General features: G+C 45.9%; 4 protein-coding genes and 1 non-coding gene across 5 annotated transcripts; 3 read left to right on the forward strand and 2 right to left on the reverse strand.

The window, feature by feature from the left end:
• The first annotated feature begins 26,987 nt into the window (after positions 1 to 26,987).
• LOC123072096 (U2 spliceosomal RNA) lies at positions 26,988 to 27,174 on the forward strand. Its single transcript, XR_006434836.1, has one exon. It is a non-coding gene; the product is annotated as a U2 spliceosomal RNA (small nuclear RNA).
• A 123-nt stretch (positions 27,175 to 27,297) lies between these two features.
• On the reverse strand, positions 27,298 to 31,221 carry LOC123187103 (nuclear pore complex protein NUP43). The gene is made up of 5 exons (XM_044598881.1): positions 30,504 to 31,221; positions 29,572 to 29,641; positions 27,866 to 28,100; positions 27,706 to 27,779; positions 27,298 to 27,617 (listed from the first exon to the last, which is right to left on the reverse strand). Exons 1-5 carry the CDS (start codon positions 31,088 to 31,090, stop codon positions 27,543 to 27,545), a joined length of 1,041 nt encoding a protein of 346 aa, XP_044454816.1. The 5' UTR covers positions 31,091 to 31,221; the 3' UTR covers positions 27,298 to 27,542.
• A 5,434-nt stretch (positions 31,222 to 36,655) lies between these two features.
• LOC123075495 (BTB/POZ and MATH domain-containing protein 2-like) lies at positions 36,656 to 38,161 on the forward strand. The gene is made up of 2 exons (XM_044498116.1): positions 36,656 to 37,159; positions 38,027 to 38,161. Exons 1-2 carry the CDS (start codon positions 36,656 to 36,658, stop codon positions 38,159 to 38,161), a joined length of 639 nt encoding a protein of 212 aa, XP_044354051.1.
• Positions 38,162 to 47,836: 9,675 nt separating this feature from the next.
• LOC123187111 (putative clathrin assembly protein At2g25430) lies at positions 47,837 to 50,208 on the forward strand. Its single transcript, XM_044598893.1, has one exon. It carries the CDS (start codon positions 48,123 to 48,125, stop codon positions 49,971 to 49,973), a length of 1,851 nt encoding a protein of 616 aa, XP_044454828.1. The 5' UTR covers positions 47,837 to 48,122; the 3' UTR covers positions 49,974 to 50,208.
• A 6,737-nt stretch (positions 50,209 to 56,945) lies between these two features.
• On the reverse strand, positions 56,946 to 58,349 carry LOC123187120 (BTB/POZ and MATH domain-containing protein 1-like). The gene is made up of 2 exons (XM_044598903.1): positions 58,179 to 58,349; positions 56,946 to 58,076 (listed from the first exon to the last, which is right to left on the reverse strand). Coding segments are annotated over exons 1-2 (1,056 nt in total). The 5' UTR covers positions 58,180 to 58,349; the 3' UTR covers positions 56,946 to 57,021.
• Between the last annotated feature and the right edge of the window lie 13,740 nt (positions 58,350 to 72,089).

The following is a 72,089-nucleotide window of genomic DNA, read 5'->3' on the forward strand; positions in this document are numbered from 1 at the left end:
AGGACTCCCTCAGCCATCAATAGATATCAATGTGAGTGAGTAGGGATTGCCATGCAATGGATGCACTAGAGCTATAAGTATATGAAAGCTCAAAAAGAAACTAAGTGGTGTGCATCCAACTTGCTTGCTCATGAAGACATAGGGCATTTTGAGGAAGCCCATCATTGGAATATACAAGCCAAGTTCTATAATGAAAAATTCCCACTAGTATATGAAAGTGATAACATGAGAGACTCTCTACTATGAAGATCATGGTGCTACTTTGAAGCACAAGTGTGGTAAAAGGATAGTAACATTGTCCCTTCTCTCTTTTTCTCTCATTTTTTTATTATTTGGGCCTTTTCTCTCTTTTTTATGGACTCTTTTCTCTCTCTTTTTATTTTTCGTCCGGAGTCTCATCCCGACTTGTGGGGGAATCATAGTCTCCATCATCCTTTCCTCACTGGTACAATGCTCTAATAATGATGATCATCACACTTTTATTTTTCTTACAACTCAAGAATTACAACTCGATTCTCAGAACAAAATATGACTCTATATGAATGCCTCTGGCGGTGTACCGGGATATGCAATGACTCATGAGTGACATGTATGAAAGAATTATGAATGGTGGCTTTGCCACAAATACGATGTCAACTACATGATCATGCTAAGCAATATGACAATGATGCACTACTAGGAAAAAGGTTACTAGCAGCGCGGGTAAAATGGCTACTAGCAGCGCGGGTACCCGCGCTACTAGTATCGCGCTACAGCTAATAGTTAGTAGTAGCGCGGGTAAACCCATGCTACTACTAACATTTTAGTAGTAGCGCAGGTGCAAACCCACGCTACTAGTAATGAAATAGTAGTAGCGCAGCAGGTTTTTCCCCACGCTACTACTAAAAAGTTAGTTGTACCTTGTTTCAGACCCACGCTGCTACTAACGAAGTAGTAGTAGCGCGTTTGGTTTTTCCCACGCTACTACTAACTAATTAGGAATTAAAAAAATAAAAGCCACCAATTCCATTATATGCATACAATTCCAGCAACTAAAACAAACACATATTTGTAATAAACCAGCTGCATTACACATCATTACTAATCCAAGATTTATAATAAACCAGCGGCATTAGAGCACATCCTGTAAGAGCATACAGAATTGTCATGGTTTTCAAGCCTTCAATTAAAACACCTACACTTCTTGCCAGCTAGTGCAAACACAGTTACAAGCAAACCAAAATGCATAAAAACACCAAATAGTGGCATCTCTCCAAATGATCGGCTCCCTCCACATCCTTGCAAGCATCTTCACGATAAGCAAATCTGTAGGAAAAAGTCAACTTAGTGATGGAGTGTGTCGTAATAAACGGAACGGTGGAAAGTTGCATGGCAATATATCTCGGAATGGCTATGGAAATGCCATGATAGGTAGGTATGGTGGCTGTTTTGAGGAAGGTATATGGTGGGTGTATGATACTGGCGAAAAGGTGCGCGGTATTAGAGAGGCTAGCAAAGATGGAAGGGTGAGAGTGCGTATAATCCATGGACTCAACGTTAGTCATAAAGAACTCATATACTTATTGCAAAAATTTACAAGTTATCAAAGCAAAGTATTACGCGCATGCTCCTAGGGGGGTAGATTCGTAGGAAAAGACCATCGCTCGTCCCCGACCGCCACTCATAAGGAAGACAATCAAAAAATAAATCATGCTCCGACTTCATCACATAACGGTTCACCATACATGCATGCTACGGGAATCACAAACTTCAACACAAGTATTTCTCAAATTCACAACTACTCAACTAGCCCAACTTTAATATCACCATCTTCATATCTCAAAACAATTATCAAGCATCAAACTTATCATAGTATTCAACACACTCATAAGAAAGTTTTATTATTAATCTTGTATACCAAGCATATTAGGATTTTAAGCAAATTACCATGCTATTAAGACTCTCAAAATAATCTAAGTGAAGCATGAGAGATCAATAGTTTCTATAAAACAAATCCACCACCGTGCTCTAAAAGGTATAAGTGAAGTACTAGAGCAAAATTATATAACTCAAAAGATATAAGCGAAGCACATAGAGTATTCTAACAAATTCCAAATCATGTATGGCTCTCCCAAAAGGTGTGCACATCAAGGATGATTGTGGTAAACTAACTAGCTAAGACTCAAATCATATAAGACGCTCCAAGAAAAACACATATCATGTGGCGAATAAAAATATAGCTCCAAGTAAAGTTACCGATAGAAGTAGACGAAAGAGGGGATGCCTTCCGGGGAATCCCCAAGAATTGGCTTTTATGTGTCCTTAGATTATCTTGGGGGTTCCATGGGCATCCCCAAGCTTAGGCTTCCATAATCCATCAAATCTTTACCCAAAACTTGAAAACTTCACAACACAAAACTTAAAGCAGAAAATCTCGTGAGCTCCGTTAGCGAAAGGAAACAAAATACCACTTCAAGGTACTGTAATGAACTCATTCTTTATTTATATTGGTGTTATACCTACTGTATTCCAACTTATCTATGGTTTATAAACTATTTTACTAGCCATAGATTCATCAAAATAAGCAAACAACACACGAAAAACAGAATCTGTCAAAAACAGAACAGTCTGTAGTAATCTGTAGCTAGCGCAAGATCTGGAACCCCAAAAATTCTAAACTAAACTGCTGGACGTGAGTAATCTATATATTAATCACCTGCAAAAATAATTAACTAAATATCACTTTCCAAATAAAAATGGCAGTAATTCTCGTGAGCGCTAAAGTTTCTATTTTTTACAGCAAGTTCAACAAGACTTTCCCCAAGTCTTCCCAGCGGTTCTACTTGGCACAAACACTAATTAAACACAAAAAACACAACCAAAAAAGAGGCTAGATAAATTATTTATTACTAAACAGGAGCAAAAAGGAAGGAATAAAAATAAAATTGGGTTGCCTCCCAACAAGCGCTATCGTTTACCGCCCCTAGCTAGGCATAACAAGCAAGAATAGATCAAGGTATTGCCATAATAATAAGATAGATTATTAAAACACATGTCATATTATCTATGTTCGGCGGAAAGTTTTCTTTGAGGCAAGCAAAAGTAATCAAAAGGGCGAACTTTAATGGGACAAAAGTCCCCAAGATCAACCTTGGGAGGTATAGGTTCCTCCTTTGGCCCTTCATATTGCACAACCAATTCATCATTATAAGCATTCTTTTGACAGAACTTTGTGAGCCTATATTCAAGAGAATATCCCGGTTCATTATTTCAAATAGCCAAATCATCATTAAGTTCAGAGATTCTGTCAACTAAAACATTGGTAGGAACCCTTTTCCTAAGATTTTCAATGAAAGCAACATAGTCTAGAGATTGAAAACGCATTATTTCTTCTTGATCAAAGAGGATAGCCTCTATGGGAGGACGGCAAGCGTCCACCCTATAATGTGCAAAGATTTCTTTGGCCTCTTTTATTATGAATCTAAACTCATGAGCCAAAAAGATAGTAGCGGCACACTTAACAGAAGAATGTTCAATATTAGAAATTTCCAGAAAATTCCTTTGTATGGAAGGATGCATGTGCATGAATTGTCTTTCAAGTTCAACTACAAGCATGGCAATAGCGTCTGCAAGGCTACTAGTTCTATGAAGGATAGAATTACCCATAGAAGGTAAAGCACTGGCACAAGTAAAGAAATCTTGAATAACTCCTTTTCCAATAATATTACCACTACCAACACGGAATCTTTTTATATGTGAGATAGTGGGTTCTTTAGTAGGAGCATCAGAATTATTATCGACGATTGTTTCCTCAATTTCAAACATAGAGGCAGAAGGTAAAGGACTAGACATAACGACAAGAAAGCAAACTAACACACAAGCAAAAAAAGCAAACGGGTAAAAAGAGGAAAATAGAGAAAGAGAGGGAGGATAGAGAGAGAGAGGGCGAATAAAACGGCAAGGGTGAAGTGGGGGAGAGGAAAACGAGAGGCAAATGGCAAATAATGTAATGCAGGAGATAAGGGTATGTGATGGGTACTTGGTATCTTGACTTTTGCGTAGACCTCCCCGGCAACGGCGCCAGAAATCCTTCTTGCTACCTCTTGAGCACTGCGTTGGTTTTCCCCGAAGAGGAAGGGATGATGCAGCAAAGTAGCGTAAGTATTTCCCTCAGTTTTTGAGAACCAAGGTATCAATCCAGTAGGAGGCTATGCGCTAGTCCCTCGTACCTGCACAAAACAAATAAATCCTTGCAACCAACGCAAATAGGGGTTATCAATCCCTATAAGGCAACTTACGAGAGTGAGATCTGATAGATATGATAAAGATAATATTTTTGGTATTTTTATGATAAAAATGCAAAGTAAAATAAAGGCAAAGTAAATAACAAAGGAATAACTAAGTAGTAGGAGATCAATATGATAAAGATAGACCTGGTGGCCATAGGTTTCACTAGTGGCTTCTCTCGAGAGCATAAGTATTCTATGGTGGGTGAACAAATTACTGTTGAGCAATTGACAGAATTGAGCATATGGGAATATCTAGGTATGATCATGTATATAGGCATCACATCCGAGACAAGTAGACCGACTCCTACCTGCATCTACTACTATTACTCCACTCATCGACCGCTATCCAGCATGCATCTAGAGTATTAAGTTAAAAACAGAGAAACGCCTTAAGCAAGATGACATGATGTAGAGGGATAGACTCATGCAATATGAAGAAAACCCCATCTTGTTATCCTCGATGGCATCAATACAATATGTACCTTGCTGCCCTTACTGTCACTGGGAAAGGACACCGCAAGATTGAACCCAAAGCTAAGCATTTCTCCCATTGTAAGAAAGATCAATCTAGTAGGCCAAACCAAACTGATAATTCGAAGAGACTTGCAAAGATAACCAATCATACATAAAAGAATTCAGAGAAGATTCAAATATTATTCATAGATAGACTTTATCATAAACCCACAATTCATCGATCTCAACAAACACACCGCAAAAAGAAGATTACATCGAATAGTTCTCCACAAGAGAGGGGGAGAACATTGTATTGAGATCCAAAAAGAGAGAAGAAGCCATCTAGCTACTAACTATGGACCCGTAGGTCTGAGTTAAACTACTCACACTTCATCGGAGGGGCTATGGTGTTGATGTAGAAGCCCTCCATGATCGATGCCCCCTCCGGCGGAGCTCCGGAACAGGCCCCAAGATGGGATCTCATGGATACAAAAAGTTACGGTGGTGAAATTAGGGTTTTGGCTTCGTATCTGATTGTTTGGGGGTACGTGGATATATATAGGAGGAAGGAGTACGTTGGTGGAGCAACAGGGGGCCCACGAGGGTGGAGGGCACGCCTGGGGTAGGCAGGCGCGCCCCCCTACCTCGTGGCCTCCTCTCTTGTGCCTTGACTAGGGTCCAAGTCTCCTAGGTCTTATTCGATGAGAAAATCACGTTCCCGAAGGTTTCATTCCGTTTGGACTCCATTTGATATTCCTTTTCTTCGAAACCCTAAAACTGGCAAAAACAGCAATTCTGGGCTCGGCCTCCGGTTAATAGGTTAGTCCCAAAAATAATATAAAAGTGGATAATAAAGCCCAATAATGTCCAAAATAGTAGATAATATAGCATGGGGCAATCAAAAATTATAGATACGTTGGAGACGTATCAGGCATCAACATGCTGTGGTAAAAATTTTGTCCCATTTGGGGCAGGTTTGGGTATATGCCTCTCACAAACTAGAGCTTCTGACAACAAGCATGATGGTTTTCGGTAGGGAACGCCCCACCTTTGGGAATGGAACGATATCCATTGCCTCTTTTTTTCAAAAAATTTCTCATGTCAACATAGAACAACTGGAGTGTTGTGTGAATTTTTGTGATTTTCTAGAGGTTCGTTTGGACATTTTTATGCATTATCTGAGTTTTCAATGCATTTGTGCATGCTCCAGTGCATATAAATTGATTGAAAAATCAAATATGTGTCCTTGGTTGCATGCTTAGGTCCCATGCAAGAAATGGGAATGAATTTCAAACACCAGGGCACCGTTGATTGTCGGCAAAACATTGAGATGCATGGTTTTTAAATTCTAGTAAATCCAAAACTCGTCTGAAATTCATGAAACTTGGCATGCTATCATGGAGCGGCATCAACATGCCGTGGTAAAATTTTTGCCCCATTTGGGGCAGGTTTGTGTATATGCTTCTCACAAACCGGAGCTTCTCACAACAAGCATGATGGTTTTCGGTAGGGAGCACCCCATCTTTGGGGACGAAACAATATCCATTGCCTCTTATTGCTTTCAATTTTTTTTCAAGTGTCAAGATAGAACAATAGGAGTGTTGTGTGAATTTTTTTGATTTTTCGGGGTTTGTTTGGACATTTTTATGCATTATCTGAGTTTTTAAGGCATTTATGTGCATAATTCAAATTTGAACTACATGCACATGCTCCAGTGCATATAAATTGGTTGAAAAATCAAATCTATGTCCTTGGGTGCATGCTTTTGTCTCATGCAAGAAATGGGAATGAATTTCAAACACCAGGGCACCGTTGATTGCCCGCAAAACATTGAGATGCCTGGTTTTTAAATTCTAGTAAATCCAAAACTCGTCTGAAATTCATGAAACTTGGCATGCTATCATGGAGCAGCATCAACATGTTGTGGTAAAAAATTTGTCCCATTTGGGGCAAGTTTGGGTATATGCTTCTACAAACTGAAGCTTCTCACAACAAGCATGATGGTTTTCGGTAGGGAACGCCCCACCTTTGGGGACGAAATGGTATCCATTGCCTCTTATTGCTTTCAAATTTTTTCTCGTGTCAACATAGAACAACAGGAGTGTTGTGTGAATTTTTTTGATTTTTCGGGTTCGTTTGGACATTTTTATGCATTATCTGAGTTTTCAATGCATTTTTGTGCATAATTCAAATTTGAACTACATGCGCATGCTCCAGTGCATATAAATTGGTTGAAAAATCAAATATGTGTCCTTAGGTGCATGCTTAGGTCACATGCAAGAAATGCGAATGAATTTCAAACACCAGGGCATCGTTCATTGCCGGCAAAGTATTGACAAGCCTGGTTTTTAAATTCTAGTATATCCAAAACTTGTCTAAAATTCATGAAACTTGGCTTGCTATCATCGAGCGGCATCAACATGTCGTGGTAAAAAATTTGTCCCATTTGGGGCAGGTTTTGGTATATGCTTCTCACAAACCAGAGCTTCTCACAAAAAGCATGATGGTTTTCGGTAGGAAACGCCCCACCTTTGGGGACGAAACAATATCCATTGCCTCTTATTGCTTTCAAATTTTTTCTCGTGTCAACATAGAACAACTGTTGTGTGAATTTTTGTGATTTTTCGTGGTTCATTTGGACATTTTTATACATTATCTGAGTTTTCAATGCATTCTTGTGCATAATTCAAATTTGAACTACATGCGCATGCTCCAGTGCATATAAATTGGTTGAAAAATCAAATCTGTGTCCTTGGGTGCATGCTTAGGTACCATGCAAGAAATGGGAATGAATTTCAAACACCAGGGCACCGTTGATTGCCGGCAAAACATTGAGATGCCTGGTTTTTAAATTCTAGTAAATCCAAAACTCATCTGAAATTCATGAAACTTGGCATGCTATCATGGAGCGGCATCAACATGTCGTGGTAAAAAAATTGTCCCATTTGGGGCAGGTTTGGGTATATGCTTTTCACAAACCGGAGCTTCTCACAACAAGCATGATGGTTTTCGGTAGGGAACGCCCCACCTTTCGGGCGAAATGATATCCATTGCCTCTTATTGCTTTCAAATTTTTTTTCTCGTGTCAACATAGAACAACAGGAGTGTTGTGTGATTTTTTGTGATTTTTTGGGGTTCGTTTGGACATTTTTATGCATTATCTAAGTTATCAATGCATTTTTCTGCATAATTCAAATTTGAACTACATGTGCATGCTCCAGTGCATATAAATTGGTTGAAAATCAAATCTGTGGTCCTTGGATACATGCTTAGGTCCCATGCAAGAAATGGGAATGAATTTCAAACACCAGGGCACCGTTGATTGCTGGCAAAACATTGAGATGCCTGGTTTTTAAATTCTAGTAAATCCAAAACTTGTCTGAAATTCTTGAAACTTGGCATGCTATCATGGAGCGGCATCAACATGCCATGGTAAAAAATTGGTCCCATTTAGGGTAGGTTTGGGTATATGCTTCTCACAAACCGGAGCTTCTCACAACAAGCATGATGGTTTTCGGTAGGGAACGCCCCACCTTTGGGGACGAAATGATATCCATTGCCTCTTATTGCTTTCAAATTGTTTTCTCGTGTCAACATAGAACAACATGAGTGTTGTGTGAAGTTTTGTGATTTTTCGGGGTTCGTTTGGACATTTTTTTGCATTGTCCGAGTTTTCAGTGCATTTATGTGCATAATTCAAATTTGAACTACATGCGCATGCTCCAGTGCATATAAATTGGTTGAAAAATAAAATTTGAGTCCTTGGGTACATGCAAGAAATGGGAATGAATTTCAAACACTAGGGCACCATTGATTGCCGGCAAAACGTTGAGATACTTTGTTTTTAAATTCTACTAAATTAAAACTCGTCTGAAATTCAGGAAACTTGGCATGCTATCATGGAAGGGCACCAGACATGTTGTGGTATTTTTCGTGTCCATTTTGAGAGAAGGCACACTCGAATAATGACAGCCAAAAAAGGCATTTTCAAAAAAAATAGCTGCCACTTTAATATCTCAAACGTTTGTATAATTCACACTGTGTGCGTTCGGTTAACCATTCACGTGACGCCACGTGTCTTGGTTTTAATGGTTATAGGAGGTGTCGTGTGGACAGCTGCTTGACTGAACGGGAGGCATGCGAGCGCAGTACGGTGCGCAGGCTCACCGGGAAGCGTACAAGCTGTTTAACTCAGGATCTGTGCATCTCTTCAATGCAAACGGTTCAGATTACAGTATGCAAATTAAAGCCAGACATCGGCGCTAAGCCAAAAGGCACTGCGATTTGTCAAAATATGCCGGTAAAAATTAATAGTTCTCACCGGGATTAAGCATAGATTTCATTCATACTAGAGATTAAGCAGTTGTTCTCACCGGGAAGCGACATAGCCTTGGACCGCCGCCTGCCTTGCTCCCACTGGCCTATATTAATGGCACCGCGGAGCGGCTGCACCCCCCAATCCTTGCCACACACACAATTCCTCTCTCTCCGCCCGCATCCTCAACGCCGCTCTAAGTCCTCAAAGCCGTCAGTGTACGAGGATGTCGTCGAAGCGCCCCATCGGAGGGAGTGGCGACGCCGGGGCTGCTGAAGCACCGGAGCACGGCGTGAAAGGTTTCCGTCCCCACCGACGAGGTGGAGAACGAGGCTTCCAACAAGCGGAGGCGGGTCAAGAAAGAACCGCAAGCGACTCCAGCAGGCCTAGATTTCATCAACAACCTCCCCGATGATATGTTGATAGTCATCATATCCCTCCTCCCAATCAAATATCGGGCGAGGAAAGCCGCCCTTTCCCAGCATTGGCGCACCCTATGGCTCTGCACCTCTGTCGACCTCCTCGACGCCCACAAGCTCTGCCATTCCTATCGCCAAAGCTTGGATGCGTTCTCCCAGATCCTTGGCAGTCATGATGGCCCAATCAAAGGCCTTATCGCGGGCAAGTTCCATTCCAATGGCAAGGAACGAGCCAAGCGTGACGAGTGGTTCCGATCCCGCGCCATAGATCAGCTCGAGAAGCTAAGTTATAATGATGGGCATATGCGCTTGCTGCCAACGCCCGCGCTCCGCTTTGCGCCCGCGCTGTGCCTCGCCAAGTTCATGAACTGCCATTCCCCTTCCCCCCTTAATGACGCGCCCGCTCTTTTTCTACCACGACTGAAGCACCTCAAGCTCGTCGTCGTCCACATCCCAAAGGATGACATGGAGTGCCTGCTCCGTGGCTGTACTGCACTCGAGTTCCTTCGTCTTCAAGCGATGAATTGGTCGAGTACCTTGCACATCACCTCCAGGACTCTTCGGGCTATTTATGTGTGTTGCTGGTGCTGCAACGAGAGATCGCAAAAGGTTGACCACAATATGGTCATCCAGGACACACCTTCACTTGAGAGATTACTTGTAGTTGATCAACAAGGTCCGACGAGAATCAATGTCATTTCTATGCTGAAATTGAAAGTGGTGGGCTACTCGTCTGTCAAATACTACAACTTTCAGGTACAATAGTCGCCTTATATACCTCTCCTTCTTGATATCAACGTTATTTCTAGTTTTGAAGATGTATGTTCGTCTGTCATCCAGCAAAGCTTCACCCAGACTCTGGGCACAGTGAAGGTCTTGGCACTAGAATCTGTCGTCCCCAACCTGGACCAAGTTTTTAGTTGTCTGAGATGCTTTCCGTGCCTAAAGAAGCTGTATATCGAGGTGATGTTCATTTCCTGTTAAATGTTAACCATAAGGGAGTTCAATTTTTTGCACCTTTTCCCAATGTACTACGATTTCTGAAGGAATTTTGGAGTATTTTAGGACATACACCCCCACCCCATATTGGTTGATTCATTCATATGGTTACAATCGTCCATAAGCATTTCTCCTTTGGATTCATCTGTACTAGTTTTCTTAGGGAATTTTTCATCCAATCCAACCTCTTCTGAAGAAGGCTACATGTTTCTAGATTGTAATCAAATGCCCATGTTAATCATGCCAGATCAAAGATGGCACGTTGGTGCATTTCACAAATCCTGCAAACCAAATGGGCATGTAGCAGCGTTCAAAAGTGCATGCAGGCACTAACACGTTCTCTTCTTTTGCAGTGCATATTAGGCCCGATGGAAGATGTTTATAATGACAATCACATCAAATTCCTGGATCTTCATCTCTCAAATATTACTTTGAACTCCTACCAAGGGACCCCACCGGAGATTACACTCGTCAGGTTCTTTCTTGCCAGAGCAAAGGTGCTGAGGGTACTGAGGTTGAAAATGCATTTAATTAGGCAAGATCAATGGTATGATTATCAGAGCCGGCAGGTACTGCGGAATGGAAGTGCCTCCAAAAATCCCAAACTCCGTATTGGAAGAGCATATGGCAAAGCAATTGGAAGTTATTGTGTCAAACCCATACATGACTCGTCAGCGGCTGATCCCTTTTCAGAAATGACGCAGCTTGCAATGTTTGAATTTGGGCGTTGTAATCTTTGAATTTGAACCTTGCAATATATATGGTATTTGTTATATTGAATTGTTTCTGTTCTCTTGTCTCAACGCAAACACTTCATCTGGGTGAACCGCATGTCGTACATCGCACACACCTTGATTTGGCTGACCGTTTCTTTTGTGTTGCCTAATCACAATCAGTTCATCCGAGTGAATTGTATGCTATACATCGCACACACCTTGATCTGGCTAACCGTTTCTTTTGTGTTGCCTAATCACAAACAGTTCATCCGAGTGAACTGTATGTTGTAGATTGCACACACCTTCATCTGGCTGCCCGTTTCTTTTGTTCCTCCTCATCGAAAACGGATAATTGAACTAAACTGTATGGCCTAAATCGCACACGCAACTAAAATCTGAACCATGTTTGATGCATCCATCATCGCAAACGTTTTGCACCTTTTTGACGGGTTTTTACACCACCGTTTGCGATTATTGCATCGCACACAGTTTCGTCGAAGGGTCTCTGATCATAGTGTCGCATTAGCAGCATCCTGCAGTAGTCTGGTTTTATACAGACGTTTGGAGAAGCCTACATTTACAAGAAAGTGAGTGGGAGCACTACGACCTTTCTGATAAGTATATGTAAATGACATATTGTTGATCGGAAATTATGTAGAATTTTCTGGAAAGCATAAAGGAGTGTTTGAAAGGAGTTTTTTCAAAGAAAGACCTCGGTGAAGCTGCTTACATATTGAGCATCAATATCTATAGAGATAGATCAAGATGCTTGATAAGATTTTTCAATGAGTATATACCTTGACAAGATTTTGAAGTAGATCAAAATGGAACAGTCAAAGAAGGAGCTCTTGCCTATGTTGCAAGGTGTAAAGTTGAGTAAGACTCAAAACACGACGACGGCAGAAAATAGAAAGAGAATGAAAGTCATTCCCTATGCCTCAGCCATAGGTTCTATAAAGTATGCTATGCTGTGTACCAAACCTATTGTGTACCTTGCCATGAGTTTGGAAAGGGGGTACGATATTGATCCAGGAATGGATCATTGGACAACGGTCAAAATTATCCTTAGAAGACTAAGGAGATATTTCTCGGTTATGGAAGTGATAAAGAGTTGCGTCGATGTGAGCTTTTACACCGATCTGGATGACTCTGAGTCTCAATCTGGATACATATCGAAAGTGGGAGCAATTATCTAGAGTAGCTCCATGCAGAGCATTGTACACATAGAAAATTTGCAAAATACATACGGCTCTGAATGTGACATGACCATTGACTAAAGCTTCTCTCACAAGCAAAACATGATCACACCTTAGTACTCTTTGGGTGTTAATCACATAGCGATGTGAACTAGATTATTGACTCAAGTAAAACCCTTTGGGTATTAGTCACATGGCGATGTGAACTAATCACATAAATATGAGAACTATTGGTGTTAAATCACATGATGATGTGAACTAGATTATTGACTCTAGTGCAAGTGTGAGACTGAAGGAAATATGCCCTAGAGGCAATAATAAAGTTGTTATTTATATTTCCTTATATCATGATAAATGTTTATTATTCATGCTAGAATTGTATTAACTGGAAACTTGATACATGTGTGGATACATAGACAAAACAAAGTGTCCCTAGTATGCCTCTACTTGACTATCTCGTTAATCAAAGATGGTTAAGTTTCCTGACCATAGACATGTGTTGTCATTTGATGAACGGGATCACATCATTAGAGAATGATGTGATGGACAAGACCCATCCGTTAGCTTAGCATAATGATCGTTTAGTTTTATTGCTATTGCTTTCTTCATGACTTATTGCAACTCCCGAATACCGGAGTAACACTTTGTGTGCTATCGAATGTCACAATGTAACTGGGTGATTATAAAGATGCTCTACAGGTGTCTCCGATGGTGTTTGTTGAGTTGGCATAGATCAAGATTAGGATTTGTCACTCCATGTATCGGAGAGGTATCTCTGGCCCTCTCAGTAATGCTCATCACTATAAGCCTTGCAAGAAATGTGATAATGAGTTAGTAACGGGATGATGCATTACAGAAAAGGTAAAGACACTTGCCGGTAACGAGATTGAACTAGGTATAATGATACCGATGATCGAATCTTGGGCAAGTAACATACTGATGACAAAGGGAACACCATATGTTGTTATGTGGTTTGACCGATAAAGATCTTCGTAGAATATGTAGGATCCAATATGAGCATCCAGGTTCTACTATTGGTTATTTACCGGAGATGTGTCTCGGTCATGTCTACATAGTTCTCGAACCCGTAGGGTCCGCACGCTTAACGTTCGATGATGATTTGTATTATGAGTTATGTGATTTGATGAACTGAAGTTTGTTCGAAGTCCCGGATGTGATCACGGACATGACGAGGAGTCTCAAAATGGTCGAGACATAAAGATTGATATATTGGAAGCTTATGTTTGGACACTGGAATGGTTTCAGAAAGGTTCGGACATTTTCTGGAGTACCGGGGGGTTACCGGAACCCCCCGGGGGGTTAATGGGCCTTCATGGGCCCTAGTGGAAGAGAGGAGGCAGCGTCCAGGTGGAGGCCCCCCCCCCCAAGCCCAAACCAAATTGGACTAGGGTTGGGGGGCGGCCCCCCTTTCCTTCTTCTCCTCCTTCTCCTTCCCCCTTCACCCTTCTTCGGAAAGGAAAGGGGGGCTGAATCCTACTTGGACCGCGAGTCCAAGTAGGAATCCTCCCTTGGCGCGCCCCCTCTAGGGTCGGCCTCCTCTCCTCCCCCTTTATATACGTGGGAGGGGGCACTCCAAAGACACACCAAGTCTTCTCTTAGCTGTGTGCGGTGGCCCCTCCACAGTTACACACCTCAGTCATATCGTCATAGTGCTTAGGAGAAGCCCAGCGCCGGTAACTTCATCATCACCGTCGCCACGCCATCATGCTGACGGAACTCTCCCTCGTCCTCAACTGGATCAAGAGATCGAAGGATGTCATCGAGCTGAACGTGTGATGAACGCGGAGGTGCCGTACGTTCGGTGCTTGGATCGGTTGGATCACGAAGACGTTTGACTACATCAACCGTGTTACTAAACGCTTCTGCTTTCGGTCTACGAGGGTACATGGACACACTCTCCCCGCCCGTTGCTATGCATCTCCTAGATAGATCTTGCGTGATCGTAGGAATTTTTTTGAAATACTATGTTCCCCAACAGGGATTGCATTTCGTGCAATAGAGCGACAACCATAAGGCTCCTGCCAGTTGCCGATAACTTTTACAAAACATGATCATCTCATACAATAACGTATATCACATCATGTCTTGACCATATCACATCACAACATGCCCTGCAAAAACAAGTTAGATGTCCTCTACTTTGTTGTTGCAAGTTTTACGTGGCTGCTATGGGCTTCTAGCTAGAACCGTTCTTACCTACGCATCAAAACCACAATGGTGATTTATCAAGTTTGTCATTTTAACCTTCAACAACGACCGGCCGCAGTCAAATTCGGTTCAACTAAAGTTGGAGAAACAGACACCCGCCAGCCACCTTTATGCAAAACTAATAGCATGTCTGTCGGTGGAACCCGTCTCATGAACATGGTCATGTAAGGTTGGTCTGGGCCGCTTCATCCAACAATACCGCCGAATCAAAATAAGACATTGGTGGTAAGCAGTATGACGATCACCGCCCACAACTCTTTGTGTTATACTCGTGCATATCATCTACGCATAGACCTGACTCAGATGCCACTGTTGGGGAACGTAGCATGCAATTTCAAAAATTTCCTACACTCACGCAAGATCTATCTAGGAGATGCATAGCAAGGAGAGGGGGAGAGTGTGTCCACATACCCTCGTATACCGAAAGCGGAAGCGTTTGACAACGCGGTTGATGTAGTCGAACTTCTTCTCGTTTTGACCGATCAAGCACCGAACGTACGGCACCTCTGAGTTGTGCACACGTTCAGCTCCATGACGCCTCTCTAACTCTTGATCCAGCAAAGTGTCGAGGGAGTGTTTCGTCAGCACGACGGCATGGTGACGGTGATGGTGAAGTTATCTGCGCAGGGCTTCCCCTAAGCACTACGACAATATGACCGGAGGCGTAAACTGTGGAGGTGGATGCCGCACACGGCTAAGAATCAATGTTGTGTGTTCTAGCGGTGCCCCCCCACACATATATATAGGTGGGATGGGGAGGGGAGCAGCAAGGGGCGCCCCAAGTAGGAGGGATCCTACTTGGGCGTCTCCTCCTAGTCGGCCTCCCCCCCCCCTTCCATATGCATCGGAGGGGGAAGGAAAGAGAGGGGGAGCGGAAGGAAAGGGGGAGGCCGAGTCCTCCCCTTTCCTTCTCCCTTCCCTCCTTTCCTTCTCCTCCTATTTCGGCCTATATGGGGTTGCCCAGAACCCCTTCCGGTGACCCGATACGTACCTGGTATCCCCAGAACACTTCCAGTGTCCAAATACTATTGTTCTATATATGAATCTTTACCTCTTGACCATTTCGAGACTCCTCATCATGTCTGTGATCTCACCCGGGACTCCAAACAACATTCAGTCACCAAATCACATAACTCATATAATACAAAATCATCATCGAACGTTAAACGTGCGGACCCTACGGGTTCGAGAACTATGTAGACATGACCGAGACACCTCTTTGGTCAATAACCAATAGCGGAACCTGGATGCTCATATTGGTTCCCACATATTCTATGAAGATCTTTATCGGTCGTACCGTAATGACAACATATGTTATTCCCTTTCTCATCGGTATGTTACTTGCCTAAGATTCAATCGTCGTTATCATCATACCTAGTTCAATCTCGTTACCGGCAAGTCTCTTTACTCGTTCCGTAATATATCATTCTGCAACTAACTCATTATTCACATTGCTTGCAAGGCTTCTTATGATGTGTATTACCGAGAGGGCCCAGAGATACCTCTCCAATACTCGGAGTGACAAATTCTAATCTTGATCTATGCCAACCCAACAAATACCTTCGGAGATACTTGTAGAGCATCTTTATAATCACCCAGTTACGTTGTGATGTTTGATAGCACACAAGGTATTCCTCCGTATCCGGGAGTTGTATAATCTCATAGTCGAAAGAATATGTATTTGACATGAAGAAAGCAACAGCAATAAAACTGAACGGTCAACATGCTAAGCTAACGGATGGGTCTTGTCCCTCACATCATTCTCCTAATGATGTGATCCCGTTCATCAAATGACAACACATGTCTATGGTTAGGAAACTTAACCGTATTTGATTAACGAGCTAGTGTAGTAGAGGCTTACTAGGGACACTGTGTTTTGTCTATGTATCCACACATGTATCAAGTTTGTTGTTAATACAATTCTAGCATGAATAATAAAAATTTATCATGATATAATGAAATATGAAATAACAAATTTATTATTGCCTCTAGGGCATATTTCCTTCAACTCAGTGTATAAATGTGTCACACATGGGCACAAGTGCTCGGTCGTTTTCATGGCCATTAATGAGCACCTGAGGGCTTTCACGCCTTCTTCTACCTCGAGTCGTCCCTTCTCATATTTCATGAGCACCCGTTTCCACGTGGGGTAAGTTCACCACGTGGATAAGAGATAAGATAAATTATCTGTGCGTCCGTAACCAAACAACAACATTTTGTATCTGAGAAGAAAATGCTTGTAACCAAACAATTGTGTGTGCATTTCTTCCTAGCCAGGCTTGGGAGAATGCATGCTACCAAACTATGTTTTCTCCCTAGATGACCCCTTGGGACCAATTGCAACCAAAAAGTCAAGCAGCCTATGAAAATCATGCTTTATTAATTTCATGTAACGGGGTAAAAACAAAATGAAACCAAGAAGTTAGGTGAACTATTTGAATAATGTTTTTCCATAATTGACTGCAAATGATTGTGTTCATATTGCGTTTATATTTGCATTGGTGACGATCATTGGCCATGACTTTTTTTGACGACACATAAGCTGTTTGCTTGAGCAGGTGAATTGACTCTCGGTTTTTTCATGTTCCGACCTTTCTTCATTTCAGAATTGTTACCGATGTTCACTTATGAGATATCGGGCTACAACACCATATTAACTTAAGAAATGAACTATTGGAAGGACCATTATGACAACGTACAATGTAAACTTATACATGCTAACATCAGCTCCATTAGATGCTTGACATAGGCACATCGATGATTGTTAGTGTCGCATGTTGATGATGTGTGCGGTTGTCAAGAACCTACGAGGCCGCCATTACCATACAATAGTGAAGAAACCTTTTTCGAAATTGACTTTTTTTCAAGAATTTAAATTATGCTCCAAAAATTCAACAATGATGTTCCCAAAAATATATTTAATTCTACAATCAGAGAATGGCATGGCAAAGCGTCTGTTATCCTCGGTACTAATGATGTTTGGTCCGCACAGCACTCTTCATCTCCACAAATTGTGAGCTGCATGTAGCATGGATGATTCACCTTGAGATCCTAGCCAATGCTTGAGAGTCCCTACTCGAAGCCCATTAGCGTCAAAATGACGTCCTTTCGCTGAAGAGAACCGCGAATGGCCAGCCCATTTGGAGCTAGTAAATTCAGGTGCACAAAAATAAACTAGACAGAAAGCATTCGCTGAAGAGAACCGCGAATGGCCGGCCCATTTGGAGCTAGTGAATTTTTTTAGATAAAAGGCATGTGCCTGACTTTATAGATAAAGCCACCAGGCAGAGTCACAACACAGCCAACCGAACCACACATAAGCCGAGCAGATCAAAGTTAAGAAGTGTGAGTACATGGCAACCAGCAAAACAAGGCACGCAGGCCAGCAAAGATTCCAAAAGAACCGGAAACTAAGCCATTCTGCTAGAGCGCCGCAGCAGGGAAGATGTCGTAGATCTCATCTTAGATAGCATGTCGTCGAATGCCTCTAGGTCACCTTCCTTAGTCAATGATCTCCACTGCTACAAAAAGACATTGGCTTTAAATAAGCAATTCACAGGGTTAGCCGGGAAAATGTGTTCAATAGTGAACTTGTTTCTAGTAGTCCACAGCGACCAACAGATCGCTGCCCAGCCTACCTATAAAACCCACTTAGACCGGCCTGCTAAAGTATTAACACAACGCCGCAAATCCTCAGAAGAAGAAGGATTCCAATTAACATGAAGCCAAAGTCTAATGCAACTCCAGAGGAATTTCGCCAAAGAACAATGAAAAAATATATGCTCGGTGTTTTCAAGAGCCCCACAAAGTGCACATCTATCAGAGCCCGGCCCGTTCCCTCTTCCTAATTTGATCGGCCGCAGGAAGCTTTCGCCGGAAAGCTTGCCATAGGAAAATTTTAATCTTAGGAGGAATGCAAGCTGGCCAAATATCCTTGAATTTAGCAGTGCGGGCACCCGATACAAGTTTGGAATAGGCAGATTTAACAGAAAAATGCCCCGAGGCAGAAAGAGGCCAGACCACAGAGTCCTCTTCGTCCGAGAGCAAGGGGAAGCAGGCAGTAAGACGTTGCCAATCATCCAACTCCACAAGATACAGAGTATGCCGGAAATCAAGGACCCAGTCCTGATCCGAGAGCTCAAAGATAGAGATCTCGGGATCAGCGCAATATGAGAACAAGGTCGGATAGACTACCCCAAGCGTGGTATCCAGACCCACCAATCTAACCAAAAACGAGTGGACTTACCATTCCGAACTACAAAGTTAACAAGGGAACAAAAAATCGGTCAAACTTTAATGAATTGACGCCAAAACTGAGAGCCACCAGAGGAGGAGGCGAACATAGGGCTCGAGGAGGGGAAGTACTTAGCCTTGAGAAGATATAGCCAGGTGGGGGGCGCTCCTCGAGGAACATAATCTTCCACCACCATTTTATCATGAGGCACTTGTTCATGACCAAAGTGTTAATGATGCCTAGGCCCCCCAAGCTCTTAGGTCTGCAAATCAGCTCCCACTTAACCATCCTATATTTGCGCTTGTTATCAGAGGAGTTCCAATAAAAAGCACCCCTATGCTTGTCAAAACCAGCGTGAATCCCTCCGGACAAGAGATAGAAGCCCATTAGAAACATCGGAAGGGAGGAGAGGCACGCATTAGTGAGGGCAACCTTGCCCGCCTGGGAATTATAACGGCCTCTCCACGGCAAAACTCTATTTCCTACTTTAGTCACTGCCGGGGCAAAATCTTTAGCCAAGAGCTTGAGAGGGGAGATTGGTAGGCCCAGGTATTTGAGAGGATAAGACCCTAGAGAACAATTGAGAAGATGAGCCACTCTCTGAGCTTCCGAATCAAGCACCCCAGTCACAATAACTTTGCTCTTTGAAAAGTTGATTTTAAGACCCGAAAGCGCTTCAAAGCATAAGAGGAGAAATTTCAGGTTCGTGAGGTTGTCCTCATTAAGTTCAACCATAATAATGGTGTCGTCCGCGTATTGAAGGTGAGTGATGCCATTGGGGATAAGGTGAGAACTAACAGCGTAATGTGCCCAGCAGTAGCTGCTCGAGAAAGGATATGAGAGAGAGCATCCGCAACGAAATTAAAGAGCAACGGGGACGCCGGATCCCCTTGTCTAAGGCCCCTACCATTAGCAAAGAAATTACTAATCTGACCATTCACCGCCACAGCCGTGTGCCCACCCGAGACAAGCTGCATAAGACGGTGAACCACCGCTCCCTCGAAGCCCTTAGCAAGAAGAACTTGGCGAAGGAAAGTCCAACTCACCGAGTCATAGGCCTTTTCAAAGTCAAGCTTAAGAACCATAGCCTTAGTGCCCTTGGTCCGCAGGTCATGGACTATCTCATGCAAGCAAAGCACCCCGTCTAGAATAAATCTCCCCTTTATGAACGCAGATTGAAGGACTAATGACAGGGCGATCGGGGATACCCTAGTTGCCAAGCCCTTAGCCGGAATCTTCGCAAAATTGTTAATTAAAGCAATGGGCTAAAACTGGGAAATCAAGTCAGCACCTTTGACCTTAGGGATGAGAGTGAGAACCGCATAGTTCAGTCTAGAGATGTCAACAGTACCCAGCCAGAAACCTTGAGTAATAGCCTGAATGAGGCCTTTTAGCTGAGGCCAAAATTGCCGAAAGAAAGGAATGGAGAAACCGTCAGGCCCGGAAGCCGCATTATAATTGGTCGATCGAATCACTTCGAAAATCTCCTCTTCAGAGGGGGGATCATCAAACTCTCATTTTCAGCACTCGAAACCTATTCGAGGGGAGACCAAAAGGACGGCGCCAGCCTAAAACCCGTCTCAGGTTTAGCAGATAATAGGGAAGAGAAGAAGTGAACCATGTGACGCATGATCACAGACTGATCAGAGACCCTGACGCCCTCGATAAGGAGGCAATCAATCAGGCATCTCCGACGTCTACCGTTGCAATGGCAAAGAAATAGGCCGTGGGCGAGTCACCCTTTAAAGTCCAATTAATAGTGCCTCTTTGCTTCCAATACATTTCCTCCTGACGGTGCATACCTAAAAGAGCCTCTTCAAGACCATAACGGGTCTATCATTCGGCCGCGGAGAGGCTAAATTATCCGCACGGGCATCAAGCACCTCAATTTGAGCAGCCAGCCTAGCTTTGTCCCGCCTTGACTCAGCATAATGGTTTTTAGATCAGCCTCTAAGGAATCTTCGGAGGAAATAGGAGCATTGATGCCAGTCGTCCATCGGGCCAAAAGATCGGCGATTAGAAGACAGGAAAACCGAAATCTTTCGCGCAATCAGGTCAGCGAAACCCTCCACTTGGAGCCACGAAGCATCGAACTGAAACCTCGAGAGGGCAACCGAGCGAGCACCATCATCAAGAATCAAGGGGGAGTGATCAGAACCCACTATAGCTAGTGCTTTGAGGTTGACACGGGGAAATAGCGAGTCCCACCTAGGACACAAGAAAACCCAATCAAGGACAGAACAGATGGGAGAGGCTTGGCGATTCGTCCAGGTGAAACGGGCCCCAACCCTAGGCATTTCATGAATAGCCGTGTCCCTAATGAAAGCATTGAAGGCATCAGCCAGAGGCCAAGAGAAATTAGAGGAACTCTTGTCTGAAGGATCTCGCATCAGATTAAAATCGCCCCCAATCAAGAGTGGCAGCTGACAAGACTCAATGTTGTTACTAAGTTCATCCAAAAAAATATAAGAGAACGAATGATCAGCCGGACCGTAAACCACCATGATTTCAAGTAAAGAGTTAAGGGATCTATGAAAGACCACCGTGCTAGCCCAAAAAATGCCATGATCAAAATTGACAAAATCAAAAACATCTTTTTTGGTGCCAAGAAGAAGACCACCCGAGTGGCCATCAGGGGCCAAAAAATTCTAGTTGAATCTATCTATCCTAGCAACGACCGAGAGCTCACTAGGGGAGAAGGAGGGTCTGAGAGTCTCGACAAGGCCAATAAAATCAACATTTTCAGACCGAACCAAATCTTTAAGTTGGTCCCTGTGCCCCCTAGCGCTGAAACCTCTGATGTTCCAGAATAGGGCCTTCATCTGAAGGAAAGGTTTTTAATTCTAAGACTTGACCTGCTCAGAGCCTTGTAGGATTTAGCACGTTTCCCAACCCCGTGTTTAGTAACAGCCAGGGAAGCCTGACTCGTATCATCTCCCGCCTCATCCCCACCGGCCACAACCAGTGGGGCACTCAGACCCACCCCAACCTCCTTGGCTTTTGCAATGTCTGCCTGAGCTAATTCATTCGCCCTAATAACTCCAAGTAAAGCAGTGGGAGAGCCCAAACTAGCGTCTAAGAAGATGCCCACATCATCTAAAATACTAAGCAAATGTTCATCAGATTGAGACGGAAGCACTAAATGAACCGGAGAATGCACAACGGGGCAAGAGGAGGAGGGAACTGGGCGCGAACCTGAAGGAGGCAGATCCCGAGCCGCAGCGCGCCGAGCAGCCCGATCAGCCACCCGCTCACCGCAGTTGGAGACACGGCCACTTTTACGAGTCATGGAAGCGGGCGACCGCACTAGAATAGGGCGAGCACGGCCGGGAGACGCCGCAGCAGAGGACAGACCCGAGGTCGTGCCCAAGTCAGCATCAAGCCTGCGACAGAGCCCAGCCGTAGACTGCCTTGAATCACTAGAAGCTCTGCTCTTAGCAGAGTATTTCTTGACCGACGACTTATTCTTCTTCTTGGAGGCAGAGGGGCCAGCCGGGGGCAGATCTTCGATGCCAAAGAGGGAAGGAGAGGCAGGGCGGGCAGGAAGATTAGAGCACACCGCCGAGAATGGAGTGCCCTTGGCCCCAACAGAAGCATCCCCTCGAACCAAGTCCGGCAGCGAGTCATTGGCCCCCCGACCGACCGGAGAATTCTCCTTCAATATATCCTGGTCTTCAGGGGAGAGCCCGTCCCACTCCGACTAGGTTAAGCGCTGATCAGTGCCATGCATAGAATCGCTCGGGCAACCATCCCCATCTTTGCTCTTGTCGTCATTGCCAGAGGCCGGGGGCGGGGGAGGAGGTGGGGGCGACACCGGACCCGAAGCACCCTCCACCCGAACCCTGGGCCGAAAGCCACCAGCCGAAGGGAAGACATCAATGGAACCACGAATACACAGGGGGTCAACACACCAAACCCGCAGATGGATCGGCCCAAGGATAGCCAAAGAATCTTGATCGCCCTCAATAGGCTTGCCGATGAGAACCCCGAAGGCCATCAGAAACGCCGTGGTACGCACTAAAGGAGGCACATCTTCAACTAGAACCCATACATCAGACAGGGAGGAGATAGCCTTGGACCCGTTAGAAGCAGCCTTGACCGAAACAACCAATTGATTCAGAGGTAGCGTGAAGCTAGAACAAGAGGAAATCATGCGGAGACTTGCTTTGGAACGGAAGGTCGCAGCAACTCGAAATATGAAAGCTGGCAGATTTGCCAATCCCACCCTCCCTCATCCCACATTTGGAGCTCATCAAGGACCTGGGATGTAATGCGTTTGGACTGGACAAAGATGATGCCGACGTTGGATAGCGCAGGGATAGGAGCTGCAGCAGGGACCTCCCTATCTAATGCAAAAAATGAGCACCCAGGAAGGCCAAGTCCATAGTGAACGAAGGCAGGAGGTTTGGAACGATTCTGACAGTCCACCGTGAGGTGGCCATCTTCCCTATAGATGAGGCAGAAGGGGGGATTTTGGCACCGGGACTGAAAGTGACCAGGACGGTGACACGCGAAGCAGGTGAGAGTGGGGTTGGCGACCTGAGATTGAGGAGTAATGCGACCAGCACCATGAGGGGGAGGAGGGAGGATACCATCACCAGTCGCGCCAGGCCCAGATCCGACGCCCCACCCAGCGAGAGAGCCAACGGGGCGACGGGCCGGAGCCCCCGACGCACCACGCGGAATGAAATGAGACGGCCCCCCACCAACCACCGCCGGAGCCCGCACCGACCCACCACCCAGGGACACAGCACCATGCGGGGGAGGCGGCGGGACCGGCCCTGACGAGCCAGCCCGACTCACCGCAGCCGCCACCTCCCACGGGTCGGTAGCAGCCGGAGGAGCACCATGCAAGGGCAGCGAGAGATCCGCCGGCCCAGATCCGGAGGCGCGCGGGGATGAACCGGCCGTCGCCGCAGCCGACCCCGCCTCCGGAGCGAGTGACGCCTGGAGCTTAGCGCGCAGCGCAGCTTCATACTCCAGATCAGTCGCCGCCTTGCTAGATCCGTCACGCCCCTACTTCTGGCCGGAGACAGCCTCATTGGAGGACCCGCGCGAACGATCCATCGCGACCACCGCCGTGAAAGAACGAGAGAGGGAAGGAGGAGCAGATCGGACGAAGGAGCGAATGGGGAAGCGGCGCCGACGTAGATCAGATGAGGAGGCAGGAAACCCTAGAAATGGGGGAACCGATCCCTTCCAGATCCATATATACCCGGACCGAGCCAGGCCCGGTTCGACATATGGCACCAAGGGGGGCTGGGCCTGGGCCAACCGCGGCCCAGAGTCCAGGGAAGGGAGGGGGAAAGCAGACACGCAAGCCAAGGTAGGAGCCGACCTACGCCCACCAGGCCCATCGCACGGCACAAGGGCCCACATCTCCAACGCAGGCACCACCACCCGCCCCAGCGCCAGATCTAGGGCAGGCGCCAGCGCCGCCGCCGACGAAGAGGCCGGAGCCGCACCCCCCGAAGACGAGCCGGCGAGGAGGGCCCCCGGAGAGGAGAATGGCGACACCCCCCCCCCCCGACCCCACTAGAGCCCAGCGACGCCCGAGCCGGAGACCAGGCGGCAGCACGACGGCGCCCACGGGAAACACGGCGCCAGCCATCCGCCTCCACCACGGACCCGACGAACCGACCCCGCCCGCCAGGAGCGAATTTTTGCCGACGGCCCGACGCCGAAGCCACGGGAAGGCCGCCCGCAGGTACCGGACGAGGAGGGGAAGGGGGCGCCTCAGAGTCCGACCCAGAGCCATCCGAATCCAGCGCCCAAAACCTGTTGGCCCGGGGGGAGCGCGGAGGACGGAGCGAGGCGAGGAAGCCAGTGGGGAGGAGGAGCAGGGAGAAGACCGCGGGAAGAAGGAGAGGGGGAGGTCGCACGAGGCGAGGTCGCCACCGGAGGGGATGAGGGGGCGGGTGGCTTCGCCACATGGGAGAGAGGGGGGAGAGGAGAGGCCATCTACCTTACTTTTTCGGAGCTAGTGAATTCAGGTGCACAAAAATAAACTAGACAGAAAGCAGTTGCGAGAGTGAGAACTTGAACTCGTGACCTCCCGCTAGGGGTTACCTCTTCGAAACCAATAGACCACACGAGTTTGTGCTAAGATTACAGCGCCAGGATTTAAGAACCAATTTGTATCGGCTGATCAGTTAAAGTACTATGTACATGGCAGATCCGTTTCTTTTTTCAAACTTCTCAATATTTCTTTGGGGAAAATGAAGGTTTTGAATAATGAATGAAAATCGTGAAGAAATTTATAAATTCGATGAAACTTTAAAAACGCAAAAATTATTGAAAACGTGAACAAACATTTTGAGGCTTCAAATTATGAACAAGTTTTAAATATACATTGAACATTATGTGATATAGGCTGAAAAAATTTTAAATACACACTGAACATTTTGTGATATCCGCTGAACAAATATTTAAGTACACATTGAACATTTTAGTGATATACACTGAACAATATTTAAATACACATTAAACATTTTAGTGATATACGCTGAACAATATTTAAATACACACTAAAAAAATTAGTGATATACGCTGAACAATATTTACACATTATTTTTTTGTGAATATATGTTGAATTCTTTTAAAATACACAATGAACATTTTTCAAAAATATGTTGAGCCTTTTCTTAATATATGGCTAACATACAAAGACCGTTTTTTACACTTGCAATGAACTCTGTAGAATACACGAAAAATGAAACAAAAAGTAAAAAGGAAAAGAAAAGAAACAGAAACAGAAACAGAAAAAAGAAAAAAGAAATGAAAGAAACAGAAAAAAGAAAAAAAAACAGAGCAACGGTGGGCCGGCCCAAAACTGGAGCGATGGTGGCCAGGCTTCAGCGAAGCCACGTCATTTTAACGCCTGCGGGCGTCAAATAGGATCTGCCCCAGCGTTCTGGGCGGTTGCTGTACCGCTGCTTACGTGCGCAGTCTCTTAGGCCGGCCCATTAGCATGAGAGCTCGCTTCGCTCGATCGCTCGACAGCAGCATTGCTCGTTCGATCGGTTCTGCTAAAAAAAAATCCCTATCTCAGTCCTCCATTCATCGTTTGACCCTGGACAACCGACTGTTTGACCCTGTTGACTCTTGACTTAACAAATTTTGAAAAAAAAAACAGTCGAGGATAAAAAAGGGTCAGCAATTGAGAAACGAATTATGAATTTGAGAAAACAATATCACGAATACAAAAAAAATCAAGAATTGGAAAAAAGATCACAAATACCATTACCATTAACTGACCCGTTGATTGTTGACTTGACCCATTGACCATTGGCTCAACTTTCGAAAAACGTTCACGAACTTGGAATGTTCGCAGATTTCAAAACAAGTTCACGAACATGCAAAAAGTTCATGAATTTCGAAAAAAAATTATCATGTACTCAAAAGAGTTAATAAATTAAAAAAAACAAAAAATTTCAATTTTCTTGATGAAAGTTTGTCCATTTGCAAAAAGTCCACGAATTTGGGAGAAAATTCACTAATTTGAGAAAATTCACGTATTAGACATTTTGATAATTTTCAGTAAGTTTGCAGTACTGAAAAAATCATGAACTTGATAAATTAATTGGATTGAATTAAAAAATCAAAATTTAGGAAAAAGTTCATGAAATTTGCTAAAGGTTCACGAATTTGAGAGAAAAAAATAAAGAACGAAGTTTAGAAAAAAAAACAATTCATGCATTTGAAAATGAAGAAGTGAAAGGTAAAGAAAATGAAAAAAAATAAAACAAAACGAAAAAGGAAAAATAAACGGAAAATGGAAAAGACCAGGCAAAAACCAACTGAAACCAGATAACCAGGGGCTTCTTTTTTCCTGTAATTTTAAGAAGGAAGTGCAGCAAGGGTGCACCAGGTACCATTTTTCCTGTATTTGGAGCCTGAAGCGCTAGATAAGACTTGGGATTATTATAAAGTCATGACAAATTGGGCCAGGCAGCATTTGGGCCGTCATCTACTCGTTGGGGTCGTCGCTGGCTGGACGAGCGCAGGCCGACAAACGTAGAATAAGAGTCGGCAGTTTTATTTAATTTTCGAGTAGGTAGTAGCTTCGACTCGTTGGAATAATCCCATACCGGTTTTGAAGCTGAGATTAGGCGGTTCAGAGGGCAATAAAACCAGAACCAGGGACACCGATCAAAGCATAACTTTCTCGGCCTCTTGGCTAAGATCAAATGTAGTATCTGTTCTTATCAGTTTAATATCTGATACATGGATCTACGGATCCATGATATATTAAGTTAACTTTTTTGTGGGGGAGAATCCACCTGTTGGCGGTTCTCACGCGTTGTCCAAGTGCTGCACTACTGCTTGGAACAGGCGCACCCCAACCAAAACAGAATAATAGTTTGGTCCAAATTCGTGTGCAAGGCCTTTGCCTGGATCCAAAAGATCACACACTTCTCCACTACGACAGCATAGATTCGGTATGCAGAAGTTCTGAGCTAGAACAGTAAAAGTAAGCTTCCGATTTCACCTATGCTGAACACCAATTCACAGCTAAGTATGATCCAGAGTTACAGTAAGTTTTACACGATCCGTGATTTCACACAAAACCGCAAATGATACACGCCGAGCACGCCTCTTCCATCATTGATAGCTGATGAGCAACAAAAGGACAGCGTGAGTAGTCACGCCACGGGCCATCACAAAAAGTTATGCATGGAAATTCAATAGAATTGTTGGGGAGTGAATGCATTCATTCCTCTGCCATTGCATCTCTTCCACGTGTAAGCACACCAATCGATTCCCATTCCAGGGCACAGACGACATCCTGTGTAGAAGCACAAGGAGAAAATTAAAGCAAGTACAAGAAAGAAGGAAAAATCTTGCTGTTTTCAACCTGGAGCAGACAAACTTACAGAAGGGTTCTGAGGATCGATATCAAAGGAGTTGATAGCACAGGGCTCGGCAAGCAATTCAAGAGGCCTCTCATCTAGTGACAAAATTGTCATATCATAAGCAATTGGAATAAGTCAACAATAGACACATTAATTCAATGCTTTCTGGGTAAAGTCTCACCTTGTTCGACGATTGCAAGGATTCCATCCTCTGAGCACAGCATCACAGGTAATATTCTTGTTGAGACAGACGAGATAATATCAGAAGACTGTGTGTAGTTGTCAAAAAGAACCTCCCAGACCTCACTCTCGCACACGGGTTGTGCCGTTTCGTCAAGGCCTACACCAGAGAGTGGTATTGGCTGCTGTGCCCAGCGTAGGTCCCAAGCAAATATTGTTCCTGAGGAGCCTCCCACCTACAAAAAATCAGAGAATCAGAAGTGATTTATATTTGTAGTAATGGCTCATCTAAACACTCCCATTAATTCGTTTCTAACTATCTGGCCAGTTACACGTACTCTAGACTTAACATTGTGATCCAAGTTGTGCAGCTCAATCACCTTGCCACTCGACAGTCAGCAGTTAATCCGTACCACTTCCTAGGCCCAGTCTCCCACAGTTACTACTAGGCTTACTTGCCACGTATACAAACCACAGATGCTGAATGTGCAACATAGGGGCTGGACACTGCTGGGCTAACCAACAATTCCACTACGTATATTTTGTAAGTCAGGTAGTCAAAACAACTCTGAATATATTTCACAATGAAAAATTAGAGCATCCTTAGTTGAGGTAAGTAACACTTGCAGCTCATTGTTGTTTATCACATGCAAAAAGAGTTCTGTTCAAAGCTCGCTCTTCTTTGGTAAATGTAGGAAGTGAAACTTTAAGAGCAAAGTGCAGCTAGTGCCTTTACAGTATAAGCTTAACAAAAGAGCAGCATCCAGCCCCTAAGTTGCACAATACTATTAAGCCCTTTGGTAATTCCATTTCAATCTTTTGAGTTACGCACAATATAAGCTTAACATGGAAACAATGTGCATAGCTTCTGAGGATTACGATGAAATTGGCAAAAGCATCCAACCCAAGGATATTGCAAAGATATTGGTCACCTTTACCTCTGAAAAGGCTTCAATTGTTATATACAAACCAAAACATATAGTACTTGATATACTCTGAAAGAGTAAAAGGGGTGCTATTCATAACAACTGCTGCCTCTGTACTATTTTTGACTAATATTTATTTATGGAAGACTGATTTACCTATGTATATTGATGATTTATTGACATAGGATTGCTCAGCCTCAATAAACTAAATCAGGGCCTGTTTCGAATACTGGAATTTTGCAAGTTTTGGGGATAGACGTAAATGTTCACTTAGTGTTGGATGTTCTATCCTACTGAATTTCATGTTACAAATTGGTCATATTGCTGGCTAGCCATGATGGCATTCCCTCAAAAATATTTGGTCATATTGCTGTACATTGACACTAAGTTGTTTGACTTTCAGCTATATACATGAGTTCTTACGATGGGTAGTCGCACTACCATATCCCTGTGTGTATATATACCATATAACGGGCCATAAGGGGGCAGGTGTACACAAGACTAAGAGGGCCATACCTAGCACCGCCGACCTAGGCAGCCTATGCTCTGGGTGTAAAACAACGATTCTTGCAGGTACTCATATCCGGTCCAGACACCTAGGCATATACGACGAGGATATCCTCATGTACAAGAATGGAGGTTATGTTTTATGGTCAACACGAGGCTAACAAATTTCATAGGAAATTGTAAAAATGATGATTTATTTAACTACCACGCGTAAACTGAAGTGAACATTCATTTGCCATTTGCCAGTTCATGTAAAGAGAGATATTGACCATACCACACAGACATGCTTTCTTGATGGATGTATATCAATGGAGTGCACCATGCCGGTGGCGACACCACGACCCCTAAAAAATCACAGTTCATCAAGTCAGCATAAATAGCACTACATGGTGCAGTCGGGATGATGAAAACTCAATGAAATGAAGTTTAACAGCGCAAAGACAATGATCATTTCTGAGTTCTTAAATTTTATCACAGGTTAGCAGATATGATCTTGAACAGCTGATGTCGAGAAGGAACAGTTCAAAGAGGAATGTGCGTATCAATTGTGGACTAGATATCGACAGTAGACTATTGGTTCAGCCACCAGTTGAAATTTGTAAGAACTACAATCAGTGCCATATTAGAACACGTGAAAGAACCTTGACCGTACAACTATATATTTGCTGGGAGGCTACAGCTGAAGCCACACGACTTGCGCCAGTAAACTTGGACCTAAAAGCCATAAATTGTCTGAATATCCTCGGACGTCCAAACTTTCCACATCTCATTTAATAGAACCAGAACCAGCTAGCACACACATTTGAGAATATCTTAGTGGTACAATATGCTTCAAACATAGGCAGACATGACTGCAGCTTATGAAGTTTGGCACCTGCAAGCTTATGTGTAGCTACTGATCGACGAATAAAATGAAAAAAAGAATGAGCAATAGCCTCCAAGCATTTACATAATATTTTGAATCAAACTGCTACCAAACATAATCATCTTGACATGAGACCATAACACGAACACATAGGTATCTGGTTGAAATGAAGTATCCGTGTATCAATGCATTGCCACTGAGATAAAATTTCCCAACCAACCATACCCAGACAATAACAGAACTAGTGAAGTATAGATCCCTGAACTTCAGAATAATCGGTGGAAACTGAGCGCTTTCGAGCGATCAACCAAGCAGCAGAAAGTGCAAGAGCCGGCACTCACCAGACGCCCTTGCACTGCGCCACCACGGCGTCCCCTTTCCTGCGGTCCCACCACTGCACGCCGCAGCCGGCGCCGCCGGTGGCGAACTCCGCCGACGAGGCCCATCTCGCCGCCCCGTACCCTGACATGCCCTTCCCATCCCACACCCTCCTGGCCACCACCCTGCCGTCGCCGCCGTCCGACACCACGTGCACCCTCCCGTCCTCCCCCGCCGTCACCCACCCCTCGCCGCCGCAGTCGAGCCCGCGCACGGGCCCCACATGGAACCCCGCGCCGCCGGGGACGGACACCGCCGAGTCGGTGTCGAAGGAGGAGGGGAGGAGGTGGAGGGAGCCGGAGGAGGTGGCGGCGGCGAGGACGGAAGGGGAGCAGCGGAGGGCCGTGGGCCGGGAGGGGAGCGGGAGGGAGGCGAGCGGGGAGGCGGGGTCGTGGAGCGGTAGGAGGCTGAGGCGCGAGGAGGCGGGCACGGAGGGGTCGTGGACGGCCGCCGCGAGGTGGCGGCCGGAGGAGGCGGAGGACGGGAGCCAGCGGACGATGTCGATCGAGAAGGGGAGCGGGTGGCGGCGGAAGGAGGGAGAGTCCGCCATTGTTGGCTGTTGTTTGGAGGGTTTGGGGCGGTGGTGCTGGCTTGGAGTCGCGCTCCCAACGGCGGCGGAGCTAGGTTTCACGGGCGGCGGCGCGAGCTGTCGTTCGTCTATGGGGAATTCTCTTCGTGGGCTGCACTGCACGGCCTTTAGACGTCCCTGGGCTGCAGCTGCCGAAGTGAATAGTGAAAATGGTCTATCCTAAAAAAACAGTAATGAAAATGGTCCCTATCTCTCTTTTGCATCTCCGTCTTTGTATATCCATATTATTTTAGTTCAATAAATATTTTATAAATATAAAATAAATATTATATAGTACTCCATCTGTAAAAAAAATATAAGACCTTTTAGATCCCTATATATTTTTACAGGGAGAGTATATTTTTATTATTACTTTCATATTATTATTTAAAATATTCATGTTTCAATCTCATTGACATATATTGCATTCAATTCCCACAACAACGTATGGAGTATCCTCTAGTTTGTCTACAGAAACAAGGATATGTAAAATGTAATCGACATATATAGTGTGCAAGAGTTTCCCACACTAATGTTTTGTATATTTAGAATTTAGCTAGATGACGCTAAGACCCCCTTGATCTTCTCTACATAATGAGCTCTTTCGTGCAGCTCATCGTGTATGCATTGTGGATTACTAAAATGAAAAGTACATTCATGTAATTTTCATGTGTGTGGGCATCATGCATGTCATCCATGCATGTACATGAATTGCATACTGGAAGCATGACTGAAGGGTCTATAAATTGAGGCTGTGTTCAGCAACCTATGCATCAATCAAGAGGATATATATGAGGATATGCGGTCATCTAGAAAAAAATGGGTTGTGTAGGTATTTTTGTAAGCCCTACATGTGAGCTGGGATATTAGAGAATAACTGAGATGTTATTACATGGAGCTTGATTGTGGGGCTGTTCATGTGAGAGATGCTTTCCCCCAATGTGCTTTGCTTGTAAACCCTAGCTAGCACACCCCTGCTATTCTTGTGATTCTATGAATGAGAAGAGACTGCCAATGAATATCAGTGGAGGATGATTAGAAAGATAGACTACAAATTGTAGAAGAATTGGTTTTTGACATCCTCAAGAAATGCACTGACTCGTAGAAAAGTTAGCTTGCTAAAAAAATATTGGATGGAAAAGAATAGAATGTCATTTTTCCATTCTTGAAAACTCGCATGTGCATTGCTTCGCGTCTGCCTAGCTCTTAATTTTTGCGAGGAAAAAGAGAATCCATTCATCAAGCGGCGGCCAAGTCTGCATTATATAGGTTAGGTACCTCGTCCGGTCCAGACTGAAGCCACACTGCAGTGCACTTCTGTATTCTACCATAGTTTGCTAAAAAAGTGGCTAACAACATTTTGCTCCCGCCTAACATGCTTGAATATGAACTCCCTATTATCCTGACGAAGTGACGATTTAATCTCATGGACCATCATCATATATATTGATCTGTTGTCTCCCTGATCAGTGGTCATCTGAATAAGCTCTGGGCAATCTGACTGGATAACGATTGGCAAAGCTGACCACTAGATGGCTAAGGAGATGCCTTCCACACAAGTTGCTAATTCAGATTGCAACGGCGTTGCACAATGTTGTAACTCACAGCGGGAGGAGTATATAATTGCACCACCACTACTAGGGAAAACCCTACTAGTAGCGCTTGAAATATGCATAGCAGTAGCGCTAGGTCCAGCGCTACTGCTACCGCGCTACAGCTAAGTTGTAGCAGTAGCGCTACTGGTAAGTATTGTTAGCAGTAGCGCTGCCTGGACCAGCGCTACTGATAACTATCTGTAGCGCTTGTCCATATGAAGCGCTGCTGCTAAGCCAGCGCTATTGCTAGGTGATTTCCAGCGCTACTGCTAATGTTCCTACTTTCGCTGATCCGCACCCCTCTACATATTTGTGTTGTATTTATACAGGCTCTATACAATAGTTTCATCGGATCATACTAAACATACACTATTCTCATCATATCATAGACATACAATAGTCTCATCATACCATCATCATCATCATCATCATTCAACACAAATATCATCACATCTCGAAAATAGCGATACACAAGTGCGATCTGAAGGAAATATGCCCTAGAGGCAATAATAAAGTTGTTATTTATATTTCCTTATATCATGATAAATGTTTATTAATCATGCTAGAATTGTATTAACCGGAAACTTAGTACATATGTGAATACACAGACAAACAGAGTGTCCCTAGTATGCCTATACTTGACTAGCTCGTTAATCAAAGATGGTTAAGTTTCCTAGCCATAGACATGTGGGATCACATCATTAGAGAATGATGTGATGGACAAAGACCCATCTGTTAGCTTAACACTATGATCGTTTAGTTTATTGCTATTTCTTTCTTCATGACTTATACATGTTTCTATGACTATGAGATTATGCAACTCTAGAATACCGGGGGAACACTTAGTGTGCTATCAAACGTCACAACATAACTGGGTGATTATAAAGATGCTCTATAGGTTTCTCCGATGGTGATTGTTGAGTTGGCATAGATCGAGATTAGGATTTGTCACTCTAATTGTCGGAGAGGTATCTCTGGGCCCTCTCGGTAATGCACATCACTATATGCCTTGCAAGCAATGTGACTAATGAGTTAGTTGCAGGATGATGCATTACGGAACGAGTAAAGAGACTTGCCGGTAATGAGATTGAACTAGGTATGATGATACCGACGATTGAATCTCGGGCAAGTAACATACCGATGACAAAGGGAACAACATATATTGTTGTGCGGTTTGGCCGATAAAGATCTTCGTAGAATATGTAGGAGCCAATATGAGCATCCAGGTTCCGCTGTTGGTTATTGACCGCAGATGTGTCTCGGTCATGTCCACATAGTTCTCGAACCCGTAGGGTCCGCACACTTAACGTTCGACGACGATTTTTATTATGAGTTATGTGATTTGATGACCAAAGTTTGTTCGGAGTCCCAGATGAGATCACAGACATGACGGGGAGTGTCGCAATGGTCGAGACGTAAAGATCGATATATTGAAGGCTATATTCGGATATCGAAAAGGTTCTGAGTGGTTCGGGTATTTTTCGGAGTATCGGAGAGTTATGGGAATTCGTCGGGGGAAGTATTGGGCCTTAGTGGAAAGGAGAGAAGGGCCACAAGGGGAGGCCGCGCGCCCCCCATGGGCTGGTCCGAATTGGACTAGGGAGGGGGCGGCGCCCCCCTCTTTCCTTCTCCCTCTCCTCTCCTTCCTTCTTCTCCTACTTGTACTAGGAAAGGGGGAAACCTACTCCTACTAGGAGTAGGAATCCCCCCTTTGGGCGTGCCCCTTGTGGCCGACCTTCCTCCTCCTCCCTCCTTTATATACGGGGGAAGGGGGCACCCCATAGATACACAAGTTGATCTTTAGCCGTGTGCAGTGCCCCCCTCCACAGTTTTCCACCTCGGTCATAATGTCCTAGTGCTTAGGAGAAACCTTGCGTCGGTAACTTCATCATCACCGTCACCACGCCATCGTGCTGACGAAACTCTCCCTCGGCCTCAGCTGGATCTAGAGTTCGATGGACGTCACCGAGCTGAACATGTGCAGATCGCGGAGGTGTCGTGCGTTCGGTACTTGATCGGTTGGATCACGAAGACGTTCGACTACATCAACCGCGTTACTAAACGCTTCCGCTTTCGGTCTACGAGGGTACGTGGACACACTCTCCCATCTCATTGCTATGCTTCTCCTATATAGATCTTGCGTGTTTGTAGGAATTTTTTTTTTGAAATGCTATGTTCCCCAACAGTGGCATCTGAGCCAGGTCAATGCGTAGATGTTATATGCACGAGTAGAACACAAAGAGTTGTGAGCGATAATAGTCATACTGCTTACCAGCAGGTCATACTTTGATTTAGCGGTATTGTTGGATGAAGCGGTCCAGACCGACATTACATGACCGCGTTCATGAGACTAGTTCTACCGTCGTGCTTCGCACACAGGTGGCTAGTGGGTGTCTATTTCTCCAACTTTACTTGAATCGAGTTTGACTACTCCTGGTCCTTGTTGAAGGTTAAAACAGCACACTTGACAAAAAATCGTTGTGGTTTTGATGCGTAGGTAAGAACGATTCTTGCTAGAAGCCCGTAGTAGCCATGTAAAACTTATAACAATAAAGTAAAAGGCGTCTAACTTGTTTTTGCAGGGTATGTTGTGATCTGATATGGTCAAGATGTGATGAGATATAAATTATTGAAGGAAATATGCCCTAGAGGCAATAATAAAGTTGTTATTTATATTTTCTTATATCATGATAATTGTTTATTATTCATGCTAGAATTGTATTAACCGGAAACTTAGTACATGTGTAAATACATAGACAAACAGAGTGTCACTAGTATATCTCTACTTGACTAGCTCATTAATCAAAGATGATTAAGTTTCCTACCCATAGACATGAGTTGTCATTTGATCCCGTGATCATATCATTAGAAAATGATGTGATTGACTTGACCCATTCGTTGGCTTAGCACTATGATCATTTAGTTTATTGCTATTGCTACGGCGCCCGCACTTGAAGCACTCGATATCCAGTGCCTCCTCCACTGTGATGGGCTTCTCCGCCGTACCCTTGGACGCACAGGGCAGCGCCACCGCCAGTGGATCTGCAGGCGCACGCGGCTTCTTGGCCATTGGGTCTCCGTGGCCCCCACCACAGTTGGGGTGAGCCTCATGCTTCCTCTCAAGCTCGCGCCGCCGCTGTTGAACCTTCTTCTTCTTCTTGCGCTCCTGCCGTTGGATTATCTCGTATATAAACATGGTATAGATACATACAAGAGATATACCTACCACGTGACACATGCGGTAAGCAATTCAAACAAATAAAAAAAGATATACCTGGAAATAAACCCAAAGAATCTTAACGATAAATGGTCTGATCGCATGGTACAATAGGACTCTGCAGAAAAGGCGCAATACGTTGGGGACGATAATAGATCGAACTCTAGGGACCCAGGAGCGAGCCCAAACATCTGGTGGACGACGGCTCCGGCAAGGACCGCGGCGACAAGCACGGCCGGTAGAGCAGCATCACCACCGACGGCCACCGCCAACTCTGGCCGATAGCCAGCCGCCAGTGAGTGCCCTCTCGTTTGGATCGTCTAGTAGTGTCTAATCTTTTCTTTCGATCTCCAGGTTTGAGAACTGGTGTACTTAACTGTTCGATATGATCATATACAGTGAGTAAAAAAGAAAGCACAAGAATACCAGTACCGCCGGCGTCGACGACCACCACTGCCGTGGATTCTGCTTCCCTCCACTTCAAGCTAAACTACGAGCAAGTCAAGCACCTTGCCATCGGCGAGGTCGTCTCCGTCGGCCAACACCTGTGGAGGATCGACTGTTACCCGCGGGGACCCGTGTTCTACTCCAAAAACGACATAGGAAATTACGTTTCCATCTTCCTTGAGCACATGGGTGATTCCAGTACGCTCCAACTTCGTCGCCTTCATAAAGGATAGAGATGACAATCTATCAGAAATACAAGTAAAGACTTACCTTCACAAGTTCACATTCATGGGCGACCCCGCCAACCTTGACGACTGGGGGTGGCGTCGGTTTGTGGAAAGAACGGTCCTCGAGGAAAACTATGTTATTGAAGGACACATCACGTTCGTATGCACCATCATGGTCACGCGTTATACTACCCCTCATGTCACCGTGCCGCCATCCGACATCAAGAACCATCTCGGCTGCTTACTGGATCAGGCATATGGGACGGACGTGTCATTTACTGTCGACAGCGAGAAACTCCCCGTGAACCGAGTGATTCTTACAGCCCGCTCACCCGTCTTCAAGGCAGAGCTTTTTGGGTTCATGGCTGAAGCTACAATGGGATCCATCACGCTGCACGATATCACACCTTCAACATTCAAACGTATTCTTAGGTTCATATACACGGATGAGTTTCCTACAACAGAGGATAACCTTTCCAACGAGGTATTGTTTGATTTACTCGCCGCTGCAGACTGGTACGCACTAGACCGGCTAAAGCTTATGCATGGGCGGATCCAGTGTGGGGTCGTGTAGGGGCGGTCGCCCCGGGTAAATTTTCTAAACCTAGGATACCCCTACTGGTTTTTCCAATGGCCGCCATGGGAGAGAGCAGCTCTCGTGTAACCTGTAGGTTCAATCGTAGAGGAGGAAGTTACGAGGAGGAAGATGAGAAGATGACGATTCGTCTGTAAATTGTAATGTAAGATGGGCCAATGACTAAGGCCCAATAGCGTGAGCCCATTATTTTTTGTAAAGTTCTGGCCTTCCCAATTCTGTCGATAGGACCCCTAAAAAACTCCACCGAGATGTATTGCGCGATCACGCCGCCTCGCCTCCATGATGCGGTGCCCTACGTCGCCGGTCCGCAAACTCGCCGCGGCGCTGCCCAGCTCCTTCCCCAACAGATGCCGCTCGACGGGGAAAAGGAGGAACCTACATGTTCCTGCGGCCGTCTGCGCGAGAGGCAGCATCGCCACAGCCAAGCGCCCGCTTAAATCTACAAGCGATCAGCCAGCAGAGAGAACAAGCAGCAAGTTCGTTCATTCTCCCCTAATCTTCGTCTACTCTCATGCTTCTATTTTTTTTTATTTCTTGTTATTTTGGCCAAATTCTTGGAAGTTAATTACCAAATTTGATGGCATATGAACCTAAGAAGATGAAGCAGACCTTATATGAATTTTTTGTTGCGTTATATATATTTTGGCTTGAGAATGTAACTACTTTAAAATATTAATTGTATTGATCGTCTAGTCTGGATCCATACTACTTGGCCAATTAATTTTATTGTCTTCTTTCATTGCATTGTGTCTTCAAAATTTTGTTTTCTATACAAGTCTGCCCTGGGTAACTTCAAATTCTGGATCCGCCACTGAGCTTATGTGTGTCCAAAAGTTATGGGATAATGTGTCAATGGATACAGTTACGGATATTCAAGCTTGCGCTGACATGTACAATTGCCTCGAGTTGAAGAACAAGTGCATTGACTTTATTGCAAAAGAGGAAAAAGCAAAGAGGTCTCTTGTTTGAAAAACGGTTCGAAGAAGCCCACGACTTCAACAGGCTAAGCACAGATTTCATAGATTATTTTTGATGAGTTTAGACTTTAATTAGGACAGTAGTGCTGGAACATAATATACTGAACTATTTCACATTTGTGTTTTCTTTTGTCTTTTACATTGGTGCATTGGCACCCAGGATTCTATTTGCAGTTTGGCAAGAACTATGGTTTTCTTGCGTTGACAAGTGTTTTACGTAATACAAGAATCGTTGTGATCTTTTGAAAATGTGTACAGATGGGGATTAATTTATTGTTTTTTGTGTTTGCTAAATTCCTATAGTAGATATGATTTCTAGTTTGTTAGAAGACTTCTACCAAGTAAGACTATGTTGCATTCTGGAGAGAGAAAATGCTACCAATAAACAGTTGGACACGTCTAACCCGCGGCCGGCTGCTCATTAGCCCTCCGTGGTGGCCTGCCGAAAAAGGTAAGTTTTTGTCTCCCTGACTCATATTAAAAAAAGTAAACAGGTGTGAATATATGTGAAGAGAATAAATAATTGCAAATCATACATGTGAATGAATGTGAACACATTTAATTCATGTTTTCATTTTTTTCTTAAAAACCATAACTTTTAAACCGCGCATCGAAATTAAGATTCGTTTTCACTGTTGAAACCCTCGCGACGTGCTCTTCAAAAGTAGATCCCACATGAGGATGTTTCGACGAACTAGTCTTCTTGCCAACTAAACATCAATGTCTGTGTAACTAGACTACATACCGCGCCAACTGGGCATATGTGTGTGCCAATAGTCGTGACAACTAAACATCAATGTGTGTGCAACTAAACTACATTGCCGCGCCAACTGAGTATGTGTGTGCCAATAGTCCTGTCAACTAAATATCAATTTATGTGCAACTAGACTACATTGTCGCGTCAATTGCTCATACGTGTGTGCAACTAGTGCCCTGCCTACTAAACATCAATGTGTGTGCAACTAGACTATATTACAAGCCAACTAAGCATATATGTGTGCAACTAGACTATATTACAAGCCAACTAAGCATATGTGTGTGCAACTAGTCTTCATGCCAGCTAGACATCAATGTGTGTGCAACTGGACTACGTTACAAGCCAACTAAATATCAATGTGTGTGCAACTAGACTACATTACAAACTATGACAATTCATATGCGACTATGCGGACCAGATTGTGCAAGTACATGTGCCAACTAGGACTACTATGTGTGCAACTACAACTATTGTGGATGCAGCTTCAAAAAACTGGGTTAAAAAAAATTGCACCATGTAGTACTAAAGCTGCACAAAACAGTACTGAAGTTGCACAATATAGCACCAAAGTTGGCATAAAAAAATTTCGTTGAAACATACCCATGTGGGATTTAGTTTTAAAGATCTCGTCGCAAAGAATTCAACAGTGAAGACGGATCTGAATTCTGACGCGCGTTTTGACAGATATGGCTTTTTAAAAATTTGGAAAACCAAAATAATTGTATGTGAAGCTGTTTTTTTCAAATCGAACTATTAAATACTGATAATGACATGCACTAGCAGACAAAAAACAACTCATGCATGGCTAGGAAGCGCGGCCGCTCGTTGTCTCCAAATAGTGCGTATTCACTTTTTAGATTTTAGGCAAACAGTTATCCAAATAGATGAAAATGTATAATATATTTTGTAAATAATCGCTTACACTGTCAACGCAAGTTTTTTTCTCAGACGTCCACCAAATTGCATATCAGTTTGTATTAAGAAAATTTCTGGAGAAAGCCCTAAAAGTTACATAATCCAGTAGAAAACAAAGATTACTAATAGATGGAAAATACAAAGGCATTTAAAGTAATTTGTGACTAATTGTTCTTCCGAGATTTTTTACCGCAACTTCGTGATATGTACTACTCCAACGAGAATAATATCCTTTCATCTCCAAAGAAACTGGAACATCCTCATGCACTGCTATCAATATCTCTCGCGCAGGATACATGCATACATCCAAACAGAACGACTTAAAATATTTGCATCACTTCCTTGAACCTAATCTAGGAAGCAAACAAAACAAGCCTTCACAATTACATGGGTCTTAATCCGTGTGGCATCGCCTCTTCTCCTGCCATTTGCATGTAGCCCATGCACTGCTATTCGCATGCTGTCAATGCATTATGATTTCTGTCATACATACAGAACTCGGGAAGTGATGTGCAGAGTATGCACTCCATGCACAAACAAAGCCTTTTCATTCTAGCATGTTGCCTTGTTCGATGCACCTCTGCCTTCAGATATTGTAAAAGCACTAGCACATATGCCCGTGCGTTGCAACGAGATAATAAAATTATATGCCTCTAGCTCAATATAAGAATGAATCAAGACCCTCACATATCCGTATTCTCTAGTTCAACATGGCACCCTTTAATTAGGGCCAAACTAGTATATTCTTTTTTATTGACACATGCCTATAATTTGTTTCAATTATAATTAATCAGCATTTTTTTTTTATTGGCACATGGAAGCTACCACTGTCAATAACTTATGGTGTCCCTTATTCTGAACAAGCCGACTTAACTCGATGCGCCGGATGCAGAGCAGGCCCAATATGGGAGTGATCGACCTCACGACCTCAAAGACCCGACCACATGTTGCTAGCCACTCAAACAAACGTGTTCTGCTAACCAATGGTCAGCATAAATATAAAAGAATATAATGCAATGCGAGATTCGACACTTTTTTAAAAAAAATTCAAAAACCGATAACTATGAAATCCAAATATACATGGCAACATGAAAATTTTCCAAATTACACGCATTTTTAAAATGACGAACAAAAAATTGAATGGAACATTTGTTGAAATCCACAAACATTTCTTAAAACATGAACGTTTTATAAAAATATGTTTTTCTAAGTTGTGAACAATTTTTGGAAACAGGAAAATATTTTGAACATATAGAAGAAATTTAGAAATGTGTCTTTTAATGCAAATATTATTTTCAATTTTTGAACACATCACTAAAACAATAATTCTAATTTGTAACATTTTTTAAATCTTGAATTATTTTTTGAAAAACCCAAAAAAATTCAAAAAATGGGAATAATATTTTATAGTCTGAAAAAAAATCGGAATGAGAAAAAATTATAATTTCAAACATATTTAAATAGGAACACAATTCTGGAATTCATAACATGAACTACCGAATATACTTGGCAACTTGAACAATTTTCCAAATTATGGATGTTTTTTTTTTGAAAATTCCAAACATTTTTGAACAAATCAAGAACAAATATTTGAACAGAACATTTCCTGAAATGCACATACATTTCTTAAAGACATGAACCTTCTTATAAAAATGCAGATTTTTTTTAGAAAATGTGTTTCTTTAATTCGAACTTTATTTTCAATTTTTAAACATATTGTTAAAACAAGAATATTTTTTGAATTTGAAACATTTTTAAAATTCATTTGTTTAGATGTTGAACAATTTTTGAAAAATACAAACATTTCTTGAAAAATGGGAGTATTTTTGTAATTTTTATTTGAATAAATTTTGGCATGACAAAAAAATCCAAACATTTTGCAGAGTAGGAACACATTTTTGTAGTTTGTATTTTTTTACGAAATTTTGAATAAAAATTGAAAAATTACAATTGCGAACATTTTTTAAAATTTTTGAATTTCTGAAAAAATGGATAAAATAGACTTGCAATAGGAACACATAAAAAAATGAGCTGCCGAGTCTTGGGCGCCCTGTGCGTAGTTTAAATTAGTTTCCGCATTGAGTGGGAAATAGAATTTTTTTTTTTGAGACAACCTCGCGAAGCTTTTATTAAGATGTCACAATGTTTACACGGACGAACGAAAGTTCTGCGGGGTGCCCTAACCAAACATGGCGGCCAACCCCGAGGGATAAAGCATGCTTCGCTAAGTTGTGAGCTTCAACATTCGAGCTCCTAAACTCATGACTAAATTTACATATCTCAAAATCATTCGATCGGCGAACTATCTCATGTATAATGGCACCATAACCCGATGAGTTTTCCTCCTTCAGATCGTCAACCACCACCTTGCAGTCAGATGCAACATGTATCCTCCTCTGATATAAATCATCTGACAAAGCTAAAGCCTCCCTGATGGCCAGTGCCTCGAGTGTCTGGGGATCAACAATATACCTGAAAAACATCGTAGAGGCTCCTTGGAACGTTCCGTCCGAGCTTCTGCATACCGCCGCCACAGCTCCGAATCTTGCTTGACCAAAAACCGTTGCATCTACATTCACCTTGACACACCTCTCAATCGGAGCCTGCCATTGTGTCGGTCTTGCTTGCACCACCGTTGCCGGTCTTTTTGTTATGCCATTGACAACCTGAAGATCTGCGAGGTAACTACTAATGAAACCATCTGTAGCACTAGGTGATTTGAAAATGTCCTCATGAATCGCCTTTCTTCGTGCTCCCCAGATGGCCCATATGGTAACAATTAACCTCACAAAATTGTTGCTGTCTAATATTTCATGTAAAGCAAACATCCACTCTTTTGGATTGATTTCCTGCCTCTCCACCAACTGTTGCACCAAATCTTCCGGCCCCAAGGCCCATATGCTGCTCGCCATGGGGCAAGTTAGTAGAGTATGTCTCCAAGTATCAACCGCACCACAGATAAGGCAAGTCTCCTCTGTCGCCATGTTACGATGCTTCAAAAGTGTTCCGGTTGGCATGGACTGACGGGCCAAACGCCACACAAACATGTGCAGTTTAGAAGGTACCTGTATATGCCAAATGCTGCTCCATTTATTCTGCTCTTGCTGGTCATTGGACGCTCCCTCCTCTTCATTTAGCCATGCTTCCCGGTGCAATTTTGTTCTTATAATCATTCTGTATGCCGATCGCACACTGAAACCCCCCCTGCTCTCCTCATGCCAGGCCCAGAAGTCGTCCACATTACGTGTACACAGTGGGATTCGCAAAATTTCCTCAGCATCAAAATGAGTGAACGTCGACCTAACCAAGTCCTCCTTCCACGAAGCAGAAGTAGCATCAATCAGCTGTGCCACCTTCATCGGCGGGTTCTGCTGTAAAGAAGCGATGGGCCTCTTGACACTAGCCCTTGGAATCCAATTTTGCGACCAGATCTCCGTGGTTTTTCCGTCCCCAATTCTTCTAATGACCCCCTGTGAAAGGATATCGCGTCCATCCAGAATTGAACGCCAGATCTGTGAAGGTCCGTAACCCAGCTCGGCCATAGGCGCGCAACCCATGTACGAAATTCTGCATAAATCATTTTTCCTTTGCCAACAGATGGAGTACGAAAGTTTAGTACCACCTCGGATATAGGGAAAAAATAATCTTTTGGCGGTGAACGGATGAAAAAATCGGAGAAACGCACATTGCTTTATTAGTAGGTATAGATATAGATTTCCAGCAGAGCTCCTAACCTATAATCGTATAATGAAAAAGCATATGCCTTTTCATTCACGACCTAAAACTCTCAACCCTAGAAAGGCTCCCGACCCAAGCTCTCACGGCCGCGCCGTTCCACACGGGGTCTCTCAACGCCGGCCGCCAACAGTCCTCCCTGCGACGCCTCTCCTCCCGCTGCCGCCGAGGTCATCACCGGGCAAAGCCTGCGCGGCGCGGCGGTGGCGGATCTCCTCGGTCGACGATCTGGATCGCGGCAGCGGTGCCCGTCCCGGCCTCTTCGACAGCAGTGCTGCAGGGTTGCGGCGGCCAGCATGGCTCGACGTGCTTGCGGCGACGAGCGGTGTAGACGGCAGTGGGTGGCCGCGACGTGCTGCAGGCGGGCCCGATCTGGGCCCAAATGGATTTGGGCGCGCGCAACCTACACTTGATTGCCCCTTCTGCATCTTAACGGCTCCGACGGTGGTATGCGGAGGTGCTCCTGGGTTAGTCCTGCAGCATGAGGAAGCCTCAGGTAGCGGCCCAAACATGGCAGTGATGGCCTACTCCTCCGCCGGAGTTGGTATGCCGACTGGTTGTGGCGGACCTCTTGGTCCCACATCTAGTCCCGGCGGCGAGTTGGGAAGGCATAGCTGCCAGTGAAATCGAGCTCGGATTACGGTCATGGCAGGTGCGACATCTATGGCTTGCTACCTTGTTGAAGGCATTGCCATTGCAGCCACCTTCTACCCACTCGATATGCTCCGGGGAAAACCCCAGATCTGACTATCCCGGATTGGACGATGGCGGTGCTCTCGGTGTCGCTCTCCCTCGTGAGGGCATTGTTTTGGAGGAGCTGCTGGATGGAGGACGCAGAGAGTGGAGCAGTGTACATCTACCGCGTCGACGACGGTGTGTCTCAGTGGCATGGCACATCAGGGTCTCGACGACGGACGTGAGATGATGGACTCACGCAGGGCAGGGGCACTGTCTGGCGTCATGGTGGCATCGACGGTAGGCATGGCAATGTCGATGCATCAGTACTTGCTCTGAAGATGGATCAGTGAAAGACGGTGGTGACGTCCTCTGCAGCGTACGCGTGCGGTGCCTGCTGAGAGTGCGCCAGACCGATATGTGCCCCAGACCTGGCATTATGGCTTGGCTGGGGCCTCCAGCTTTAGATGTTAGGTTTTGGCGCGAGGTATATTTGGTATTTGACTCGGACTTTCGGCACCCCTTCATCAAGAGTTTAGGAGTTGCGACAGATGTTGCCATGAATGGTGGCTTCAGTCTTACTGATGTATAACTTTTAAAGGTTTTTATGAATAATTAATAAGATGGCTGCATGCAACGCCCAGATGCAGAGGCCGAGGGTCATCCTCCTTTTCAGAAAAAAAAACCCGCCTTATGCTAATAATTTAATTTATTTAAGGGATTAAACTTTTCTTCATCTAGCAGATCTATTAAACTTAATCCGTCAAACCAACTTGACCAAAAGTTCTCTTCATCTTTTTCTTCATTCTTCCTTCTTCCTTCTTTCTTTTTCTCCCTTTCACGTGGCCACCGACGACTCTCGCCACTAGATGATGTACATCAGCTAGCTAGGGCTTAGAACAGATGATCCGCAAAAGTAAATGGATAAGGCTCGTCGAGCGCGATGTACACATGCGAAGATGGAATCGAGAAAGTAGGTGAATTCGTACTTCACAGGCCATGGTTTGGACACCTGTTGTTCAGAATGAGTTCTTCGCATCTTCCTTCTCCTATTGGCACGATGATGTGGTCCAAAACTCAAGAAATCACTGGAATCGGCATGGGCTACCATGTTTCTCTACATGTGATGTTTCTAGTCCATAGGATTTGACAGTTCATGCCGTTGCTCTGTTGGTGGTCGGCAACAACGGGTAGGGCGCCGTCGAGCCGTTGACGCTGAGAAGAAGCACCACAATGGTCAGAAACGTCTGGAAAGGCGAAAAAGGTAAAAAAAAATGTTTGTCGTAATCTCGCCGGAGACATTGAGGAAGGGAGGCGTGGCTAAGGGGAGGCACTGTGGGCAGCGGGATGGGCCGGGGGGTGACTCGTGAGGTGAGCGGCGGCGACAGTTGTCGTGGATAGCATGGTCGTCTCTCTACTTATCTTGAGAGATGCCCTTCTTCGGCCGAAGTATAGTCTAAAGGGTGTTTATGTAAAGGATGTGAACTTGTAAATTTAAGGAGTTAGACATTTAGTGTATCTCCCAGTTAAGTTAGGGTAGTCTTGGAGAGCACGTCACTGCATGATCTTTTCCACCTGCAGCTTTCTCCCGAAGCCTTATTGGAAGTTCGAGACCTGCAGTCCTTGTCCACCCACATGCGCCCATCCACGACTACCGCTGATGTTTGGCACTATACCTGGGGGCAAATAGAGTTCAAAGCGGCTGATTACTACAGATTCTGTTTTAGACTTGCCCCAAAGCACCCAACCTTCAGGTTGCTCTGGCGTTCCAAAAGCACCATGAAAATCAAAGTTTTCGGCTGGCTGCTCCTTCTCGATCGTTTGAACACAAGGAACATGCTGAAACGTTGTCATTACAACATTGGTGAAGTCTTTGACTGCCTTATGTGTGGACAATATATTGAAGAAACCGTAGACCACATGATCTTTACCTGCCCCTTCAGTGAAGCTTGTTGGGAGAAACTTGGCATTGACTGGCCTGAGTTTGACTCCAGACTTGATCTGATCGCACAAATCAATGAGTCTGAGCATCGACCTCTCTTCATGGAAATTTTTCTCACAGCAGCATGGAGTTTGTGGAAAGAACGCAATAACAAACACTTCAGAAGGGTCAACCCCAGCACTGGCTCTTGGTTGACACGTTTCAAGAGAGATTTTGGCCTCCTCCAACACAGGGTAAAGGAGGCTCAGAGGACATTTGTAACTACTTTTTGTAACTCTCTTACCTAATTCCCTCCTTGTACCTTCTAGACAGTAACCTCTTTCTATTCCTCCACGACCCCCCCTCCATGTGATGGGGGTGTGGTCGAACACCCCTTGTAACACTACTGTAACTCACATGTAACCTTTTCAAAAGGTAGAAATATATACACACAGTAGGAGCCTCTCCTACTGTCTTACCCCTCAAAAAAAAAGTTAGGGTTAATTCCCTTCAAATATAGCTTTTATGGCATCTGCCTGAGATGCTACAAGCTCTCAATTTTTCTTCCCAAGTGCCTCCTAGCACTGCCACATGTCAAGCAAAGATAGGTTTTCTTTTCTTCTTCTTGAGAAATAGGATTGGCCTATGTGGAGAGAGTGATTCATGCGGATCAAATCCAATCGATAAGAGAACCCCCAACTCCATTGCATCGTCGGAATACATGATTCATATTTGAAACATGTTGACCTTCATGTTTCTCTCGTGGTGTAATCCCCTCCTAAGAGTACTTTAAACACATACTCCCTCCGTTTCATATTACTTGTCGATGATTTAGTACATAGTTGTAATAAATCAGCGACGAGTAATATGAAATGGAGGGAGTACCTTGTAAATCACACTCAATTAATGCTTGAAATACATTTCCACCATCCGAAATATTGCATTTCAGCTCATTATTCTTTGATTGAAGAAACTGCACTGCAGCATGATGTCATCATCTTATTATTCTGTGATGTGAAGAAACAGACGTTACTGCAGCTAGCATATTTTCACCAGGTTATTATACTCTTTGAACGAATCGTACGGCAGCATATTCTCATTGGCAAATCCCACGGTATACTCAAGAGAGGCATGGCCTTTCGTAATATGAGATGACTATATCCCATCTATTCCCTCCATTCTTTGAAGAGTGTACTTCCAACTTTGTTAGAAAGTCAAATGTTTTTATGTTTGACTGTATTTACACAATAATATGTTAACATTTATGACATCAAAGTAGTAGAACTAGATTCATGATAAAGTATATTTTTACCACATACCCATTTGATTTCACAAATATTGCTATATTTTTGCAGAAACTCGGTCAAACTATGACCCTCCAACAAAGTTGGAAGTACACTCTTTAAAAGACGAAGGGAGTAGATGTGATTTAGCAAATCTGTAGTAATAAAAATGCATCAAGACGTACTACTAACTCCTAGCGGGCGGACCGAAACTCGCCGCCCAAATGGAAGATATGGATATTTCGATGCTGGTTCAACCGGGGCGTTCTGATCCCATTTTCCTTAGCATGAAAGCTACCGGATTTTCCCAGAAACGAAATCTCGTCTGTGTGCCGCATTCTCCGGTCCGCCCGAAGGAAACGCAACGACGCACTCCATTTTTCCAGAAAGAAACGCGCAGCAGCAGAAGAATCAACGCACCGCACCGCAGTCCCTCCCCCTCGTAGACTCCGCGGCCGGGTCCCCCACGTCAGCCGCCGCCGGCAGCCATTGACTGGCCCTCCGACCCCTCAATCCGCCGAATCCCAGCCGTCCGCGCACCTCCACCGCTCCTCCTAAAACCGCGTCCTCGTCTTGCTCCGTCCCTGACTCCGCCCCCCTCAAGAACCCCGCCGATCGACCGTCTTCTTGAATCTTGGATTCTTGATCGCGAGCTCTCCGGCCGGCCATGTCGATCCGGAAGGCGCTGGGCGCGGTCAAGGACCAGGCGACCATCGGCATCGCCAAGGTGTCCAGCGCGGTGGCGCCGGACCTGGACGTGGCGATCGTGCGCGCCACGGCGCACGACGACGGCCCCCCCGACGAGCGCCACGTGCAGGAGGTGCTCCGCCTCACCTCCGGCTCGTCCAGGATCCACGTCGCCGCCTGCGTCGCCACCGTGTCGCGCCGCCTCGCCAGGACCCGCGACTACGTCGTCGCCGCCAAGTGCCTCGCGCTGCTCCACCGCCTCGTGGCCGACGGCGACCCGCACTTCCGCCACGAGCTCGTCCGCCCCGCCGTCTCGATGGGTCGACGTGGTGGTGGGGCGCCCGTGCTCGCGGCGCTCTCCGACTTCCGCGACGAGGCGCACTCCGCGTCCTGGGACCACTCCGCCTTCGTGCGCGCCTACGCGCTCTACCTCGACGACCGCGTCCGCTTCCTCCTCGCCCTCCTCCCCGCGCCCCGCACCGTGCGCTTCGCCGACGACGGGTACGGGTACGGTGGCCGCGCTGGGGGCGCCTCGCCGCCTCCGGACATGACGGTCTCGGTCCACGACATGGACGTCGAGGGGCTGCTGGCGCGCGGGCAACAGCTGCGGCAGCTCATCGACCGCTTCCTCGCCTGCCGCCCCACCGGAGCCGCCAGGCGCAGCCGCGTCGTGCTCGCCACGCTCTGGCCCGTCGTCAAAGAGAGCGCCAGGCTCTACGAGGACGTGGCCGTCGTGCTCGCCGTCCTGCTCGACCGCTTCTTCGACATGGAGTACCCCGACTGCGTCAAGGCCTTCGAGGCGCACGTCAGCACCGCCAGGCTCGTCGACGACCTCCTCGCCTTCTACTCGTGGTGCGACGACGCCGGCGTGGCGCGGTCCTCCGACCTCCCGGAGGTCAAGCGCATCGACGACAAGCTCCTCGAGACGCTCGAGCAGTTCGTGCGTGAGCGCGGCAGGGCAGTTCAGAACTCGCCGCCGCCGCGACAGCTTCAGCACGCTGTTCAAGAAGCTTCCCCGAGCGAGGACGAACACCACCAAGCAGAGTACGACATGAACGGCATCAAGGCGCTCCCGGCCCCAGAGCATGTCAAGGCTGCGACGGTGGCGAGGCCAGAGCCGGCGAAAGCTAGCGCCGCGCCGGTGTCCAGGGCACCCGATCAGACTACTGACCTGGTGGACCTCAGGGAGTCCGCGGCAGGAGCCGACGAGCAGGGGAACAAGCTGGCGCTCGCGCTCTTCTCGGAGCAGCCACAGTCCGCGAACAGCAGCTGGGTCGCGTTCCCGTCCGATGACAGCGCCCCCAAGGCGACGACGACCTCCGCGTGGCAGACGCCGGCGGCCGAGCCGGGGAAGGCCGACTGGGAGCTGGCCCTGGTGGAGACGGCGAGCAACCTGTCGCGCCAAACCGCAGCGCTGGGCGGCGGCATGGACCCGCTCCTCCTGCACGGGATGTACGACCAGGGCGACGTCCGGCACCACGCGCGCGCGCAGGCCGCGTCCGGGAGCGCGAGCAGCGTGGCGCTCCCGGGCGCGCCCGCCGCACACAACAACCTGGCGCTCCCGGGCCCCGACGGCGCGGTCGGCGGCGACCCGTTCGCGGCCTCGCTGTCCGTGCCGCCGCCGTCCTACGTGCAGATGGCGGAGATGGAGCGGAAGCAGGAGCTGCTGGCGCAGGAGCAGAGGATGTGGGCGCAGTACCGGCAGGGCGGGATGCAGGGGCAGGCCGGCCTCAACGGGCTCGCCGTCGGCGGCGGCGGAAGCGCGTTCGCGTCGAGCACCTCGGTGCCGATGCCCATGGCCTACCACGGAGCCGGCGGGTACTACTACTAGCTCCAGTCCTCGAGCTAAGCGGCCTCTGCTCATTCCCCCGTCGAGCTTTTATATGTGAATAATACTCTGGACTCTGATGGTGATTTGCTATGAAAAAAATTGTAACGCGAACTGATTTGATCCTGCTCGATCGCTGAGGTTACCATGGCGATTGAGAATTTGAGATTGATTGTGAAAAATACTTATACGACGCAGTAGTAAACTACTGATAAGAAATCAGTTCTTCCCCCCTTGAGATTGATTGATTGTTCATTCATCCTTGATGTTTGGAGTTTGCTGGCGTACGAAATTTTCATGCCAATTTGTCACTGTCGTGATAGTGATAGAGTGTGATGTACGTATATGATGGTGATTTTGGTTTGGTACATGCTAAAACTGAAAGGTATATTGAGATCCAGCTGGGGGCTAGCATCAAAAGCCCCAGAATATGTAATGTCATACCTCCTCTGTTGAATGTTTCTTCACATCACAGAATAATAAGATGATGCTTCAATCAAAGAACAATAGGAGTAAGCTGAAATGCAATATTTTGGATGGCAGAAATATATTTCAAGCATTACTTCTGATAGTGTTTTCCCCCCACATTCCCATTAATTGACTGTGATTTACAAGGTACGTATATGTTTATAGCACTAACTCTGACTTGGTTTATTGGTCCCCTTTGTAATTTGTGCCAAAATTTAATCAAATATTTAACTAAAAAATGATAATGCATGTCAACAAAAATTATATCGTTGAATTCGTATTTGAACATAACGGATAATGATATAATTTTTTGTGACATGCATGAATATTTTATTAGTTAAATTTATGGCCAAAATTTGACACAAAATGCAATGAAGACCAATAGACCAAGACGAAGGCAGTCCTCTAGAGAGTCTCTGGTTCGTACGAAAAACGGTTCGCACTCACTACAATAAAGTTAATCTTTCTAGATTTTAGGAGGGGATTACAAGATGGGAGAAGCATGGAGGTCAACCAGCTTCAAATATGAGTATATTTGAGAGGATTTTTTTACGTTTAGGGAATTAACCCTAACTCGAAGATCCATTAAACGTCTAACTCCTTAAAATTACAAGTTCACACCCTTTACAAAAACACCCTTCAGACTATATTTGGGCCAAAGAAGGGCATCTCAAGATATGTTGTCCACGGCAAGTGCTGCCGCCGCTCCTCCCCATCGTCGCCGACCACCAGCAGAGCAGCGAAAGAGCTGACAATGTCCTATGGAGGAGAAACATCACGTGTAGAGAAACATGGTAGCCGGCGCCGATTCCATTGATTTGTTGAGTTTCGACCACACCATCATGCCACTAGGACAAGGGAGATGTGAAGAACTCATTCTGAAGAACAAGTGTCCAAACCATGGCCCTATCCATTTACTTTTCCGGATCACCTATCCTAGGCCCGATCTGGCTGACGTACATCCACTAGTGGCGAGAGTCGTCTTTGGCCGCGTGAAAGGGAGAAATAGAAAGGAGGAGGAAGAAGGAAGAAGAACATGAAGAGAACTTTTGGTCGAGTTGGTTTGACGGATTAAGTTTCCCGGATCTGCTAGATGAAGAAACGTTTAATCCCTTAAAATAAATTAAATTACAGGATTGTAGGATAGGAGATCTGCCGAAAATGCTTTTACAATATCAGAAGGCAGAGGTGCATCGAACAAGGCAACATGCCAGAATGAAAAGGCTTTGTTTGTGCATAGCGTGTATACACCACTACTAGAAAAAGGGCTATAAATAAAATGGATACTGATAGCGCACACATGTCACTACAATATAGCAGTGGCGCATCATGTCCAGATGCGCCATTAGTGTGGAAGACACTAATGGCGTCACTAGTAACAATTTTTACTAATGGCGCATTATGTAGACAGTGCGCCATTACTAAGTTTTTTCCCCTAGCTAATGGCGCACTGCCAGGGGTGCGCCATTAGTAATCTTCCCCCTAGCTAATTCGCCCGATCCCTTCGTCCCTCCCTCCACTTTCCCCCCCTCGCTCCGACGACCCCCGCGCCCCGCCTCGCCGTCTCGGTCCTCGCCGCCGACCCACTGCGCCGCCGCCCCACCCACTGCGCCGCCGCCCGGTCTCCTCCGCCCGTAAGCCCCCCTCCTCCTCCGCCCGTCCATCGCCTTCGGCCTCCTGCCCCACCCGCCGCCGCCCCACCCGCTGCTACGCCGCCATCGCCGTCGTCCTTGACCTCCTCTCCCCTCCTCTGAAGAAGCACTGAATTTTTGGCCCTTCTCTCACTCACGCTCGCTCGGCCCCTCTGTTAGGTTTCCCCCCACCCCACCCAAGCGCGCCGCCGGCTGTCTCCCTCCTCCAACTCCGACACCTCCATGCCTCGCCGCCGATGCCGCCGTCCCCCGACTCCGCCCCGCCCTCACCGCCTGACGCCGGTGAGTTCCTCGTCTCTCTGTCTCCTCTCTCGTGTGTACTGCTCTAGTGTGAACTACTAGGTTGGATTGGTGGCTGCCAGTGAAACAATTTTGTATGGTGCTGACAATGTTGTTGGTACTGTCAATGCTTAGTGTGATTTTGTTGGTACAACCAACGATCCTGCTAGTGTGAATTGGCTGCTGCTGCTAGTTCGGTTGCCTGATGTGCTTCTGTATGGTGCGTGGTAGATAGTGGCTACTGTGACATCAGATTAGGAATTTTTGGACGACGACATAAATGAATTTTTGGTCTAACACCAAGATCTCCTACTCCTGATCAATTGAACGAAACCCACTGTTGACTGTACCAATTGAACAAAGCTGCAGGGTACATTATGTTAAAGATTTCCTACTTTAGTGATTTTTAGGAAGAGCACTTAAAAAATTTAGTCAACATTGATTTCCTACTTTAGTAAAAAATTATTTGAATTAGTTTAGTGCAACAGAGGCAACTCAGAGTTTGAAAATGGCATTAAAGGAATTTGTTTTTGGGGTAAATTCTATTATGAAATAATTCCTACTGTTATTTAAAATGTAAATGAAATGATTTGGAACACCAAGCAAGAGTTATGTTTCAAGTTGCTGAACCTTTTCATATAAGCTTGCAGAAGATTTAATTGATCATACAGAAAATGAAAAACGAAGGTCATACCGATCCTAATTGGTATTATTTTTCATGGCTAGAAGATATATTGTTGTACCCCGAGTGAAGGGAAGGAGTTTGCTGGGTTTTGTCTCCGACCATCGTGTCGTGATGATTTTGCAGGTACCCCGAGAGGCCCTTGAGTTTGTCGGAATGTCGATTAACTTCCGTTCCGGCAAATTCGGGTACTCCATATGTCCTATTTTCAGCAAAGGTCATGCTGAAATTTTTCGTGAATTTTAGCATGACTTTGCTAAAAATAGGACATATGGGGTACTTGCGACAAATACATGGGCTGGGGTATCTTAGTACTTAATTAAGTAGGATCAACTGCCTCTTGTGTTATACATATAGAAGTGTGATATCAACTCATAGTTATTACTAATGTCAGTTGCTCGTCATCGATAAACCCTAATCTGGAAGAGGAACCACTCATCCTATGTAGTTTTGAATTATGAACGTAGGAAATGTTGTCATCGGACGACGAAAGTCTCCCGGGGGAGTGCGGCTGGTGCCACGACGATCGAGGTCTGTGCGACATGCCTCACCTGGATGATGATCGGCGCTCCAGCATTAAGCTCGAGGAGACCTTCGAAGTTGAAACGATACACAACGACGACAATTGTTTTTTTCATAATTAAGCATGACTTCAACTATTTCAACATGTAATTTCCATCTTTTATAATTCGAGTATAACTTATCCTATGCCATGCAAGACGCTATATCTTGGAGAGGATGAATTTTGAAGACCATGAAATTTCTGAAACAAAGAAAATTCACCTAAGGACTCATCACGATGTGGACTTTGAAGTAAATCTGTATAATTCTGAGAGCGTAACCCATTTTGGTTGGAAAAATTGGGAAGCATTTTGCAAGATGTATGGTTTTGATGAGGGTATGCTTATCACCATGGATCTTGGTAATCCTGACATCGACCAAGACAATATGGACATTTGGGTCTCTTGTTGATACGCCTCCAGTTCTACCGCTATGTGAGTTTCTCAAATATAGGTATTAGCTAATTTATATTGTTTATTTCAAAATAGTTGACAGCTTATTTCCATTGACAGCTTATTTTTATTGTTCAAAGAATGTCCGGGAGATGGTAGACAAAACCCACTACACCGATGGCTCCGAATTAACAACTTACAAGGAGAAAAATCATCTAGTCGGATTTTGTATTGACATTGAGAATTACAATATCCACAATCAAACTCCTCAACATTATGGTCAATACGTACCACTTGTGCATGTGTTCAACTACGGTAACTACCATGGAGATACCCTGGTAAGATTTTTACTATTACGACATCCGTGCATCTTTTGCATACTTCTAGAACTAGTACATCATTGCTAACTATGAAGTTATTACCATGTTTTTCAACAGATAATCCCAGAGAATTGTGTGCCTCATTTGATGTATCAGAAAGGTAGTCTTAATGTTTTGAACATACAGCCAGGTCATGCTACGAATCTCAACTGTCCATACGAGATTTCTAAAAGAAATGGAGACATGAAAATCAAAGGATGGAAAAAATGTATGGACAGTCGTAAGGAGGTTCTTGGAAGCAAACGGAAGAGAAGCGCAAGAATTGGAGACAGGATGTTCTCCATTCTCCATAATGGAGAGTCAGGGTCTATATTTTTTTATGCTATTTTACCTTAAATAGGGTATTTAGGTCCTGCATAATACTGATGATCATGTGCTAAGAACAATTAAGTAGGGTTGATTCGATGACTATCAGGATGATGATCGTATGACTTGTTATTAATAACGAGTAGAAGTTGTATGATGATGATTAGTAGGACTTGTTAGGATTAGTATTACTTCCGACAAACTCGCTACTCGCAGTCTCGAGACTTGTAATGTTCTATCTTTGTTCGGTCTTTTGAATTCGGAGACTAATATGATGAATTGTATTCGAAGACTAATCTTCTATTGTATTCGATGAATCTTCTCTTGCTGTGTGATGCTGTCTATATTCTATCCAATAATATATTTTATAACCTGTGCAAAAATCAAAAAAGTAAAAAAACACTAATATTCATACTAATGGCGCATCACCCCACAGTGCGCCATTAGTATGCCAAAGCACATGGGTAAATATGCCCCCCCTGGGAGGCATACTAATGGCGCATGTTAGTCTATACTAATGATGCACGGCGTGATGCGCCATTAGTATCCACCTATGATGCGCCATTAGTATATAATACTAGTGGCGTGGTACTAGTGGCGCACCAGTATAGCGCCATTAGTAAGCAAAACTGGTATGCCACTAGTAGGCCTTTTCTTAATAATGCACTGCACATCATGCCCTGACTAAATGCGAATAGAAGTGCATCGGCTACATGCAAATGGCGAGAGAAGAGGCGATGTCACACGGATTAAGACCCCCTGTGATCGTGAAGGCTTGTTTTGTTCGGTTCCTAGATTAGATTCAAGGAAGTGATTCTCCATAATGGAGAGTCAGGGTCTATATTGTTTTATGCTATTTTACCTTAAATAGGGTATTTAGGTCCTGCATAATACTGATGATCATGTGCTAAGAACAATTAAGTAGGGTTGATTCGATGACTATCAGGATGATGATCGTATGACTTGTTATTAATAACGAGTAGAAGTTGTATGATGATGATTAGTAGGACTTGTTAGGATTAGTATTACTTCCGACAAACTCGCTACTCGCGGTCTCGAGACTTGTAATGTTCTATCTTTGTTCGGTCTTTTGAATTCGGAGACTAATATGATGAATTGTATTCGAAGACTAATCTTCTATTGTATTCGATGAATCTCCTCTTGCTGTGTGATGCTGTCTATATTCTATCCAATAATATATTTTATAACCTGTGCAAAAATCAAAAAAGTAAAAAAACACTAATATTCATACTAATGGCGCATCACCCCACAGTGCGCCATTAGTATGCCAAAGCACATGGGTAAATATGCCCCCCTGGGAGGCATACTAATGGCGCATGTTAGTCTATACTAATGATGCACGGCGTGATGCGCCATTAGTATCCACCTATGATGCGCCATTAGTATATAATACTAGTGGCGTGGTACTAGTGGCGCACCAGTATAGCGCCATTAGTAAGCAAAACTGGTATGCCACTAGTAGGCCTTTTCTTAATAATGCACTGCACATCATGCCCTGACTAAATGCGAATAGAAGTGCATCGGCTACATGCAAATGGCGGGAGAAGAGGCGATGTCACACGGATTAAGACCCCCTGTGATCGTGAAGGCTTGTTTTGTTCGGTTCCTAGATTAGATTCAAGGAAGTGATACAAATATTTTAAGTGGTTCTGTTTGGATGTATGCATGCATCCCGCGCGAGAGATATTGGAGCATGGGGATGTTCCAGTTTCTTTGGAGATGAAAGGATATTATTTTCGTTGGAGCAGTACATATTACAAAGTTGTGGTGAAAAGTCTTGAAAGAACAATTAGTCACAAATTGCTTTAAATAGCTTTCTATTTTCCATCTATGAGTAGACTTTGTTTTCTTAATACAAATTGATATGCAATTCCGTGAGCTTTGGAGAAAAAAATTACATTGATGGCATAAGCGATTATTTACAAAATATATTGTACATTTTCATCTATGAGGATAACTATTTATTAGTAGCAATTTTTTCTTTAAAATGCAACTACGTCTTACTTAGTGAGAAAAAAAAAATCCTCTAAAAAACTAGAAATCATATCCAGTATAGGAATTTAGCAACCACAAAGCAACAATAAATTAACCCCCCTCGACACACCTTTTCATAGGAAAACAATGATTCTTGTACTACGTAAAATACTTGTCAAACGCAAGAAAACCATAGTTCTCGTCAAACCACAAATAGAATCCCGGGTGCCAATGCACCAATGTAAAAGACAAAAGAAAACACAAATGTGAAATAGTCTAATATGTAATGTTCCAGCACTATTGTTCTAATTAAAGTCTAAACTCACCAACAAAATTCTATGAAATCTGTGCCTTAGCCTGATGAAGTCGTGGGCTTCTTCGAATCGTTTTTGAAACAAGAGGTTTCTTCGATTTTTTCTCTTTTGCAACAAAGTCAATGCACTTGTCCTTCAACTCGAGGCAATTGTACATGTCAGCACAAGCTTGAATATCTGTAACTGTATCCATTGACACATTATCCCATAACTTTTGGACGCACATAAGCTTTAGCCGGTCAAGTGCGTACCGATCTGCGGCGGCAAGTAAGTCAAACAATACCTCATTGGAATTGGATGTGTTATCCTCTGTAGTAGTAGTAGGAAACTCATCCGTGTATATGAACCGAAGCATACGTTTGAATGTTGAAGGTGTGATATCGTGTAGTGTGATGGATGCCATTGTAGCTTCGGCCATGGACCCAAAAAGCTCTGCCTTGAAGACGGGTGAGCGGGCTGCAAGAATCGCTCGGTTCACGGGGAATGTCTCGCCGTGGACGGTAAACGACACGTCGGTCCCATATGCGTGAGCGTGATCCAGTAAGCAGCCGAGATGGTTCTTGATGTCGGATGGCGGCACGGTGACAACAGGGGTAGTATCACGCGTGACCATGATGGTGCATACGAACGTGACGTGCCCGTCAATAAGATAGGTTTCCTCTAGGTCCTTTCTTGGCACAAACCGATTCCATCCCCAGTCATCGAGGTGGTCAGGGGCGCCCATGATTGTGAAGTCATGAAGGTAAGTTTTCAGTCGTATTTCTGATGGCTTGTCATCTCTATCCTTTATGAAGGCGATGAAGGTTGCGCGTACGCTTTCGGAATCGCTCATGTGCTTAAGGTAGATGGAAACATAATTCCCCATGTCATCCTTGGAGTACCCTACCGGTCCGCGCGGGTAGCAGTCGATCCTCCATAGGTGTTGGCCGACGGTGAGGAGCTCAGAGCAGACGACCTCGTCGATGCCAAGGTTCTTGACTTGCTCGTAGTCTACCCTGAAGTGGATGGAAGCAGAATCCACACAAGTGGTGGTCGTCGACGCCGGCAGTACCGGAGTTCGGGTGATTCCTTTGCTCACTGTATGATCAGATCAAACAAGAGTTAAATACACCGGTTCTCAAACCGGGAGATCAAAAGAAAAGTATACACAGTAGACGATCCAAACGAGAGGGCACCCACTGGCTGGCTAGTCTCCGGAGTTGGCGGCGGCGATCGGTGGTTCCGGCCCCGTCACGGTCCTTGCCGGAGCCGTCGTACACCAGATGTGCGGTCGCCTGCTCGCTTCTCGTGGGTCTCCTGGATGCCTAGGGTTCGATCTACTACCGTCCCCAACGCATTGCGCTTTTTCTCCAGAATCCTATTGGGCCTGCTGTTATTTAGTACCATGCGATCAGACTATTTATCGTTAAGATTCTTTGGGTTTTTTTAACATAAGATTCTTTGGGTTTGTTCCCATGTATATCTCTTGTATGTAGTATCGACCATGTATATATAGGACATACACTACCAGAATAAATGACGCTGCCGACGGTGTTAGCTATGCCGACGGCCCCCGTCGGCATAGATGGAGATACGCCGATGGCCGGGGTAAAGCCGTAGGCGTACAGAAGCCGTCGGCAAAACTTCGTCTATGCCGACGGGCACCGTCGGCATAGATTAGCCGCCGGCATCTCCCCCACTATACCTACGGGGACCGTCGGCATATATACGGCGTCGGCACACATATGGGCCCGCCGACCCAGGACCGAATGGGGAGTTGACGCCGTCACCACTATACCGACGGCCCTGACGGATGCCGTCGGCATAGTTAGTACACTTTTTTTTAGTTGTCAGAAAACACGTGTGCTATCTACGCCGACGGCCTGGCCGTCAGCATATCTGTGGTCTATATATGCCGACGGCCAAACCGCCGGCATATATGTTTAAATCTAATTTATATAGACTTAAACATACAAAAATTATATGTTTTTTATTTCTGTGGTCTATATATGTTTCTTATTTCTTATTTTATATTTTTAAAATTTAGACTTGATTAGTTTAAATCTAATTTATATAGACTTAAACATACAGAAATTATATATATATTTTAGGCAGAATTTTCCCTATATTATGAATTTTCGGTTTGTTTTTACTTTTGAGTACGTTAAAATGTAACCTCATGTAATTTTGCATATAGCTCCTTATACTTAGTAAAAATCACAAATAATTCATACTTCCATAGATTTTGACAACTTTTAAATGACTTTTTTATCATAATCTGGCACCGCCTTGTAACAGTGCCATCGAAACACCGTACCAGGTCCTGATGCGTGTGTGAATGTGTTGTGACATGTGTAGACGCCCTTCTTGGGCTCCGAGGTGTGCCCCCCTCTACGAACGGCAGAGCCGCCGTCACTTGGAGGGGGGAATCGTGCGCGTCGGGTAGAACCGGAGGGAATATATTAGTTGGTTGGGTCCAGACCATGTTCGGGGTTGTTCCTATGGGCTGACCAATCGCAACCAGGTGGAAGAGTACATTGGTCAAAGACCGTCCGGTGAAAGTCAAAGGCTAGATCATCGTGCCGACGCGTAGACCCGACGCGTCCGTTTCCCCCTCCAGGGGCCGGCAGCGGCGCCGTCCGTGAGAGGGGGCACACCCCGGAGACGCGTGCCGGGCGTTTGCAACCGCCACAACACTTTCAGACTTGTGAGAGGCCGCCCACGCAAGATTTGGCGGCATGCTATCCCCCGGAGGCCGCCGGCCACAGTCGTAGACGCACGAAGAGCAATCCGCGTAGAGGGAATTTTTTGGAAACTTCTGCATCACCAAAAAATATGAAAAATTATCATCGTTCCTATAGCACATGTGCCCACGTCGTGCAAAAAAACTCATGATTTTATCGCGCTCCGAGTACTTAATAATATTCACGCCGCATCGTTACCGCAAAACGTCTACTACCGTGTCATCGCCGTCCGTGAGGGGGGCCACACCCCGGAGACGCGTGCCGCCTCTTTGAACATGCCACCACACCACCCGCATGTATGAGGGCCCGGTGCGACGCTCCGGCGGCATTGCTACCCCCCAGGGCCCCTGTCCCGCCTAACCCTGTAGCGTTTGACCACGGGATCTAGCCCTTTGAATTTGCACGGACGGGCTTTGAGCAGTGGACCTCCCCACCCGGTTGTGTTAGGTCAGCCCATAGGAACACTTTGGAGCAACATCCGAGCCAGTACCACAACAATATCCCCTCCGTGTAGACCTGACGCGTCTGTTTCCCCCCTCCAGGTGCCGGTGGCGGCGCCGTCCGTGAGGGGGGGCACACCCCGAAGACGCGTGCCGGGCGTTTGCAACCGCTACAACACTTCCAGACTTGTGAGAGGATGCCCACGCAAGATTTGGCGGCATGCTAGCCCCCGGAGGCCGCCGGCCACAGTCGTAGACGCGCGAAGAGCAATCCGCGTAGAGGGAATTTTTCGGAAACTTCTGCATCACCAAAAAATATGAAAAATTACCATCGTTCCTATAGCACATGTGCCCACGTCGTGCAAAAAAACTCATGATTTTATCACGCTCCGAGTACTTAATAATATTCACGCCGCATCATTACCGCAAAACGTCTACTACCGTGTCATCGCCGTCCGTGAGGGGGGCCACACCCCGGAGACGCATGCCGCCTCTTCGAACATGCCACCACACCACCCCACATGTATGAGGGCCCGGTGCGATGCTCCGGTGGCAATGCTACCCCCCAGGGCCCCCGTCCCGCCTAACCCTGTAGTGTTTGACCACGGGATCTAGCCCTTTGACTTTGCACGGACGGGCTTTGAGCAGTGGACCTCCCCACCCGGTTGTGTTAGGTCAGCCCATAGGAACACTTTGGAGCAACATCCGGGCCAGACCCACAGCAATATCCCCTCCGTGTAGACCTGACGCGTCCGTTTCCCCCCTCCAGGTGCCGGCGGCGGCGCCGTCCATGGGGGGGGGGCACACCCCGGAGACGTGTGTCGGGCGTTTGCAACCGCCACAAAACTTCCAGACTTGTGAGAGGCCGCCCACGCAAGATTTGGCGGCATGCTAGCCCCCGGAGGCCGCCGACCACAGTCGTAGACGCGCGAAGAGCAATCCGCGTAGAGGGAATTTTTCGGATACTTCTCCATCACCAAAAATTATGAAAAAATACCATCGTTCCTATAGCACATGTGCCCACGTCGTGCAAAAAAACTCATGATTTTATCGCGCTCCGAGTATTTAAGAATATCCACGCCGCATCGTTACCGCAGAACGTCTACTACCGTGTCATCGCCGTCCGTGAGGGGGGCCACACCCCGGAGACGCGTGCCGGCTCTTCGGACATGCCACCACACCACCCCGCATGTATGAGGGCCCGGTGCGACGCTCCGGTGGCATTGCTACCCCCCAGGGCCCCCGTCCCGCCTAACCCTGTAGCGTTTGACCACGGGATCTAGCCCTTTGACTTTGCACGGACGGGCTTTGAGCAGTGGACCTCCCCACCCGATTGTGTTAGGTCAGCCCATAGGAACACTTTGGAGCAACATCCGGGCCAGACCCACAGCAATATCCCCTTTGTGTAGACCCGACGCGTCCGTTTCCCCCCTCCAGGTGCCGGCGGCGGCACCGTCCGGGGGGGGGGGCACACCTCGGAGACGCGTGCCGGGCGTTTGCAACCGCCACAACACTTCCAGACTTGTGAGAGGCCGCCCACGCAAGATTTGGCGGCATGCTAGCCCCCGGAGGCCGCCGGCCACAGTCGTAGACGTGCGAAGAGCAATCCGCGTAGAGGGAATTTTTCGGAAACTTCGGCATCACCAAAAAATATGAAAAATTACCATCGTTCCTATAGCACATGTGCCCACGTCGTGCAAAAAAACTCATGATTTTATCGCGCTCCGAGTATTTAATAATATTCACCCCGCATCGTTACCGCAGAACGTCTACTACCGTGTCATCGCCGTCCGTGAGGGGGGCCACACCCCGGAGACGCGTGCCGCCTCTTCGGACATGCCTCCACACCACCAAGCATGTATGAGGGCCCGGTGCGACGCTCCGGTGGCATTGCTACCTCCCAGGGCCCCCGTCCCGCCTAACCCTGTAGTGTTTGACCACGGGATCTAGCCCTTTGACTTTGCACGGACGGGCTTTGAGCAGTGGACCTCCCCACCCGGTTGTGTTAGGTCAGCCCATAGGAACACTTTGGAGCAAAATCCGGGCCACACCCACAGCAATATCCCCTCCGTGTAGACCCGACGCGTCCGTTTCCCCCCCTCCAGCTGCCGGCGGCGGCGTTGTCCGTGAGGGGGGGCGCACCCCGGAGACACGTGCCAGGCGTTTGCAACCGCCACAACACTTCCAGACTTGTGAGAGGCCGCCCACGCAAGATTTGGCGGCATGCTAGCCCCCGGAGGCCGCCGGCCACAGTCGTAGACGCGCGAAGAGCAATCCGTGTAGAGGGAATTTTTCGGAAACTTCTGCATCACCAAAAAATATGAAAAATTACCATCATTCCTATAGCACATGTGGCCACGTCGTGCAAAAAAACTCATGATTTTATCGCGCTCCGAGTATTTAATAATATTCACGCCGCATCATTACCGCAGAACGTCTACTACCGTGTCATCGCCGTCCGTGAGGGGGGCCACACCTCGGAGACGTGTGCCGCCTCTTCGGACATGCCACCACACCACCCCGCATGTATGAGGGCCCGGTGCGACGCTCCGGTGGCATTGCTACCCCCCGAGGGCCCCCGTCCCGCCTAACCCTGTAGCGTTTGACCACGTGATCTAGCCCTTTGACTTTGCACGGACGGGCTTTGAGCAGTGGACCTCCCCACCCGGTTGTGTTAGGTCAGCCCATAGGAACACTTTGGAGCAACATCTGGGCCAGACCCACAGCAATATCCCCTCCGTGTAGACCCGACGCGTCCGTTTCCCCCCTCTAGGTGCCAGTGGCGGCGGCACCGTCCGTGAGGGGGGACACACCCCGGAGACGCGTGCCGGGCGTTTGCAACCGCCACAACACTTCCAGACTTGTGAGAGGCCACCCACACAAGATTTGGCGGCATGCTAGCCCCCGGAGGCCGCTGGCCACAGTCGTAGACGCGCGAAGAGCAATCCGCGTAGAGGGAATTTTTCGGAAACTTCTGCATCACCAAAAAATATGAAAAATTACCATTGTTCCTATAGCACATGTGCCCACATCGTGCAAAAAAACTCATGATTTTATCACGCTCCGAGTATTTAATAATATTCACGCCACATCGTTACCGCAGAACGTCTACTATCGTGTCATCGCCGTCCGTGAGGGGGGGCACACCCCGGAGACGCGTGCCGCCTCTTCGGACATGCCACCACACCACCCCGCATGTATGAGGGCCTGGTGCGACGCTCCGGTGGCATTGCTACCTCCCAGGGGCCCCGTCCCGCCTAACCCTGTAGCGTTTGACCACGGGATCTAGCCCTTTGACTTTGCACGGACGGGCTTTGAGCATCGGACCTCCCCACCCGGTTGTGTTAGGTCAGCCCATAGGAACACTTTGGAGCAACATTCGGGCCAGACCCACAGCAATATCCCCTCCGTGTAGACCCGATGCGTCCGTTTCCCCTCTCCAGCTGCCGGCGGCGGCGCCGTCCGTGAGGGGGGGGCACACCTCGGAGACGCGTATCGGGCGTTTGCAACCGCCACAACACTTCCAGACTTGTGAGAGGCCGCCTACGCAAGATTTGGCGGCATGCCCGTTCGGTGAAAGTCAAAGTGCTAGATCATCGGGTCAACTGGGCTTCGTGGTGGCCTTCCGGGTGTAGCTATGCCACTGAAACACCGTAACGGGTCCTGATGCATGTGTCAAAGTGATGTTGCATGCGTAGACGTCCGTCTTGGGTCACCGGGGTGTTGCCTCCCTCCACGGACGGCAGTACCGCCATCACTTAGATCATCGGTCAACTGGGCTTCGTGGTGGCCTTCCGGGTGTAGCAATGCCACCGAAACACCGTACTGGGTCCTGATGCATGTGTGAAAGTGATGTTGCATGCGTAGACGCCTGTCTTGGGGCTCCGGGGTTTGGCCCCCCTCCGTGGGGGCTAGATCACCGCGTCAACGGGGCTAGGATATAGTCCGGTCGGGTGGCGTGCAGGTACGACCAAATATATTTTTAATTTTTTTACTGTACTTTAGAATGGTGCCGAACTTGTCACATGGATAGCTAGTTTATGTATAAATAATAATTAATTTAGTAAGGACATTCCTAAAATAAATTAAATCTAATGTAAAACAGGTATGCCGACGGTATAACCGTCGGCATAGTTCGGCCCCACCTATGCCGACTGTTACACCGTCAGCATACCGCCCATCTTATCCAACCGGCGTCTCACACTAAAAAAACCAAAAAAAACCTCATCCAATCGTCCACCTTATCCACCCCACCGCGCGCTCGATCCAGCCCCGCCGCCGCTCGATCCCCGCCCTCCGCCCCTCAATCCCGCCGCCGCCAGCCATCCCCGCCCCGCACCGCTGCCGCCCTCTTCTGCGCTGGCGCCGCCCCCGCCCTGGCCGCATCACGCCATCCCCGCCCCGCACCCGGTCGGTCCCCGTCCCTCCCTGCCCCGCACCGCGTGCCCCACTCTGCTCCGCCGCCGGCCGTCCCTGCCCCGCACCGCCTCCGGCCGTCCCCGCCCACCTCGCATCACCGCCGTCCGTCCCCGCCCGCCAACGCCCCCGTCCCCGCAGCGGCCCCGTCGTCCTTGTCCCCTCCTACTGCTGGTGAGCTGGGCGCGCTCGCGGCCGCGACCGCTGCTTCGGCGGTCCGGCGCCCCCTCCACGGCCCTCCTCTATTGCTGGTCCGGCGCCCCCTCCCCAACTTGAGTAGCAGCTCGCCCCGTCCCCACCCCGACCAGCCGGCCCTCTCTAAAAGTGAGGATTTTTTTTCTTTTTTCTTAGTTTTGTACCTCCCTATGATTGTTGTTGTGTTCCAGTTCAATTTGTGATCGAGTTAGTGACGACCTCTTGTTGAAAGAAGTTAGTGGCAAGATGCAAATGCAATATTATTGACTGTCCTAATAAAAGAAATCATGCACAGGACCTTACCTTGGAACGGGAGCAGTACATGTTGGTAAGCATAACGGACTTTTCATTCCGACGTTTGTGGTAAATTTCATTGTTTCATGTTCACATGCCATTATGCTTCATTATGTAGGTGGCTCCTGATTGGTGCTATCGCCACCCTGAGGGATGGGCGGGATTGGTGGATATGTGGGTCGGCGCGGACACAGAGTTTGCTGCCAAGAGCAGCATAAACAAGGCTAATCGAGGACGTGACGGAACACACGGTCAGGGAAATCGAAACCACTGGCACACCAAGAAAATTCAGGTATATCTATGTACATGAAACATTCTTGATCTTCTATTTGCCGTATTTTCTTATATGTATGACTAACCTTTGTTTGGCGGAGCAGGAGGAGAAATTGAAGCGGCCGCTCTCAGACATCGAGTCCTGGAGGCTCGCCCGTGTGCGGCCTAATCGCAAGGATGACGAGAGTGAGTACTATGGCAAGGCCGGGGAGAACCTGGAGTCCTACAAGAAGGAGTTTAAGAAGTGGAATCCTGACAAAGAAGACCCCATGTCTGCGGATTCCGACGAGAGGGCGGTGGTGAGCATAGGGCCGAGGAGTCATGGTCGGTCGGCGGTTCTGGATTCGGTGATCACCCCTTCTATCTCCTACAGACGGATCCGAGCTACCAACCCGAGGCCGAGCCCGCGCCCGAGCATGTCCACTGCACAGGCCATCCTAGCCCAGCGCAACTCTGTAAGTATTTTCCCTCTTATCTTCTTTCTTTCTACTTTTATTTTCCGCTTTGTTATGTATTATGAGTTGCATCATGTCATATTGTAGGCCTACATGGAGTTCCAACGTCAGCAGCTCTACGACTGGAACCAGAGAGTTGCAACAGTCATGGAGCACAACAGTCGCATGACGCAGCTTATGTTTGCGTCTATGGTAACCGGGCAGATTCCTACAATGGAACCACCACCACCACCTCCTGGACCACAACCAGTGGTGCCTACGTTTGAACAATTTCTAGCAGACCACTACAATGTCACTTGGGTTAGTACATCACCAACCTATTCAACCACAACTTCTCGTTTATTCAATACAATCATATATTGCCTTACCATCTCTTTCCAAACATGTAGGGAACCGGTGGTGGTGCTACTGATGGTTCCACTCCTGAGTCACAGAGCCCAGTCACTCCGGTCTGGCTTGGCGGCGGCGGTGGCGGTGGCGCTAGCGCTAGCGGTAGTGGTGATGACCTCGGCTTTGGCGGCCTCGGCTTTGGCAGTGGAAGTGATGCCGCTTAAGCCTTTTATTGTGATCATGTTGGACTTGTGATGATGATGCTTCTATGTTGGACTTGCGATGATGATGCTTCTATGTTGGACTTGCTATTATATTTATCATGTGGGACTTGCGATGATGATACTTTTATGTTGGACTTGTGAGGATGTTTATCATGTTGGACTTGCGATGATGATGAACTTGTGATAATTATCTTCTCTTTTCTGTTGTGATGATGATGATATATATATGCTGTTATTTGAATTGAAATGTAACAAAAACAGGAAAAAAAGAAAATAGTGCATAACTACGCCAACGGTTAAACCGTCGGCATAGCCCCCGGCGTATTACCAGCGGGCGACACGTGGCTGTTTCTGGGAAGCCTGGCGTGAGCTACACCGACGGTTAGGCCGTCGGCATAGACCCACAAGCTATGCCGATGGCCCAACCGTCGACGTAGCTGACACATGGCAGCTTCTGGGCGACCGTGGCCTGGCGATACGCCGACGGTTAGGCCGTCGGCATAGCTCAATAGCTATGCCGACGGCCTAACCGTCGGCGTATCGCCAGGCCACGGTCGCCCAGAAGCTGCCACGTGTCAGGTGGCGCCGTCAACGTCCGTCAGGTGGAAAATGTTGCCGACGGGGTATGTATGCCGACGGTGGTACGGCCCCCGTCGCCTTAGCTCACTATGCCGACGGTTTTTGTATGCCGACGGCTGACCTGAGGTACGCCGATGTACGAGTTGCCGACAGGGATATGCCGATGGGGGCCGTCGGCGTAGCACTTTGCCGACGGCTTTTTGCCCTATGCCGACGGTCATGGGCCGTCGACAACGTATCAAATTCTGGTAGTGATAACAAGAACATCACATGTGTAGCGAATTTTCCGAGAGCAGTTTTCTGGCGATGCACATTCAGTGGAAGGAGACGTTCCCGTCGATGACGAGATGCCTACGGTGACTTCGTAAGTTTCAAGATGATATGCCGGTTCAGTCTTTCGGAGGTGCTCATAGGGGTAAGGTGTGCGTGTGTGCGTCCATAAAGGTGGGTGTTGCGCGTGTATGTGAGTGCTTGTGTCTGTACTGATGTTCAAAAAAAAGTGCAGTTTTCCCATACCCATACAAACATCTTCGGCCTATCTAACCATCGAAACTAGTTCAAGACTCGTGCATGTATGTTTTGCACTTTGAGCCTTACATGGTTGCATCGCACCGTGAGATAGTTGCCTTTCTTTTTTAGATAAGTGCGAGAGTTGCCTAGCACATAGGTCTAAGAGCATCTACAACTGCACCCTTCATACCTGTCACAAACGACCGGACGGGTTGCCCAGTCAATGCCTGGTCGCAAAACACCACACCAAATCATGACTGACAAATCCGGCCCAAATGACCAGTTGTTCCGGAAGTCCTCATATCCACCCAGATACGCCTGGGCACTGCCGCCACGTCGGACTGGCCGCTCTGGCCCACACTGCTCCCATCATCGTCCCCACAAAGTTCTCATCCATTCGGATGAACCCTAGTCAAACCCTCACTCGTCTCAGTCATCCCGCCCTCTCTGTTTCCCTCCCATCTCCTCCAATTCCTCTCCAATCTCTCTGCCCCCTCCACCATGGCCTAATCCGGCCACAACTCCAACAGCAACACCGGTCCCATGGACCGGGATGGCCTCGTGAAGGAGGAGGACGCTGGCTCTAGCAGCAATGCGCGGACGATGAGGTGCTCACGCTCCACATTACCATCCAACACTCGTGGCTGGACACCGGCGAGAGCTTGAGCTGCGCCATGTCCGCCGACAGTTCCTCCGCTTTAGCAGTCGCAATGAGGGCTGCGGTCGCCCTTCCCACGCCAGCCCATTGTGCTCCATGCCACTCCAGATCTGGAGCAGGGAGGCCATCTCCCCTTCCCCTCCGGCCCCTATACCGTCTAGGCAGCACTAGGTGCTCGTGCCCATCACTCCTGTGCACATGCACAAGCCAGAGTCGAAGGCGAAGGCGGCCCGGGTGCGAGCGGCAACGGGCGGCAGCCGCGGCACAGCCTAACTCTTTCCGCTAACATGCATGCTCCATCCCCGTCTAACTGGAGGAGGCTCTCATCCGCGAGGTCATATGGCGCTCGCTGACCATGGCGGAGTCCGACGCTAGGCGCTGATACTTCCCCAATGTATTTATAATTTTTTATTGTTCCATGCTATTATAGTACCAATCTTGAATGTTTATTATGCAATTATATATCATTTTTGAGACTAACCTATTAACCTAGTGCCCAGTGCCAGTTGTTTTTTTGCTTGTTTTTCTCTTTTCAGAAAATCAGTACCAAACGGAGTACAAATGCTACGGAACATTTTGTCGATTTTTTCTAGCCAGAAGGGACCATAGAAGCTTCGGGAGAAGACCTGAAGTGTCACGATGTAGCCACAAGCCAGCCAGGCGCACCCCAAAAGGCATGTGGGCCCCTTGTGGCACCTCTTGACCTAATTCCAGATCTGTAAATTCCCAAATATTCCCAATACATCAGAGAGCCACCCAAAATACTTTTTCCGCCACCACAAGTTTCTATTCTTCGGAGTTCCCATCTGGAGACATTTTTCGATACTCTGTCAAAGGGGGAATTGATCACGGAGGGCCTCTACATCAACCTTGCTGCCCTTTCGATGATGTGTGAGTAGTTTACCTCAAACCGGCAGGTCCATAGCTAGTAGCTAGATGGCTTCTTCTCTTTCTCTCTCTCTCTCTCTCTCTCTCTCTTTGATCTTCAATACAATGTTCCCCTCGATGTTCTTGGAGATCTATTCGGTGTAATCTTTTTTTGCAGTGTGTTTGCCGGGATCTGATGAATTATGGTTTTATGATTAGATTATATGTGAATATTATTTGAGTGTTCTCTGAACTCTTTTATGCATGATTGTTATAGATTTTGTATTTCTCTCCCATCTATCTGTTTGGTTTGGCCAACTAGATTGATTTATCTTGCAATGGGAGAAATGTTTTGTGATGGGTTTGATCTTGCGTTGCTCAATCCCAGTGATAGAAAGGGACATGACACATACTTGTATCATTGCCGTTAAAGATAAAAAGATGGGATTTATTCATATTCATTGGGTAAATTTTGTCTACATCATGTCATCTTGCTTAACGTATTACTCTGTTCTTTATATATGAACTTAATACTCTAGATGCATGTCAGATAGCAGTTGATGTGTGGAGTCATAGTAGTAGATGCAGGCAGGAGTCGAACTACTTGTCTCGGACGTGATGCCTATATACATGATCATTGCCTTGGATATCGTCATAACTATGCGTCTTTCTATCAATTGTCCAACAGTAATTTGTTTACCCACCGTATGCTATGTTCAAGAGAGAAGCCTCTAGTGAAAACTATGGCCCCCAGGTCTATTTTAATTATATATGAAAATGAAAAATACTTTGTTGCACTTTATTTACTTTGATTTTATTTTTGTTTTTGTTTATCTACCTATCACTACGAGATTTGATCATTGCAATTAACCGCCAAAGGATTAACAACCCCTTATTTGCGTTGGGTGCAACTATTTGTTACTTTGTGTGTAGGTGTTTTTCATGAGGTATTTTTTGGCTCTCCTACTGGATTGATAACCTTGGTTCTTAACTGAGGGAAATACTTATCTCTATTATACTACATCAGCATGTCCTCTTCGAGGAAATCCCAACACATCTCACAAGTAGTAGGAAGAATTTCTGACGCCGTTGCCGGGGAGACATCACCAAAACCTAGCAAGTATCATCGCATAAACTTTCATCTCCTTGCATTTACTTTCATTTTCCATTTGCCTCTTGTTTTCATCTCCCTCACTTCTAAAACGTTTTCACAAAAACACAAAAATATTTTTGTTTGCCCTTTTTGCTTGTTTGCTCATTTTCTTGCTTTTTGCCTTCATGTCAACACTCAAAAGAATAGAAAAGAAATAAGAAAAATAAGAGGGATCCTCATCCTCTTGCTAATGTTGTTAAAAGACCCAATTATGATGAACCAATTGCTAGTAAGTTGAGTGCACTAGATTATCTTTATGAAGTTTTGCTTTAAATTCATGAATCTTGAAATTGTGATGAAGTGTTAAAAGAAGAAATTTATAAAGTGATTCACGATAGCTCCTTGAATGAAAAGAATGATTGTAATGATGTTATTATAAATTATATTAGTGTCAATTGTGTTAATTATATGCAAAACCCCAAGCTTGGGGATGACGATTTTGTTATGTCCACTACTCATTGTAATGATCATGATTGGGGTGATGCTTCCTATGGTCTTGAAAATTTATTTAAGCCTCATGATGAATATGAAATTGATAATAACGTTTGCAATAATATTGAAGGTGGGTTTGGAAGAGTGTCAACTTTAGGAAAAAAGAATCCCACATATTTGGAGTCTTCAATATTATTAAATTATTGATAAAAGTGGGTTTGGAGAGGTCATGAATTTAGTTAATATTAGTCCCACTATCTCGGAGGATTATAAAAAAATGCATGTGGATCATAAAGGGAATACTGTTTATGATAGATATATTGTTGAATTTGAGTATGATCCTACATGTAATTATTATGAGAAAGGAAAATATGGTTGTAGAAATGCTCGTGTTAATGCTAGATATTTCTTGTCTCGATAATTTGTTTACTTATAAAATGACTATGCATAGGAAGTATGTTAGACTTAAATGTGTTTGTCACGTGTATTATGATGCTCTCTTTGTGCTTCAATTCTTGTCTTTTATGTGAGCATCAAATAAATCTCAAGCCTATCTTAATGGCTATAAAGAAAGAGCTTGTTCGGAGATAACCGAATATTTTCTTCTTCTTTGTGTGTGTCTACACAATTATACTGCTGCTATGGTTGTGTATTTGTGTTTAAATTAGTGTTTGTGCCAAGTAAAGCCTTTGGGATGATTTGGATGATAGTTGTTTTGATTATGTGAGAGAACATAAACTTTTGTGCCCAGTAGCAGAATTGTTTAGATTCACTGGAACGTGATAAATTTTTGAATTGTTTACATATGATTGATATACAAAGTGCCCACGTTATCCTAACTTTTCAGAATTTCTGGAGTTACAGAAGTATGGTCATTGTTCCTATCATTACAGACTGTTCTGTTTTATAAATTCTGTTTTCATTGCATTGTTTGCTTGTTTTAAGGAATCTATGGATTGTATCGTGGGTATAAGTCATGGTGAAGTTAGAATATAGTAGGTATTATGCAATAATAAAATACGTATGGGTTTACAACAGTACCTAATGTTTTTTTATTTGCTTCTTATACTAATGGATCTCACGAGTTTTCTGTTGAGTTTTGTGTGTTGAAGTTTTCAAGTTTTGAGTGAGATCGCGATGCATGAAGGAATAAGGAGCGGCAAGACCCTAAACTTGGGGATGCCCAAGGCACCCCAAGGTAATATCCAAGGACATCCAAGACTCTAAGCTTGGGGATGCCCCGGATGGCATCCCCTCTTTCTTCTACAGACCATCGATAAATTAATTGGAGCTATATTTTTATTCATCACGTGATATGAGTTTTGATTGGAGCGTCATGTATTATATGAGTCTTTTCTTTGTTTGCTTTTTAGTTTTCCACAATCATTTTTTCTGGACACACCTTTTTAATAGGGACACACATTATTCATGATTTGTTAGAATACTCTATGTGCTTCACTTATAACTTTTGAGCTAGGTAGCTCTAGTACTTCACTTATATCTTCTAGAGCATGGTGGTGGTTATATTTTAAAGAAACAGT

The sequence above is a fragment of the Triticum aestivum genome, chromosome 1A (genome assembly GCF_018294505.1).
Source record: "Triticum aestivum cultivar Chinese Spring chromosome 1A, IWGSC CS RefSeq v2.1, whole genome shotgun sequence".
NCBI classification, from domain to species: Eukaryota; Viridiplantae; Streptophyta; class Magnoliopsida; order Poales; family Poaceae; genus Triticum; species Triticum aestivum.

Coding starts and splice junctions, on each gene's coding strand:
- LOC123187103 (XM_044598881.1), bottom strand. CDS start 31,090: ATGGCGGACTCTCCCTCCTTCCGCCGCCACCCGCTCCCCTTCTCGATC. Junction 29,642..30,503: donor GCGCAGTGCAAGGGCGTCTG/GTGAGTGCCGGC, acceptor GTGATTTTTTAG/GGGTCGTGGTGTCGCCACCG. Junction 27,618..27,705: donor TCGATCCTCAGAACCCTTCT/GTAAGTTTGTCT, acceptor GCTTCTACACAG/GATGTCGTCTGTGCCCTGGA.
- LOC123075495 (XM_044498116.1), top strand. CDS start 36,656: ATGGGCGACCCCGCCAACCTTGACGACTGGGGGTGGCGTCGGTTTGTG. Junction 37,160..38,026: donor ATGGGCGGATCCAGTGTGGG/GTCGTGTAGGGG, acceptor TGTGTCCAAAAG/TTATGGGATAATGTGTCAAT.
- LOC123187111 (XM_044598893.1), top strand. CDS start 48,123: ATGTCGATCCGGAAGGCGCTGGGCGCGGTCAAGGACCAGGCGACCATC.